At 43.7% G+C, this 72,089-nt stretch overlaps 1 protein-coding gene across 1 annotated transcript; it reads right to left on the bottom strand.

The window, feature by feature from the left end:
• Window positions 1–39,466: 39,466 nt before the first annotated feature.
• Window positions 39,467–64,077, bottom strand: LOC142842416 (HAUS augmin-like complex subunit 8). Its single transcript, XM_075959147.1, has 10 exons — window positions 63,945–64,077; window positions 58,546–58,595; window positions 55,780–55,832; window positions 44,658–44,724; window positions 43,643–43,701; window positions 43,293–43,358; window positions 43,051–43,209; window positions 42,601–42,742; window positions 41,432–41,594; window positions 39,467–39,690 (listed from the first exon to the last, which is right to left on the bottom strand). Exons 1-10 carry the CDS (start codon window positions 63,971–63,973, stop codon window positions 39,567–39,569), a joined length of 912 nt encoding a protein of 303 aa, XP_075815262.1. The 5' UTR covers window positions 63,974–64,077; the 3' UTR covers window positions 39,467–39,566.
• Window positions 64,078–72,089: the final 8,012 nt, after the last annotated feature.

The following is a 72,089-nucleotide window of genomic DNA, read 5'->3' as shown; positions in this document are numbered from 1 at the left end:
CACCATTAACCAATGAACAGTTGTCCCCTTATTTGAAACATGAAAGATAATTCAGCCCTACATATAGTAGTGAGGTTTCTGTAGGTCTTCACCATCACATCTTTGTAGAGATTCTTCTGGGAAGGATCCAGCAAAGTCCATTCTTCCCAATTGAAGTCGACATGCACATCATCATGGGTCACTGTATTCTAAAATATGCCATACATGTGTACAACCAAAAGCACGATTCTGACAACACTGTAAATGTATACTTCTTTGACAGTATAGTCATATAATTCTGGTGCTCCCCATACTTACTCCATGACACAGACATCATAATTTAATCACCAAGTCACTTTAGAAGCAAAATGAATAGGAGGCTCACCTCTGTCATTTCTGACCCTTTGAATGGGATATCACCTTACAAGAGAAATGCCTACTGACCAACAATGAAAGATATGTAAACAGATCAAGAGTACAGAGTACAGATAAGAGAAACTGTATGAAAGGTTAATACCTACCTACAAAAAGAAAAATAAGATGAAAAAGCCAGATGTATTGAATCATACCTCTAATCCTTATACTCAAAAGGCAGAGGCATGTATATCTATCTTCCTCTGAGTTGAATACCAGCCTAGTCTATGCAATCACTGCTAGGACAGCAAGAAATACATATTAAATATCTGTTTCACATGAAAAATATCAAACAAATATAAAAGAAATAACTCATAGGTTTTTACTGGTTTCTACAAAGAGTTATGCATTCACTTGAACTCTTTATTCATCTACCAGAAACCTGAAGTGTCCCAATTTTAACTGCAATGTAAATAAGATTTTACTAAAAGCACTGTGTGTTTAAAGTTACAAATTGACAAATGAAAACAATAGCAATGAATATGCTGATTATAAATAATCAACACAGAGCAAAAAAGATAGATCAACAGTAAATAGTCCTCCTGGTCTTGCATACAGGTGGGCTCAAGGACTTACATGGGGGATCATAACTATCCATTGTTCCCAGCTTAGGGTTTCTAATACCATCTTTTGATCAGTGTAAAGACCAGGTACTCACATGGTGCATATCCATGCATACAGGTAAAATACGTAGAGGTAGGCAGAGTAGACAGGATTGAATTCTGGAAGGAAGAAGGCAGAGTCATAGAGAACCACCATGGAGGTGCCAATATCAGACATGCTGCATCTTTCCCGGTAAGCCACAACCTTGTGGTGATATCCAGATTACTAGAAATGGGTTAAATCAATATATGAGAGTTAGCCGATAAGAGGCTACAGATAATGAACCAGGTAGTATTTAAATTAATACAGCTTCTGTGTGATTATTTTGGGTGTAAGCTAGCCAGGACGACAAGCAATCCCATCTTTGTCGCCAAGAAGGGAACAAAGGGCCACCCTCCTCCTCCTACAAAAATATTCTTTTTAAAATAAAAATTCAAAACAAACAAAACAGGCAGGAAGAAGTTTATGCACCTGCAATCCAATGACTCAGAAGGCACAGGCAGTATTAATGTCATGAATACATGCCATTCTGGGAAACATAATGAAACCTTCTGACAAATTTTAAAATTCAAGATATGGGCGAAGCTCAGTACAATAGCATATGCTTGATAGGAACCATCATACAACAATATTGAAACAAAAGCCAGGAATGCTGGCCCACTTTTAATCCCAGCACTTGGGAGTCAGAGTCAAAAGATCTGTGAGTTTGAAACCAGCCTGGTATATAGAGCTAGTTTCAGGACAGCTAGGGCTACAAAGACAAACCTTGTCTCCAAAAATAAACAAACAAAAATGAAAACAGTGGGCTATTAAACCACCTAGGCACCAAATAGCAGCTAATTCTACTGAATCTTGTGTGATTTAGTGTTAGAATTTATGATGGTGGGGAAGTTATGACAGCAAAAGAAGAAAGCTGACTGATTAGTTTCAACCACAACATGGTAGGCACAAAAAACAGGAAATGGGTTGAGGCTACAGAAACTCATATTGTGGGATTCCCTTCTGTATGCTGTGATTATCATTAGTTAATACAGGAACTGCTTTGGGCTTAAGCAGAGCTATGGGAAAGAACTTAGCTAGGTGGGGAAAACTAAACTGAATGCTAGGAGAAAGAAAGTGGAGTCAGGGAGAAGTCATGGAGCCCCACCAGAGACAGATGCTGAGAACTTTACTAGGCCACAGTCACATAGCAATACACAGATTAATAAAAATTGGTTAAATTAATATGTAACTGTTAGCCAGTAAGAAGCTAAAGCTAATGGGCAAAGCAGTGATTTATTAATACAGTTTCTGTGTGATTATTTCAGGGCTGAGCAGCTGGGAACTAACAAGTGGCTTCCCACAACAAACTGGTGCTTGTGTGGCCAACTAAAATCCACTTAAAATCTTAGAGAGCTTGGAAAAGGATTCTAGACACTAAAAAAATAAAGTTTAGCCACATTTATTTCCCCAAATGGGGTTTGCTTACTGGTGACATGCTGCGGTTCCTTTAAGAGAGTTTTTCTGATTTAGAGATAGCAGGAAAAAAACCTGCACCATTTTGAAATGCCGGCTTTCTGGACTGTGCTGCCACCGTGAACTCTTGACTTTCTGGAGGACCAGCTATGGGATCTGTGAGCAGATTGCTACTGGCAACTTAGATCCCCTATATGCCTGAAAATGGGGCAATGTACATGGCTCTCAGAGGCAGCAAGCATACCTCTGCCATGTTGGACTGGATGGAGCAAGCAGGCAGGCCGTATTTGCTCTACCAATGGCACAGCTTAAGTTCCACAGTGCTTAGCATTTTAAGAAGCGCTCCTAAACAGTAAAGAATTGCAGACACACAATAGGACAGATTCATACCTAAAAGATCTCTAAATGAGACATGGTGTGTTTAAAAAATGTACATAGGCTTGGGAGAGAGAAGAAAACTATAGAAAGTTATAAAAAGAAGTAAATGGTTTATAAAAATGGAACAAAGTCTTTAGAGAGACAGAGTATAGACAATCATAAATTAAAGGAGTAAAGATAATAAAATAAATATTAAAAAGTAATAGAATAAAAAAATAAGCCACATAAACATGGACTATATACAGAGTCTCTGGATTATGTATATTATTGTGTTTTCTTTAATTTTTTTTGGCTGTAAAGGAGCTAAGTAACCAACATATATATTTTAAAGGTATCATGTCTTCAGGATTTGGGTCTAAGGATTTGTTGCTTTGCAAAAGAGGTTCTCTTTTTTTTCCACAAAGGATGAGAACCTGTGGAATCCCTCCAGACTAATGTGGTTTGATGAAGCAAGACCGCCCAAAAGGTCACTATGAACACACCCAAAAAATTACTTCACCAAATAAAGAGCAGGAAGCAGTTTGAAGAGAACTATGCCCATATTCCCAAATACTGTTCATAAATGTTTGTTTACATTTAAAAGGGAATATGCTATAGAGATTTGCATTGGTATGGATCTTGGTTCATTGATACTATTTTAAGGTCAATTTTATTTATGCATTTCTGCTCTTGATTAAGTCATTGTATTTGTTTAGCTCATTTAAAAATGTAATGTATAATTAAAATATAGGTAAATAGAGAGTCATCTATAATAGTAATAGTTAGTAGCATATTAGATTTTCTCGATGTATAGAAATGTATTTCAGATAGATAGGGATTCTTCAAATCTTTCATAGACTTTCAGAATATGACCTTTAAAATGTTTTAAGAGCTTAAGACTTTTCATGACAATGAGACACATCTGCTCCTGGCAGCAGCAATCTACTTCAAGAGGATAATCAGCATCGAAGAGGCTCCTTATGGAGTTGGTTAGCCATTTGGGCAAGAAACTGCTCTAGGCTGGACTGCTTGATGAACTAGACATGCAGGACTCACAGGGTTCCTGATTCATGAAAGCGTCCGCCAGACATTCTGCAGGACACAGAAGAAGGCAAATGATGGACTTTTCCATTGCAAGGCAGAACAGGTCTTCAAATTTCCTACTTTATGGAAAAGTCTGCTTGATAGTATGGACCTGTGAGCTGAAGATTGAATGCCCCCAACAACACAGAATAACTTTGGGTGACTATCCAGGCAACAAGATGTCTTTGTCATTTCTAGAGTTTTGGAAGTTGCTTACAATATACTTCCTGTTTACCTGGGTAATATTATATCCTTCTGGAGTCTCTGTTGGAGTTGAAGAATTGGGAGGTGATCTGGAATTCCTCTCTCTATGCTGTGATTATCATTGTTTAATAAGGGAACTGTTTTGGACCTATAGCAGAGCTATAGGGCAGAACTTAGGTGGGGCGGGGGTAACTAAACTGAATGCTGGGAGGAAGAATGCGGAGTCAGAAAGAAGTTATGTAGCCTTGCCAGAGACAGATTCTGGGAACATTAGCTGGTAAGCCACAGCCACATAGTGTTATACAGATTAATAGAAATGGGTTAAATTAAAATGTAAGAGTTAGCCTTAAATAAGAAGCTAAAGCTAAAAGGCCAAGCAGTGATTTAATTAGTACAGTTTCTGTGTGATTATTTCAGGGCTGAGCAGCTGGGAACAAACAAGTAGCCCTCTTTACTACATCATATCACAGCCCCAATGAGAGATTTTATCCAGAGAGGCTCCTCCTACTAATGATTTCACAAGCAATCAAATGAAAGTTACCAAGAAGAGGCACATGTTAAAATACATCTTCTTATCTGGGAGGTTTTCATTCAATCAATTAAATTCTAACCTGGGTCACTAGAGGCTTATGTTCATCCAAGAAGAAAATTAATTTGGTCATTTCAATGATACTCATAGTCTGCAATAGCCCCTACACTTTTCAAATGTTAAAAGTCTCTTCTGATGCTCAAAACAATCACTTGACAGTGACTTGTGGACAGAGGTTTCTGTCCTACCTGGTCTCAGTCATTCAATCCCAGAGAAACACACAGAGGTCTACATTAATTATAAACTGGTTGGCCTATTAGCTCAGGCTTTTTATTAACTAATTCTCACATCTTGCATTAGTACATAATTTTTGTCTGTGTTAGCCACAGGGTTTGGTACCTTTTATCAGTGAGGCATTCTCATCTTGTTTCCTCTATGTCTGGGTGATGACTGCAGACTTAGCCTTTCCTCTTCCCAGAATTCTCCTGTTCTGGTCACCCCACATATCCTTCCTGCCTGGTTACTGGTAATCAGCATTTTATTAAACTAATACAAGTGACAAATCTTTGCAAGGTACAAGACCAGTGTCCCACAGCAAATAATATCTTGTAAAAATCAGAAAACAGGGATGGAACCCGGTCGCAGAGGCGGACGGAACATGGTCGCAGAGGCGGACCAGCGGCAGCAGAAGACGCAGGCCGCAGGAAACGAAAACCATTGTGGCAGCAGATACAGGCTGCAAGGACCGCACACCGAGACCAGATCGCCGCACATCAATTAAATCAAAGAGGTAGGCCTTTGGTTGGTGAAGTCCCTGGCAAAGGAGGAGCCAGGCCCTATTCCTGAAGACCCTTCTGAGGGGTGAGAGGGACCTTGGCCCCCCGGCAGGAACCAGGAAACAGAGTGAGGGCATTTTGTAAGAGGAGCCCCTGGCCAGCAGGGAAACCTGAACCAGTTTTAAAAGACCCATTAGATAGCATCCATAGGAGGAGATGGGCAGGCACCAAGGCAAGAATTCACCCAATAATCTGAAAAACAGCATGAAAACACCAGAACCCAACGATCTTACAACAGAAGGTCTTCAACACCCTAACACAGAAGAAGTGGAAAAAATTGACTTTATGAAAGCAATGGAGTCCCTTAAACAACATGTAAAAAATGCCCTTATAGAAAAGGATGAGAAGTATAACCAAAAGTTTGAAGAAATGAGTAAATACGTACATAATACCCTGGGAAACCAAGAAAGAACAATCAAACAGGTAATGGAAACAGTTCAAGATTTGAAAACTGAAATGGAAGCAAGGAAGAAAACACAAACTGAAGACCAGCTGGATATGGAAAATCTAGGTCAATGAGCAGAGCCTACAGAAACAAGCATAATCAATAGAATACAAGAAATAGAAGAAAGAATCTCAGATTCTGAGGACACCATAGAGAAAATAAATGCAATGATCAAAGAAAACTGCAAAGCCAACAAATTCTCATCACAAAACATTCAGGAATTATGGGACACAATAAAAAGACCAAACCCAAGAATAATAGGAATAGAAGAAGGAGAAGAGTCACAGCTCAAAGGGCCAGAAAATATTTTTAACAAAATATTGGAAGAAAACTTTCCCAACATAAAGAAAGATATTCCTTTGAATATTCAAGAAGCATACAGAACACCAAACAGACTGGATCAAAGAAAAACATCCGCTCGCCATATAATAATCAAAACACAAAATATACAGGTTAAAGAAAGAATATTAAGAGCTGCAAAGGAAAAGGCCAGGTAACTTATAAACGTAAACCGATCAGACTTACACCTGACTTCTCTATGGAAACAATGAAAGCCAGAAGGTCCTGGATAGAAGTACTGCAGAAGCTAAGAGACCGTGGATGCAAGCCCAGACTACTATACCCAGCCAAGCTTTCGTTCACTATAAATGGAGAAAACAAGACATTCCAGGATAAGAACAAATTTAAACAATACGTAGCCACGAATCCAGCCCTACAGAAAATAATAGAAGGAAAATCGCAACCAAGGAATCCAACACTGCCAACACTGCCTACAATAACTGAGGCATCTAGCGACCCTTCACTAGCACAACTCAAAGAAGGGAGACACACAAATTCTACTTCCAAAAACAATAAGAATATCCAGAGTTAACAACCACTGGTCATTAATATCACTTAATATTAATGGTCTCAATTCACCTATAAAAAGGCACAGGCTAAGAGATTGGATACGAAAACAGGATCCAACATTCTGCTGTTTGCAAGAAACACATCTCAACCACAAAGACAGGCATCTACTCAGAGTAAAGGGTTGGGAAATGGTCTTTCAAGCAAATGGTCCTAAGAAAAAAGCAGGTGTGGCCATATTAATTTCTAACAAAACTGACTTCAAACTAAAATCAATCAGAAGAGATCGAGATGGACACTTTATACTCATAACAGGAACAATTCTTCAGGATGACGTCTCAATCCTGAATATCTATGCCCCTAATATAAAAGCACCCACTTATGTAAAAGAAATATTACTAAAACTCAAGGCAGACATTAAACCATACACACTAGTAGTAGGAAACTTCAATAAACCTCTTTCAGCAATGGACAGGTCAATCAGACAGAAACCTAAGAGAATTAAGAGAACTACTGGAGGTAATGAAGCAAATAGACTTAACAGACATCTATAGAACATTCCACCCAAATAGGAAAGAATATACCTTCTTCTCTGCAGCTCATGGAACCTTCTCGAAAATTGACCACATACTTGGAAACAAAGGAAACCTCCACAGATACAAAAAAATATCAGTGTCCACCTGTGTCTTATCAGATCACCATGGATTACAGTTAGAAGGCAAAAACCATGCTACCTCCAGAAAACCAACAAACTCATGGAAACTGAACAGTCAATTACTGAACCACACCTGGGTCAAGGAAGAAATCAAGAAAGAAATTAAAGTTTTCCTTGAATTTAATGAAAATAAAGGGACAACATAATCAAACCAATGGGACACTATCAAAGCAATGCTAAGAGGAAAGTTCATAGCACTAAGTGCCCACTTAAAGAAAACGGAGAAAGCATACATTGGAGACTTAACAGCACACCTGAAAGCTTTAGAAAATAAAGAAGCAGACGTGCCCAGGAGGAGTAGACGACTGGAAATAATTAAACTGAGGGCTGAAATCAACAAAATAGAAACACAGAAAACAGTCCAAAGAATGAATGAAACAAAAAGTTGGTTCCTGGAGAAAATCAACAAGATCGACAAACCCCTATCCAAACTAATTAAACAACAGAGAGAGAACACGCAAATAAATAAGATCAGAAATGAAAAGGGGGACATAACCACAGACACAGAGGAAATTCAGAGACTCATTATATCTTACTACAAAAGCCAATATGCCACAAAACTAGAAAATGCAAAAGAAATGGACATTTTTTTAGATAAGTACCATATACCAAAGCTGAACCAAGACCAGGTGAACAATCTAAATAGACCTGTTAGTCACGAAGAACTAGAAACTGTTATCAAAAATCTCCCCTCCAAAAAGAGCCTAGGACCATATTGTTTCATTGCAGAATTCTATCAGAACTTCCAAGAAGAGCTAATACCTATAGTCCTTAATGTATTTCACAATATAGAAACAGAAGAGGCATTGCCAAATTCCTTTTATGAAGCTACAGTTACCCTGATACCAAAACCACACAAAGACCCAACCAAGAAAGAGAATTACAGGCCTATCTCACTCATGAATATCGACACAAAAAATTCTCAATAAAATACTGGCAAACCGAATTCAAGAACACATTAGAAAAATTATCCATCATGATCAAGTAGGCTTCATCCCAGAGATGCAGGGCTGGTTCAACATACGAAAATCTATCAATGTAATCCATCATATAAATAAACTGAAAGAAAAAACCATATGATCATTTCATTAGATGCTGAAAAAGCATTCGACAAAATTCAATATCCCTTTATGATAAAAGTCTTGGACAGATTAGGGATACAAGGGTCATACCTAAAAATAATAAAAGCTATTTACAGCAAGGCAACAGCTGACATCAAATTAAACGGAGAATAACTCAAAGCCATCCCACTAAAATCAGGACACGACAAGGATGTCCACTCTCTCCATACCTCTTCAATATAATGCTTGAAATTCTAGCAATTACAATAAGACAACATAAGGGGATCAAGGAGATTCGTATCAGAAAAGCAGAAGTTAAGCTCTCGTTATTTGCAGATGATATGATAGTACACATAAGCGACCCCAAAAACTCTACCAAAGAACTCCTACAGCTGATAAACACCTTTAGTATTGTGGCAGGATACAAGATCAACTCCAAAAAATCAGTGGCCTTTCTATACAATAAGGATAAGGAAACAGAGAAGGAAGTTAGAGAAGCATCACCTTTCACGATAGCCACAAATAGCATAAAATATCTTGGGGTAACTCTGACCAAGGATGTGAAAGATCTATTTGACAAGAACTTTAAGTCTTTGAAGAAAGAAATTGAAGAGGACACCAGAAAATGGAAGGATCTCCCTTGCTCCTGGATTGGGAGGATCAACATAGTAAAAATGGCAATTTTACCAAAAGCAATCTATAGATTCAATGCAATCCCCATCAAAATCCCATCAAAATTCTTCTCAGATCTGGAGAAGACAAAAATCAACTTTATATGGAAAAACAAAAAACTCAGGGTAGCCAAAACAATCTTATACAACAAAGGAGCGTCTGGAGGCATTACCATCCCTGACTTCAAACACTGCTACTGAGCTACAGTATTGAAAACAGCTTGGTATTGACATAAAAACAGAGAAGTCGACCAATGGAATCGAATAGAATTCCATTAACCCACAAACGTAAGAACACCTGATTTTCGATAAAGGAGCTAAAAGTATACAATGGAAAAAAGAGAGCATCTTCAACAAATTGTGCTGGCAAAACTGGATGTCAACCTGTAGAAGAATGAAAATAGATCCATATCTATCACCATGCACAAAACTCAAGTCCAAATGGATTAAAGACCTCAATATCAGTCCAAACACACTGAACCTGATAGAAGAGAAAGTGGGAAGTACTCTACAACATATGGGCACAGGAGACCACTTCCTACGTATAACCCCAGCAGCACAGACATTAAGGACCTCATTGAATAAATGGGACCTCCTGAGACTGAGAAGCTTCTGTAAAGCAAAGGACGCTGTCGCTAAGACACACAGGCAACCCACTGACTGGGAGAAGATCTTCACCAACCCCGCAACTGACAAAGGTCTGATCTCCAAAATATATAAAGAACTCAAGAAACTAGACCGTAAAAGGCTAATCAACCCAATTATAAAATGGGGTACAGAGCTGAACAGAGAATTCTCAACAGAAGAAGTTCAAATGGCCAAAAGGCACTTAAGGTCATACTCAACTTCTTTAGCGATCAGGGAAATGCAAATCAAGACAACTTTAAGATACCATCTTACTCCTGTCAGAATGGCTAAAATAAAAAACACCAAGGATAGCCTTTGCTGGAGAGGCTGTGGAGAAAGGGGTACACTCATCCATTGCTGGTGTGAATGCAAATTTGTGCAGCCACTTTGGAAAGCAGTGTGGCGGTTCATCAGGAAATTCAGGATCAACTTACCCCTGGACCCAGCAATATCACTCTTGGGAATATACCCAAGAGAGGCCTTATCATACAACAAAAATATATGCTCTACTATGTTCATAGCAGCATTGTTTGTAATAGCCAGAACCTGGAAACAACCTAGATGCCCTTCAATTGAAGAATGGATGAAGAAAGTATGGAATATATACATATCAGAGTACTACTCAGCAGTAAAAAACAAGGGCTTCTTGAATTTTGCATGCAAGTGGATGGAAATAGAAAACACTATCCTGAGTGAGGTAAGCCAGACCAAAAAAGAGGAGCATGGGATGTACTCACTCATATTTGGTTTCTAGCCATAAACAAAGGACATTGAGCCTATAGTTAGTGATCCTAGAGAAGCTAAATATGGAGAACCCAAAGAAAAACATATATAGGCATCCTCCTGAATATTAACCTTCATCAGGCGATGAAAGGAGACAGAGACAAAGACCCACATTGGAGCATTGGACAGAAATCTCAAGGTCCAAATCAGGAGCAGAAGGGGAGAGAGCACGAGCAAGGAACTCAGGACCGCAAGGGGTGCACCCACACACTGAGACAATGGGGATGTTCTATTGGGAACTCACCAAGGCCAGCTGGCCTGGGCCTGAAAAAGCCTGGGATAAAACTGGACTCGCTGAACATAGCGGACAATGAGGAATACTGAGAACTCAAGAACAATGGCAATGCATTTCTGATCCTACTGCACGTACTGGCTTTGTGGGAGCCTAGGCAGTTTGGATGCTCGCCTTACTAGAACTGGATGGAGGTGGGGGTTCCTTGGACTTTCCACAGGGCAGGGAACCCTGATTGCTCTTCGGGCTGAGGAGGGAGGGGGACTTGATTGGGGGAGGGGGAGGGAAATGGGAGGCGGTGGCGGGGAAGAGACAGAAATCTTTAATAAATAAATTTAAAAAAAATCAGAAAACAAGTTACATCTTTCCAACATACAATGGTATAGAATATGGAACACCATTTACACTGCAAAATAGAGAAATGGAGACATAGTGAGAGAAGATTGAACCAAGAGAAGATTGAAGCATAGCAGGACAAATATCAAATCCTGTAGCTCTGTCTCTGATACACAAGGCTTCAGTTTCAAAGGGCTTAGATGGCCCTATCCCTGCATCTAGTTTTCGTTGTGTTTTTTTTTTTTTTTTTGAGACAGGGTTTTCCTGTAGCTTTAGAGTCTGTCCTGGAACTAGCTCTTGTAGACCAGGCTGGCCTCGAACTCATAGACATCTACCTGCTCTGCCTCCCGAGTGCTGGGATTAAAGGCATGCACCATACCACCCAGCCCTGCATCTTTTCATATATCTCTGTGGTTAATTTCACTCCCTATATTCAGCTAGTTCTCCACAGAAGATGTTTTATAGTTTAGGCATCTCAATATCTTATGCTATCAAAATGCAACCTAGGCTGTATCAAAATACAACCCTGGCTGTTTTGGAATATTATGTTAAGATGTGTTATATTTGTTTATGTTGTGAAACAATTGTTTCAATGATACAAATATGTGTTGCATTCTTTTATGTTGCATGTGTATAATTCTGTGAAGCTATGATACTGGGCTGGTCTAAAATACCTATTTGGCCTAATGAACAGTCAGTAGCTTGGTAGAAAAGTATAAGAAGGGCTGGCAAGCAGAAACAATAAACAGGAGGAGAAATCTTGGAGGAAAAAAGGGAAGTATGACCAAGAAAAGGAGAGAAAAGCATGGACCAGTGACTCAGATACACAGCAAGCCACAGAATAAGAAGTAAATAAAAATTTATACAGAATAGAGAAAGATAAAATCCCAGAAGCAAAAGGTAGATGGGACAATTAGTTTAGAAACGCTGGCTAGAAACAAGACAACCTAAGACCAGAAATTATAATAATAATAATAATAATAATAATAATAATAATAATAAGCCTCAGTGTATGTCACTTTTTGAGAGCTGGGTGGCAGACCTCCAAAAGAGTAAAAACAACAACACCAGGTTTTGTCCTCATAGCTTCATGGTAAGAACTCTCACAATCTCTTCACTGGGTTTCTGTCTCTGCCAAACATGGATGCCAGTAACAATGCTGAATTGTAACCACAAACTAAAAACCCAGTACCCTAAATTTTGATTCTTTCTTGTTTACAGGACCAGCACATGATGAGTGGTCCTGAAAAGCTTAACTTCTTAATTGACAGACACTAACACACTTGGACCACAGGTGTAGCAGATTTTGTATGAAATTGCTTCCTAGGATTAGGAATCACTTTGCTTACTCCTTACATAAATTGAAGATTTATGTGGATGGAGTCTTACTCCTGGAGCACCTTGCTAGACTTCCATTCCATGGCAAGGGCCTGTCTATAATAGTAATAAACTCCTTGAAAATCCCTGCTTCTTTCAGTAATTGGTGGCCACCTGAAACTACCTTTTCATTTTCATTTATTTCAGCCCCACGTGTTTTCTTTTTACTGTAGACCTGAATGAATCATCAGTAATAACCATCCAACAGATCCAATATTTCATTTAAGGAATCAGCCCATTTTTTTAATTGGGCTTTACTAAATATCCAGGTAATAGAAAGATTTTGGAGCCAAAATATCAAACAACGACCTCTAGCTTAATCTGTTATGGAGTCTATAATTTCCAACTGAAATCCTATGATCTCAGTCTCTACTTTCTGACATTCTTCTTAACATTTCTGTCTTCCTGGTCCTATAAGAACAGCCAATTTAGTTCTGTGTAAAACTTTCTATATTTTTTTCACCACCTAAAGTCTAGATATCTTCTACACTCTTTCAAGAGGCATCATTCCCAGGTTCTGCCTAGCAACAATATTACTTTTGGTTTTCCATTTCTTTGTCCTAACTTGCATTTATGTTGCTCTGATTAAATCCTCTAACCAAAATCAGCTCAGACAATGAGTGGGGTAATTTGACTTCATCATTTTTAGAGCTTAGGATAGAAAATCATGTTAATAGTTGAATGCAAAAATCCATGGACAAAGATTGTTTCTCTCTTGCCCAGTCACTCCTTCATTCATGCTAAGATAGCTCCCTTTTGTAGCCCAAGCCCACTTTCTTAGGGATATTGCCACACTCATTGGAGGAGCCTTCCCACGTGAATCATCAACACAATCTCTCCCAGATACAGCAGTCATGGCTTTTATGAACCACGCCACTCTGAACACAGTTGAGCAAATGTCCTTGTGGTAGGATCTTTTGGATATATGTCCAAGAGTGGTATAGCTGGGTCTTGAGGTGAATTGACTCACAACTTCCTGAGGACTGCATGTTGATTTCCACATTGGCTGTACAAGTTTGCACTTGTAAAATGAATCCCCTTGCTACATGTCCTTGCCAGTATTAGCTGCCCCTTGATTTATGGAGCTTAACAAATCTAACAGGTGTAAGATAAAATCTCAAAGTAGTTTTGATATTCATTTTCCTGATGGCTAAAGATGTTGAACATGTCTTAAAGTGTTTCTCAGTCACTTTAGATTCTTTTACTGAGAATTCTGTTTAGAAGTGTTCCCCATTATAGTTGGATTATTTGCTTTGTTCTTGTCTAGTTTCTTGAATTCTTTAATATCCTAGGTGAGGAAGCCCATAATCACATGGAAAAATATGATATTTACTCACTTATAGGTGGATATTAGCAGTTAAGTAAAGTATAATCACAGTAATCACAGTTAATCACAGTACAATCCATAGACACAGACAGGCTAAGTAACAACAGCTCTAGGGGAGATGCATGGATCTCCCTGGTAAGCAGAAATAGAACAGATCTTGTGGGTATACTGGAGGCAGGGGGGATGGGAAGAGGAAGGATCAGGTGAGCGAGGAAGAGACAGATGGGGAGAAGACAGGGAAAGACAGGGGATGTGGAAACTGTAGTGAAAACATTCTGGAAACTATAAAGGTGACCCTAGTGACTGTTCCTAGTAATCAAGAATATGGAGGTTGAACTAGCCATTTTCTGTAACCACATAAAGCTCCCAGTGGGACTGGGACACCAAGCCAGCTACAAAATATTCAACCCACTTGTACCACCTGCAAGATATGCTGGGACACTGGTGACTCTGAGATTTCTTAATGGCCAATAAATGACTGGTCTAACTTGAAGCTCATACTATGAGAGGAAACCCATAACTGAAAACAGCCTAGATGGCCAGGAACCAGAACTTGAATGGCTCAGAGAACAGGGGTAGAACCAAATAACAGCTGACCAAGAAAAGATATCAATAAAATGATTCTTAACTATTTCTTGCTATAATCATAGATTGACACCTGGCCTACTTGTTATTAAAGAGGCTTCTTCCAGGGGCTGATGGAAGCCCATCAGAGATCCTTACCCAAACATAAGCTTGAGCTGTATTGATCTTGTAGAAGGAGGGTGTGAGGATTGTAGCATTCAGTGGTTGAGGAAATCAGGAGAACATGGCCCACACAATCAACTAAGTAGGGCATATAGTGGCTCAAAGAAAACTGATGTAGCAATCACAGAGTCTTCATGGCTCTGTTCCAGGTCCTCTGCATACATGCTATAGTTCAGCTTGGGGTGTTTGTGAAACTCCTAACTGTAGGAGTCATGGCATCTCTGACTCTTTTGTCTGTTCTTAGGACCCTTTACCTTCTATTGCATTGGCCTTGTCTAGCCTTGAAATAAGAGTCTGTGCCTAGTCTTATTGCACCTTGGTATGATTTATTTTGTTGATTTCCCTGGGAGGTCTGCTCTTTTTTTTTTTGAAGGGAAAAGGAAGCAGTGGGGCTGGGACAATGGGATTTGGTGGGGGAGGAACTGGAATGAGTAGAGGAGGGTGAGAATTGAATCAGGATATATAGAATACGAGAAGAATAAATACAAATAAAAATAAAATGCATTTAGTGTAAGTTCAATGATCCTTATAATCTGTAGCAGCCCAAACATCACAAATGTCCAAAGTCTCTTCTGACATTTTAGACAATCTCTTGACTGTCACATGTTGTAAAATAAAAAAAAATAAAGATTTACAACATATAATGGCACAGGGCATAGTCCCATTCATAAAAACAGGAATATGACTGTGTTACACCTCCCATCTTAGGCAGACTCATGTGTATGTCACACCAGTGAGAACAGATAGGCAGACCACAAACCCATGAAATTTCCACACTCCCTACATTCCCACAGACATGATCTTTCAGCAACCCTACAGCTGCTACTACCAAAACCATGTACCCACCCCTATATCAGATGCATAGCCTCTGCTCAAGTGCAGGCCACATGAGCCAAAATAAAAAAACCAGGTAGGGAAACAGAGGTAAAGACTCTCTGCTGGACCAGAACCTATGGAAGTCACCAGAAATTCACATGGGTTTATCTGTGCACCTCCATTCTTTTAATAATTCCACAACACTATCCCCAATCCCACTTCCCTCCTCTTCTCTGTGTTGTAGCCTTCAACTTCAACTATCTGCAAGAAGTCTATGTAGGCCACCTTCCAAATGGCCTTCCTCAGTCTCTCAGTCCCCATCAACACTATCTCCAAATTCCCTATGGTCTCCTCTCCTTTCATGCCCAAACATTGGGTGAACACCATTTGTAAGATTTCCAGCTCTAACTTGGGATGAGAGCACCTGCTCAACCATAGGCCACATAAAGCAGAAAATTAGAAAGCAAATAGAAACCAAGCAAAATAACACCCATGCAACAAAGACAAACTGAGAGATGAGTACCTAGATCCACAAATTCCTAAAACCCAGATACTTGGACACCAACATAAAAACACAATCAACAACAGCCAGAGCAATAAGTCACTACCAGATTCCAGGTATCCTACTGCTGCAAGCTCTGAATATTCCAATAGAGTTGAAGCACAATTAAGACCAACTTTACGAAGATGACAGAAGTCCTTAAAGAAGTAAATGAATCCCTTTTTAAAAAAAGTAGAGAAAAGATAAATGCAGTATTGGAGAAAATTAATATATCCCTTAAAGAAAACCAAAAACAAACAAAGAAACAGTTGGCAGAAATGAAGCTGTTCAAGACCTTAAAATAGAAATAGGAGCAATTAAAAAATATGAACTGAAATAATTATGAAAATGAAAATCTAAATAATCAAATAAGATATTGAACAGAGAATTTCAGACTTTAAAGGCATAATCAAAGAAATGGACATATTGATCAAAGAAAATGTTAAACCAAAAATTTCCTGAAACATAACATCCAGGAAATCTGAAACACTAGAAAAATACCAACCCTAATAATAACAGGAAATGGAGAACTATCTCACCCCAAAAACACAGAAAAAAATTTCAAAAAAATTCATAGTCAAAATCTTTTCTAACTAAAATAATACAGGAGAACGCAGGCCACAGAATCAACTAAGCAGGGCTCTTAGGAGCTCACAGAGGCTGAAATAGCAATCATGGAGCCTGTAGGAGTTTGCCCCAATTCCTCTCTATATGTGTTATCATTTGTAGCATGCTATTTTTGTGCAACTCCTAACAGTGGGAGTGGGGAATGTCTCTGACTCTTTTGCCTGCTCTTGGAACCCTTTTTCTCCTACTAGATTGATCCATGCAGTCTTTGATATGTGCCTAGTCTAATTTCAATTTGCTATATATGGCTTTATTGATATCTCTTGTGTGTCTGCTCTATTCTGAAGGGAAATGAAGATTGAGTGGATCTGGTGGAGAAGGGAGTTGTGGAGAGGACTGAGAGAAATGGAGAACAGAAAAACTGCAGTTGGGATATATTATAAGAAAAGTGATGTGTGATGTCCTTCTGTATAAGTGTTGCTTTTATTGGTTAATGAATAAAGCTGCTTTGGCAAGGCAGAATATAGCCAGGTTGGAAGAGATATATAGAGAGTAGGCAGAATGTAAGAGAGGCCATGTAGCTGCCAAAGCAGAAAGACGCCCCAGAACCTTATCAGTAGGCCACAGCCTCGTGGTGACACAGAGATTAATAGACGTGGGTTAAGATGAAAGAGCAAGTTACTAAGAAGCCTGAGCTAGTAGGCCAAACAGTGCTGTAATTAATATAGTTTCTCTGTGATTCTTCGGGTCTGGGTGCCTGGGAAATGAATAAGCAGCCTGTGTTTACAAGAAGAATAAATTTTGAAAAGAGAGAGAGAGAAATGTGGACACAGTGAGGGAAGATTGGTTCATGGTAACACGAAAACTCAGTAGGGCAAACAACAAATCCTTTAGCTGTGCCTCAGACAGGTAGGGATTCATTTTCAAAGAGCTTAGATAGCACTATTCATGAAAAATTATATATATATATATATATATATATATCCTTATATATTTATTATATATATGTATATATCTACCTCCTATATGTAGTTCTCCATGGCAGATATCTCATAGCTTGGGTATTACAACATCCTATCATCTAAAAATACAACTCTGTCTTCATCTTCACAGCTTCATGCAATAAAAAGTTTCACAGTCTCTTCAGTGGGTTTCTGACTCTGCCAAACACAGATGGACAAAACCATGTTCAACTGAAACTAAAGAGGAAGAATTTATGACTTTAAAATTTTGCTTCTTTCTTTTTTCCAGAAACAATACAACATGGGTCCCTCCACAACACACACAATTTGGCTTCTAAGTTGTTGTGGATGCTACTATGCTTCGTTCAGAGTTCCAGCAGCTTCTGCATGAAGTTGCTTTCTCAGATTAGGAATCAGGTTGCCTATTCCTTTGAGAAATTGAAGACTTGGATAGATGAAATCTTTCCCTAAGTTACCTTCCTAGGCTTCAAACAATAAGAAGGGCCTTCTCTTTAATGGTTCTAAACTTCTTGAAATTTTGTCCTCTTTTTCATGACAGGACTGCCCTTTGAATCTTCCTAGTGTTGTTTTTCTCCACAAAACTGACTTTTTGTTTCTATCCACATCACTCATTTTTTTCCACTGTAGACCTAAATAAATCATCAGGAATAAATACCCAACCGAATCAATGCTTTGTCTAAGAAATCTCCCAACTACTTTTTAAGTTGGCCCTACTCAACTTCTCAGGGAATGGAGAAAATTGGAATGATTTGGGAAGAAAATATTATACAAATGACCCATAGATAAATTTTTCATGAAATCTATTTCCCACTGAAATCCAATGAGCTCCACTGTGTGCATTACTTTCAACACCCCCATATTCCTAGTCCTACAGGAATTGTTAATTAAGCTCTGTACAGTTTTCTATTCCTTTTGCCACCTAAAGTCCTAATATCCTCCACATTCCTCCAAAAGACAACGTTTCCACATTCTACCCAGCAACAAAATCACTTTTGGTGTACCACATTTTGACCTAATTTATTCATTTCTTGCTGTGATTAAATTCCCTAAATAAAAGCATGTGAGGTAATAAACGGGTTTCTTTGACTGATATTTCCAGATCACAACCCACAACTGTGGAAGCTTAGGATAGAAATTCAAGTTACAAAATGAAGGCAAGAGACACTAAGGAAAAATATTTACTGGTTTTCGCTCTTGCTTAGTCACTCTCTCTTGTTCAGCTAGCCTACTTATCCCTCTCAGTCCCACTTTCTTAGGGTATTGAAACCATGAGTGGAAGAGAAGAGCCTTCCCACATGAATCATCAATCAACACAATTTTCCCATAGTTAGGAAAAAATAGCAATTTTGATCTGGGCAAAGCCTCAACTGATGTTCTCTCAAGATGACTCTAATCTACATCATGTTGACAGCTGAAGCTAATTAAGGTAGAGATGATAATATAGGAGAAGAAGATTTTTTAACACAAAATCAATATATTAACCATATCAAACATGAAGAACTGAAAAACACAGATAGGTCAAGAAATGAGAAAAAGTAAGCCTCTAAGATCAAGAGGAGAAAACTAAAACTGTTTCTCCACAGAAACTTACTAAACCAAGAAATGCTGATGGACCTATGAACACCTGATATTCAATAAAGGAGCTAAAAGTATACAATGGAAGAAAGAAATCATCTTCAACAAATGGTGCTGGCATAACTGGATGTCAACCTATAGAAGAATGAAAATAGATCCATATCTATCACCATGCACAAAACTCAAGTCCAAATGGATTAAAGACCTCAATATCAGTCCAAACACACTGAACCTGATAGAAGAGAAAGTGGGAAGTACTCTACAACATATGGGCACAGGAGACCACTTCCTACGTATAACCCCAGCAGCACAGACATTAAGGACCTCATTGAATAAATGGGACCTCCTGAAACTGAGAATCTTCTGTAAAGCAAAGGACACTGTCAACCCACTGACTGTGAGAAGATCTTCACCAACCCCGCAACAGACAAAGGTCTGATCTCCAAAATATATAAAGAACTCAAGAAACTAGATGTTAAAATGCTACTTAACCCAATTAAAAAATAGGGTACTGAACTGAACAGAGAATTCTCAACAGAAGAAGTTCAAATGGCCAAAAGACAATTAAGGTCATGCTCAACCTCCTTAGTGATCAGAAAACTGCAAATCAAAACAATTTTGAGATACCATCTTACACCTGTCAGAATGGCTAAAATCAAAAACACCGATAGCCTTTGCTGGTGAGGATGTGTAGTAAAGGGTACACTCATCCATTGCTGGTGGGAATGCAAACTTGTGCAACCACTATGGAAAGCAGTGTGGTGTCTCAGGAAATTTGGGATCAACCTACCCAGCAATAACACTCTTATAAATGGACAAATGAAAACATCAAATATTTATGTTGATCACAAATAATCAACACTGAGCAGGAAACATGTTTCAACAGTAAAGAGTACTCCTGGTCTGACTCAAGGAATTACATGGGGGGATCACAACTATTCATTATTCCAAGTTCAGCGTTTCTAGTTCCATCTTTTAATCAATATAAGGATCAGGCACTTACATGGTACATATCCATGTACAAGTAAATACTCATATTAAAATAAAAATTCAAACCAAACAAAATAGGCAGGAAGAAGAAGGTGATGCACCTGCAATCCAATGGCTCAGAAAGCACAACCAGTATCAATGTCATGAATACATGCCATCCTGGGAAACATAATGATACCCTCTGTCAAATTTTAAAATTCAAGATATGGGTGAAGCTCAGTACAACAGCATATGCTTGATAGGAACAAAAATCATCATAGAACAATATCAAAACAAAAAATCCAGGCCCACTTTTAATCCCAGTACTTGGGAATCAGGTTCAGGGGATCTCTGAGTTTGAAGCCAGCCTGGTATATAGAGCAACTTTCAGGACATCTAGGGCTACACAGACAAATCTTGTATTCAGAAATAAACAAACAAAAATGAAAACTGTAGGCTACCAAACTGTCTTAGCATCAAATAGCAGGTAATTCTACTGAATCTAATGTGATTTAGTGATAGAGTTTATAATGGTAGGGAAGTCATGACAGCAAAAGAAGAAAGCTGACCAATTAGTTTCAACCACAACATAGCAGGCACAAAGAACAGGGAATGGGTTGAGGCTATAGAAACTCATATCACGTGTCCAATGAGGAATTTCATCCAGAAAGGCTCATCCTCCTACTGGATTCACAAGCAATCAAATGAAAGTTGCCAAGAAAAGAGACATGTTCAAATACATCTTCCTATATGGGAGGTTTTTATTCAATCAATTACATCCTGACCTGGGTCACTATAGGCTCATGGTCACCAATGAAGAAAAATGCATTTAGGGTTACAGTTGGGAATCACTTTGCTTACGCCTTCCATAAGTTGAATGCTTATGTGAATGGAGTCTTACCCTTAGAGCACCTTGCTAGGCTTCCATTCCATAGCAAGGTCCTTCTCTATAATGGTGATAAAATCCTTGAAAATCCCAGCCTGTTCCAGTAATTGACTGCCATAAGAAACTGCCTTTTCATTTTCATTTATTTCTGCCCCACTTGTTTTTTTTCCACTATGGTCTTGAATGAATCATCAGTAATAACCATCCACCACATTCAATATTCCATTTAAGAAATTAGCTCATATTTTTAAATTCTGCTTTACTAAATTTCCAGGTCACAGGCAGAAAAAGACATATTTTGGAGCCAAAATATCACACAAATGACCTCTACCTTAATCAATTTCAACTGAAATTCTATGATTTCAATCTCCACTTTCTATCATTTCTCTTAACATTTCCATCTTTCTGATCCTACAAGAAAAGCTAATTAATTCTGTGTACTACTTTCTATTTTTTTGCCACCTAAAGTTTTGATATCTTCTATACTCTTCCAAGGGACATCATTCCCAGGTTCTGCCTAGCAACAATATTACTTCTGGTTTTCCATTTCTTGTTCTAACTTGCATTTATGTTGCTCTGATTAAATCTTTTAATGAAAAGCAGCTCAGGCAATGAGTGGGGGTATTTTGGCTTCATCATTTTGGGAGCCTAGGATAGAAAAGCAAGCTAATAGTTGAAGGCAAAAATACATGGACAAAGATTGTTTCCTGGCTTTCTCTCTTGCCTAGTCAGATTGGTGCCTTTTGTATCCCAAGCCTGCTTTCTTAGAGATATTGCAACCCACAGTGGAGGAGCCATCACACATCAATCATCAATCAACACAATCTCTCTCAGATATAGTAGTTTATGGCTTTTATGAACAAAGCCACCATGAACACAGTTGAGCAAATGTCCTTGTGGTAGGATCTTTTGGGTATATGTTCAAGAGTGGTATACATTGGTCTTGAGGTAGATTGACTCCCAATTTCCTGAGGACTGCATATTAATTTCCACATTGGCTGTACAAGTTTGTACTTGCAACAGCAATGAATCCCCTTGCCAGCATTAGCTGTCACTTGTGTTATGGATCTTAACAGTTCTAAGACTTGTAAGATGAAATCTCAAAGTAGTTTTGATATTCATTTCCCTAATGGCTAAGGATGTTGAACATGTCTTCAGGTGTTTCTCAGTCACTTTAGATTCCTTTACTGAGAATTCTGTTTAGAGGTGTTCCCCATTATAATTGGATTATTTGGTTTGTTGTTGTCTAGTTTCTTGAGTTCTTTAATATCCTAGGTGAGGAAACACAGAATCACATAGATAAACATGGCATGTATTTACTTATGGGTGGATATTACCAGTTAAAGTATAATCACAGTAATCACAGTTAATCACAGTACACTCCATAGACACAGAAAGGCTAAGTAACAAGAACAGCTCTACGGGAGATGAATGCATCTCGTTGGTAAGAAGAAATAAAACAGATTTTATGGGTGCACTGGAGGCAGGTGGGGATGGGAACAGGAAGGATCAGGTGAGTGAAAAAAAGACAGGTGGGGAGAAGACAGGGAGAGATAACTGGAATAGGGGAACTTTTAACAGGGGATGTGGAAACAGTGTAGCGAAAACTTTCTGGAACCTATAAAGGTAACCCTAGTGAGGACTCCTAGTATGCAAGAGGAGGTTGAACTAGCCATCTTCTGTAACCACATAAGGCTACCAGTGGAACTGTGACACCAAGCCAACCACAAAACATTCAACCCACACTTGTACTACCTGCAAGATACGCTGGGGCACTGGTGACTCAGAACTTGCTTAGTGGCCAATAGATGACTGGTCTAACTTGAAGCTCATACTGTGAGAGGAAGTCCATAACTGACACTGCCTACATGGCCAGGAGCTGGAACTTGAATGGCTCAGAGAACAAGGGTAGAACCAAATACAGTTGACCAAGAAAAAATATCAATGAAATGATTCATAACTATTTTCTGCTATTATCATAGATTGCTGTTTAGCTTAATTGTTATTAAAGAGGCTTCTTCCAGGGGCTGATGCAAGCCCATGCAGAGATCCCTACAAACAAAAAGTAGGAAGGAGTATGGAGAGAACTACTACCAAATTCCCAAATATTGTTTATAAACATTTGTTTACATTTAAAGGAGCCATGAAATAGAGATAATACTTTGCATTTGCATAGATTTTGACCTATTGATAAAAATTTAAGGTCAATTTTGTTTATATATATATATATGTTCTTGTTTAAGGTATTATATTTGTGCAGCTCATTTAAAGATGCAATACAAATTAGACCCCCCCCCAAGCCTGCCCTGTTGTCTGCAAGATCCTTGGCTCAGGAATAGTTTCCTGTTCCTGCACCAAGGCTACCCAACCAGAGGGGTGAGTGCCTGCCTATCAGGCAGGCCTGAAGGTCCCCTGCAAGGGAGCGAGGGCACTTTCACCTTGTGCTGCAGGGTCTCCTGTGTTCTATTCGACCCCGCCCTGCTTCCCACGTTAGCCCTTCTGTCCGTGGGTCTTTAGGCTACCAGGCTTCCCTGTTTCAGTGCTGAGGAGTTCCATCTGGATGGTGCTGAGGACTTCCATACAGACAGGAACAGTTCCTGCTTCTACACTGAGGAGATCCACCCAGAGATTCAGTCACAGCAAAGACTGAACCAAGACACCAGGCCTCTCCTGGCTCCATTTGAAGGAAGTGATGGGCAGGCACCAATGCAAGAATTCCTCCAACAACCTGAAAGGCAACATGACATCACCAGAATCCAGGGATCGCAAAACAAGAAGAACTGAACACCCTACTCCAGAAGAAATAGAAGAAATCGACTTTAAATGGAACTATATGAAAATAATAGAGGACCTTAAACAGGAGGTGAAAAACTGCCCTAAAGAAATAGAGATGACAAACAAAAAGGTAGAGGAAATGAATAAATCTCTCCAAGATACCCAAGAAAAACAAGAGAAACAAGAAAAAGCAATCAAACAGGTAAGGGAAACGGTTCAAGACTTGAAGAATGAAATGGAGGTAATGAAGAAAACCAAACCAAGGAAGGCAGGAGATGGAAAATCTGGGTAAACGAACAGGAACTACTGAGACAAGTATTACCAACAGAATACAAGAGATAGAAGAAAGAATCTCAGACACTGATGATACCACAGAGAAAATAAATGCACTGATCAAGGAAAACAGCAAATACAACAAATTCTCATCACAAAACATTCAGGAAATCTGGGTCACAATAAAATGACCAAATCAAAGAATAATAGGGGTAGAAGAAGGAGAAGTACAGATTAACGGTCCAGAAAATATATTTAATAAAATTATAGAAGAAAACTTTCCCAACCTAAAGAAAGTTATTCCTATGAAGGTTCAAGAACCATAGAGAAATAGACTGGATAAAAAAAAATCTCCATATAAGAATTAAAACTCAAAACATACAGAATAAAGAAAGAATATTAAGAGCTGCAAAGGAAAAAGGTCAAATTACTTAAAAAGGTAAACCTATTAGACTTACACCTGACTTCTCTATGGAAACCATGAAAGCCAGAAGGTCCTAGATAGATGTACTGCAGACACTAAGAGACCATGGATACAAGCCTAGACTATGTTCCTGTGACAAAAGTTCTTCCCAGACACACAGCTCATTGACATAAAAGCCTAGCCCAGGAACAGCTGCAGGCAGTTGAAGTAGTTTTGGGAAGACAGGCTCATCCTGTATTGGATGTAGTGGCATTTCATTTATGTTGTAATATATAAAGCTTGCCTGAAGTTCAAAGAGTAAAACAGCCCCATTGGTCAGTCTTACTGACCAGGCAGTGGTAACACACACCTTTAATCCCAGTAGCCATACTAGCTGCTATAGAAACCAGTCCTAGAAAGGAATATAATATAATATAATATAATATAATATAATATAATATAATATAATATCCCCAATTTCTCCAAGATTTTATTACTCATGTTCCAGTTGGACAGTCACAGCTTGGAAAGCTTAGAGAAAGCACTGCCATCATAAGGGGATGAAGAGGAGGGAGGGGTTCAGGCTCCGGTGGCAGCTGCTGGGGAACAGGAGGTGAGGTGGCAACACTCTGAGAAGCCCTTTCCTCATCATGGACTTAGAGAAGATGATCAGTCTAAGCCTCTACTGATTTAAGGCTTATTCCAGGAAACCCCAAATCTGCCTCTACCTATGCAGCCCACAGGCAGTGATGCATACACACAACAGAAAGGCCAGATGATGCCAGAGTAGGCAAGGGAGGCCAGGCAAGCATAGTGTTTTAATAAATGTGTCTTCTAGAGGCTTTCAACATACTCAGACCTATGGGACACTATGAAAGCAGTGCTAAGAGGAAAGTTCATAGCACTAAATACCCACTTAAAGAAAAGGGAGAGCCGGGCGGTGGTGGCGCACGCCTTTAATCCCAGCACTCGGGAGGCAGAGGCAGGCAGATCTCTGTGAGTTCGAGGCCAGCCTGGTCTACAAGAGCTAGTTCCAGGACAGGAACCAAAAAGCTACGGAGAAACCCTGTCTCAAAAAAGAAAAAAAAAAGAAAAAAAAAGAAAATGGAGAAAGCAAACATTGGAGACTTAACAGCCCACCTGAAAGCTCTAGAAAAAATGAAACAGACTTACCTAGGAGGAGTAGAAGACTGGAAATAATCAAACTGAGGGCTGAAATCAACAAAATAGAAACACAGAAAACAATCCAAAGAATCAATGAAACAAAAAGCTGGTTCTTGGAGAAAAAATCAACAAGATTGATAAATCCCTATCCAAACTAGTTAAACGACAGAGAGAGAACATGCAAATTAAGATCAGAATGAAAAGAGGGACATAAACACAGACACAGAGGAAATTCAGAGAATCATTAGATCTTACTACAAAAGCCTGTATGCCACAAAATTGGAAAATGTAAAAGAAATGGACATTTTTTTAGATAAGTACCATATACCAAAGTTGAACCAGGACCAGGTGAACAATGTAAATAGACCGAGAGTTGTGCAGAATTAGAAGCTGTTATCAAAAACCTCCCTACCAAAAAAAGCCCAGGTTCAGAGGGTTTCAATGCAGAATTCTACCAGAACTTCCAAGAAGACCTAATACCTATACTCCTTAATGTATTTCACAACGTAGAAACAGAAGAGTCATTGCCAAATTCCTTTTATGAAGCTACAGTTACCCTGATACCAAAATGACACAAAGACTCAACCAAGAAAGAGAATTACAGGCTAATCTCACTCATGAACATCGATGCAAAAATTCTCAATAAAACGCTGGCAAGCCGAATCCAAGAACACATTAGAAAAATTATCCATTATGATCAAATAGGCTTCATCCCAGGTATGCAGAACTGGTTTGACATATGAAAATCTATCACTGTAATCCGGCATATAAATAAACTGAAAGAAAAAGCCATATGATCATTTCATTAGATGGTGAAAAAGCATTTGACAAAATTCAACATCCGTTTATGATAAAGGTCTTGGAGAGATTAGGGATACAGTGGTCATACCAGTTAGTTCCTTGGGCAACTGAGGAGAGGGAACCTGAAATGGCCCTATCCTATAGCCATACTGATGAATATCTAGCATATAACCATAGAACCTTCATCTGGTGATGGTTGGAGATAGAGACAGAGACTCACATTGGAGCACTGGACTGAGGTCCCAAGGTCAAAATGAGGAGGAGAAGGAGGAAGAACATGAGCAAGGAGTCAGGACTGCAAGGGGTGCACCCACACACTGTGTCAGTGGGGCTGATCTGTTGGGAGCTCACCAAGGCCAGCTGGACTGGGACTGAATAAGCATGGAATAAAACTGGACTCTCTGAACATGGCGGACAATGAGAGCTGATGAGAAGCCAAGGAAAATGGCACTGGGTTTTGATCCTACTGCATGACCTGGCTTTGTGGGAGCCTAGCCTGTGTGAATGCTCACCTTCCTAGACCTGGATGGAGGGGGGGGACCTTGGACTTCCCACAGGGCAGGGAACCCTGACTGCTCTTTGGACTGGAGAGGGGGAGGGGTGTGGGGGTAGGGAGAGAGGAGGGGAAGAAGGGGGAGGAGGTGGGGAGAAGGCAGAATTTTTTTCAATAAAATAAATAAAAAGAAATACAAATTAATAGATTGTCTTTTATAACAGTTAAACTTTTAGTCATGTTAGGCTTTCTAGAAGTACAGAGATATATTTCAGATGGGATAAGTATTCTTTAAATCTTTCAAAGACATACATAATATGGCATTTAAAATGTTTTAAAAACTTAGGACTTTTCATGACAGTGAGCCACATCTGCCTCTGGCAGCACATATTATTTCAGAGAGGTTGATGGGCATTAAAGAATCTCATTATGGAATTTGCCTTCAATGTGACTAGCCATTTGGGCAAGAAACTTCTGCTGCAATTGCTTCATGGTATGTTTTATAAACTGGACACTCAGGACCCACAGAAAAATGACTGCTAAAGTTGCCTAAAGAAGGTGAGAAAGTCATTCAAAGTTCCTGCTCCATGCAAGAGTCTGCCAGACATTCTGCAGGATCCACAAAAAAAGGTGACTAACAAACTGCCAATATAGGCAGAACTGTCTTTGAAATTTCCTGCTTCATGGAAAAGTCTGCCAGACACTATGGGCCTATAGGCTGGAGATGGATGTCCCACTGTTACAGAAGAACTTTGGGTGACTGTCCAGGCAGCAAGATGTCTTTGTCAATTCTAGAGTTTTAGAAGTTGCTTACAACGTACTTCCTGTTTACTTAGGTAGTAGTATATCCTTCTGGATTCTTTGATGGAGTTGAAGAGACAGTTTTATAATTATAAAAAAAATAGATTAGACATAAAACCTTAGACTCAAAAAGATGGAATAGATGATATAGTATTTTTCTTAACTTGCCAAGTGTAAAGGGACTAAATATTGTAACTCTAATTCTTGCTGGATAATGGTTTCATTATATGTAATCTTGTTATGTCAAAATCGAAACCTTCCTTTTTATTTAGACAGAAAATAGGAGGTGATGTGCGATTCCTCCTGTATTCTATGAAGATGTTTTATTACCATTGGTTAATAAAGAAGCTACTTTGGGCTTATGGCTTCACAGAATAAAACAAGTGGAAATTCCAAGCAGAGATAAAGGAGAAAAGAAGACAGAGTCAGGGAGATGCCATGTAGCTGCCGAAGGAGAAAGATGCTGGATGGAACCTTACTGGTAGGCCACAGTCATGTGATGACACAAAGATTAATAGAAATAGGTTAATTTTAGATGTAAGAGTTACTTAATAAAAAGCCTAAGCTATTGGCTAAGCAGTCTTGTAATTAAAATAATTTTTTATAATTATTGCAAGCCTAGGCATCTGTATACACCAGGATATAATAAAATTTGCAAGCTATACAGTGTACACAAGATTAATGTTTAAATTGAATTGTCATGTTAAACTTTCATGATTCCTTGACTACTAAGGGATCATACAAAGAAACACAAATCAGCCTGAACGTTTCACTATCTGAGGGAATTCAACTGGAACTGAAAAACCTATGACACAGGTCTCTCAAGGAAGTTAGGTCAGGCCAACTCCATGGTTCCCTGCAGAGCTTACAACCCACAAAAATTTTATGACTTTGACCTCCACTCTCTGCCATTACTCTCAACATTTCCATCTTCTAGGTCCCAAAGGAACAGCTGATTAGGCTTTTTGTTCAGTTTTATGATATCTGTAGCATTCTTATAACAGTCAACATTCCAAAGTCTTTTGCAGCACTTGAGTCCCATTTTTGTTCCAACTTTCTTCTCTGTTGCTGCTATTACATTATCTAATCAAAAGCAACTCAGGTAATGAGTAAGTTTATTTGGTTGTTAACCCTATTTCACAATTCTTAATTATGGGAGCTTAAAGCGGATACTCAAGCTAAAAATAATAGCTAAAGGCAAAACATGTGGAACAATTATTTTCTGGCTTTCTCTCTTGTTTTGTCAGTGTCTTGTGCTTAGCTAGCTCTTCTATCTATCCCAGAGCTGCTTGCTCAGGGATATTGCCAACACAGTGGAAAAACCTTCCCATATCAATCAAAACCAACACAATCTCTCTCAGACAATTTAATCAGACATTCTGATCTAGGAATACCCTAATTGGTGTTTTCTCAGATCACTCTAAGCTATGTCATGCTGATAGCTGAGGCTAATTAAGAGAAAAAGACAATATTTTACAAAAATATTTTAAAGATCTAAAGGCAATGTACTAATAGCATCAGTCACTTGACCAGCAAAAACACAAACATGAAGATAGATATGCCAGAAAATGGAAAATGGCAAACATATAAGATAAAGAAGAAAAAACTAGTACTGTCTCTCCACAGAAACTTCCCAAACCAATAAAAACTCAAGGAACTAATAACATGAGAAATTTTTTGAATACAAAGTTAGTGAGACCATTATTTTCCAGAAATGAAGAATATTCTTAAATAACAATTAATAAAATCAATAACATAGATGACAAAGACACAAAGACATATTGTGCTCCTTTAAATAAAAACTACAAGATTTTAACCAAAATCAAACTCTAAGAAATCACTGACCAGCACTCATCCTATAGACTTCAGTTCTCTCTCCTTTAACAATAACAAAAAATGGCTTGGGTGAGGAGGGATGTTCCACCAAAATTGGAGAGATTCCCTTGAAACCTTCTCATGTCTTAACTTCGTAGAAAATAGTTTTGACTACTAAAAGGATCTCATTATCTTATAGTAAGGAATAGGATGTCTCCTAGGGTCACTTAGACACCATTTGTATCCCATGATTGATAATTGCCTGTAAGTCTGCAATCAGAGTGAGGAAATGAAAACATTTTTAAACAAAATGCAAGATAACAGATTTTTTAAAGAATCAGTGTACACCTAAAGCAACTTGTTTTACTTTAATTGCTTTATAAGTCAAAAGTACTTTTGAAAACAAGTTTATTGTTATTTTTTGCATATATTTTACATGAGTTAGAATATCTTCCATATGTATGCAGGTGACATACAAAAAAGAAGGGTTCAGATGCTTTGGATCTGAAATGGAAGAGTTATGAGCCTAACAACTTGAGTTAGGTATCTGAACATAGGTCTTCTCCAAAATGAGTATGTGATGAGCCATCTGCCAACATCCCCATAATGGCTTTTATCAAATAAACCAAAAGTCTCTCAGATTAACAAAATAGCAAAAAAACCAAAATAAATAAAGAAGTAAATAAATGACCCTTGGAAACATGATGCATCAAAATTAAGATGATGTGTGTGGTAAATTTGCATGATAAATACATTAAAATGACAATGCAAAACAATTTATAACAGGAAAACTGATTACAAAGTTATATTCATAGTGGAAACACCCAGAGTAATCAGTGGGATTATGAAAAAATAGTACACAAATTGACATAATATGAATTCTTGCTGGGTTGTGGTGATGCACACTTTAATCTCAGCACACGGGAGGCAGAGACACGTGGATCTTTGTGAGTTCAAAGTCAGATGGTCTACAGAGCAAGTTCCAGGACAGGCTCCAAAGCTACAGAGAAACCCTGTCTTGGGGGGAAAAAGCAACAACAATCAAGAATGTGTACAATATTTGAGAAAGAATAAAGGAGATGGAGAGAAAAAGAAGAGAGAATAGGCAGAAAAATATCATTACCTATTAATAAAAAGACCAAAGAAAACTTAGAAGACATGTGATCTTAAAAAATGTTACTCACCTACCTATGATTCTATGTGTAGAGAAATTAAATAAATAAAGACTTCACAATTTTCACAAAACTACCTCAAAATGACCCATAAACTCTTCTTTCTGACCCTACAGCTACTGGTATTTGTTCCAAACAGCGAGGCCCCATGCTCTAGAGACCTCTCCTTCGGTCTTGTTATGTTTTCAGGTAAACCCAGTCTCACTGATGCCCAATACCAAAGCAATATAGTATAATTTCTGCTTCCTGTCACATGGATTATGGCACAAGATATAGATTCTGCCCTATCTACCTGCCCAACACCATACACACCTAAGAAACCTCTGCAGCTCAGAAACTCTTTTTGTCACCTGGAACTAAATATTACTGAATGACATCATTGTGGCTAGTAGTATCAGACAAATTAGAAACATTTTAATCATGTATTGCTAAAAGACAGTCAACATCACCATAGTTCTGCCAGCTTTTAAATTATTTGAAACATTTATAAGACAAACTTGAAAGTAGAATGTAATATTCAGAACTTCTAGAAATAAAACTATAAGTTTTCAAATCTGTCTTCCCACTGCACACCAAAAGCATGACTCTGTGTGTACACTGGACAGTGATATTACAAGTATAATATTCTACCTTGCCGGGGCTGCAGAGTGTCCCTCTTCCCAGGAAATCCATATACAGGGAGGCACAGAGGACAACGACCACTGCCCAGGTCATTACATAGGGCAACAGAACCACAGCCTGGCTCATGGTCCATCCAAATCCCAGCAGAAATGACAGTTCAACAGACCTTCTCTGAACACCCTATACTCACCATGGCATAGCTTGTGGTATTCCTAGGGCTGGAGAGATGGCTCAGTGGTTAAGAGCACTGACTGCTTTTCCAGAGGTCCTGAGTTCAATTCCCAGCAACCACATGGTGGCTCACAACCATCTGTAATGAGATCTGGTGCCCTCTTCTGACATGTGGGCATACATGGAGGCAGATTTTTGTATGCAAAATAAAAATAAATAAATCTTTAAAAAACAAAATAGTATAGTTAAAAAAACTCACTTCAATAAAAGTAGAAAAGAATCCTGAAAAGAACCTGCAAGAAACCTGCCACTATTATACCTGATTGCTAAGACTTTCAAGAATCTCTCCTTGGCTAGGGCCATTCATCTTGGCCTCAGAATATTGTCAGCTCCCCTACTGGGTGATCAAAGATCAAATGACTCAGATAGCACAGTACTTCCTGTTCTGTCCTTCCAGCCCAGTGGTCAGGGCCCTAGATAGAAAGTGAGTAATTTAGTAGATAATCCTCCACTTTCAAAGAGCATATCCTGTTCCTCATCCAAAGCACAGGGTCTTTTGTGTGCACATCCTATTACACACTCAATGTGCACTGCAGCCAACCCATTGCCTCATACCTGGGAAATCTTGCAGCCAAACACAGGTCACATTTACAACTGCTATTAAAGACAAGTGGGCCATGAATTAGAAGACACTGAGGGATTGTGGTAAGTCTTGGGAACAGGCAAGAGAATGTGGATACAATACTGGAAAGAACCTGTAAACTATCTCCTGCTGGTGCTCCTAATTGCCAACCAGAGTCCCTCATTAGCTAGGACCACCCAGCTGGGCTTCCAGACATTGGCAGTTACCCTACTGGGAGAGCAGAAATCAAATGTCTTAGAAAGCAAAAATCCTCCAGGTTTGTCCTTCCACACTATGGTCAGACAAGATACTAATCTGGAAATTTTGTAGTTTAGTAAAATCTTCCATTTTCCCAGAGCACTTCCTGTTCCTCCTCCAAGGCACATGGTCCTATATGTACACTTTCCATTACACACTCAAGGTCCAGAGTAGCCAACCCCTTACTTCATAGCTGGGAGGTCTTGCAAACAAACACAGGTCACAAACAGTAATTGTTATTAAACAAAAAGAAGCCATGAGAATTAGAACACAACAAAGGGTCTATGGGAGGGCATAGAGGCAGGAAAGAGATAGTGGAAATAATGTATTTATAATCCTGAAAAATTCTGTTAAAAAGTTGAAACAGATTTTATGGTCATGTGCCCCAGAGACCAGGGATTTGTATCAGAGCACACGAAGTGCTACTCACATCATTTCTCTCACAGTATACATCTTAAACCTAGAAAATAAATCATGGTAGGCAGGGCCACACCATTTTATCCAGCTCTTCTATTTTACTTGAACTGCTGTAACTACAGTAATTTGGTTTAATGATAAGTTAATTTCTTTATATAGATTCTTGTATGCATGGTCTGTGGACCCATGAAATGGCCAGTCAGCACATTTATGGAACATTTAAAATTGATTACCTCACTACTCACTGCTAATGCCAACTATTGTCACAGTAGGAAAGCTTTTACCTTCCTTCTTTCCCATCCCTTTTTCTGATGTGACGATACTGGCTTTAGAATTGGTCCGTGAACTCAGTTATTACACAGGTCCTACTTCACTTGTAAATTCACAATAAAATCTAAAGAAGTTGGAGTATACTCATTCACTGATCTATTTCTCCTTCACACAGACCAGTCAATGTCCAGCATGGTAGGAGTTGCTGGACTGTTTTTGCAGCACTAGGTAGCAGAGGCAGGATTAGGAGTTCATAGCAATTCTCAGTTACATAGTATGATGCAAGCCCGAGCTACAGGAGACACTGATCTAAACCAGTTTTTCGCAATCTTCCTAGTGCTATGACTCTTTAATACAGTTACTCATGATGTAGTATTCTCCCCACCTATAAAACAATTTTCACTACTACTTCATAACTATATTTTTGCTGTTATGAATCATAATATAAATATCTGTACTTTTTGATGGTCTTAGGCCTGTCCTGTGATAGGTTCATTTGATCTACCAAAATGAGTCATAACCCACCAGGTTGAGAATCACTGCTCTAATCTGAAATAAATAAAAAGATGAATAAATAAACAGCTCTTAAAAATGAAATTCAAAACCTGGGAAACATTAGAAAATACAAGATTATAGCAGTTATGCCTTTGAAGAAAATGAAATCTAAAATATGACAACCATTAATTGATTTCTTAAAATAATAAAAAATAATTGAACACTTAGTTATACTGACTTTGTTTTTCTTTTTTTTTGTTTTTTGTTTTTTGGATTTTCGATAAGTTATAATGACTTTGAAACAGAGTAGGCACTTCCCTGGTAGGGAGAATGCCATTAGTAAGAGAAAGCATGACTTTGTCCCATGTAAAATGTTAGCTTCTGAGTGCTGTAAGCTGACACATGGAGTTACAGCCAATGGCCTGTGTCTCAAACATCTGAGCTGAATTCACGGTGTCAACCAGGATTAAATATACCTGCATGGGAGAGTTCACTAATTGGAAACTAAATATGTAGTTGTTCAAGCTATCCTCCTTAAACTGCACACCCACTGGTGTCTGTCTTCATTCACATGCAAGAAATTAATGTATGATGGGAAATCACACCAAAAGTCACACACTATGTCAATCAGGTCCTTCTTTGTAATGGATACCCCTGAAGCTCACTCCCTTAAACTTCATTCTGTGATCTAGTTATTGTCCAGTTTTTCCCCCTTCCAGTGTACACAGTATACTGTTCCTACACTTTGGGTCTGAAGGGAGAAGCCATGCTCCACACACAAATCCTTTTATTGTTATTGCAATGGACACCACCACGATAAGACTCAAAGTGGTAATTTTAGAACTCTGTGGTGCAGCATACTTTTAATCCAAAAATTTATGGCAGTTAACCAAGAGGATAGCAAGGGTCTGTGGGGCTACAGACAGGATTCAAGTCCACCTCAAACAGTATAGGGGACATTGACTATAAACTGCTTTTTTAAAAACTGAAAAATGCAGCTGTCCTAGAATTATTATACTTTCATGGCACACAGGTTGTGACCCTGTAATGGCCCCTTGGGCAGCATGTTAGAGGTCTTTGATGGGGAAGTGGGTCTTTTGGCTGGTTGTAAATCATGGTTGTCTCATTTATTATAGAAATGTACCTTACTTGCTTATTAATCCTGGTGAACAAACATTTGCATCTCATGATACTAATCTCTAACAGGCATGGCCAGCATACTACTTATCTTTGGGGAATTTGGGATGCAGTACTCCCTCACTTAAATTCTACTTTGTGTGACTTAATGTCTCCTAAGAACTGGCAAATCCTTAAACTATTAATTCTATACTCAATTATGCTCTCCTACTTCACAGTTTAGCAGCGGAGTGCCTCTACACAGGAGAAACCATTTATGAGCTCCACAAAATTAACTACAGATGGATCCTAAACATAAATGTTAAAAGTGCAGAACTTCTGTAGATACTGGAGAGACCAGTAGGCTCTGAGTTTGGAAAATTTGGTGATATCTCTCCACATGCGACAACATAAGCACTACAGGCACCACCATTTGCAGCTCCCAAAGCTCTGCTCTGTGCAGACACAACCCACCCAGGCAGTGAAGTTATTCAGAGTCTGCCACAGGGAGTTGCAAGGATCACTTAGGGCTACTTAGGATGAGGCAGGAACACACTAAACTCTGTGTTTGTCCACTGGCTCCCGCCCAGCCAGGCGAAGATGCATCACATCAGCCACGAGCCTCAGCAGTCCGCTCCACCTAGTTTGGGGACAGCAGCACCAAACCCACCAAGCCCAGCCACTCCTCCACACGTGGGAAGAGCAACCACGTGCACCAAGGCCAGCAACTCCTCCCCACCTGGGGACATTGGCCCCTTGCTCTCCTTGGCTTGCCTCTCCTCCCATTCGGGAGAGCAACCATTCACTCACCATGGTGCAGCTGCCTAGCTGACAAGCTTTAACCCCACAAGGGATCACAAGGCGCAGTGCATGAGAGAGACTGTGATTTCTTCAGGAAGTGCTAAACCGGAAGTCTGGCTCCCGGAAGAACCCTCCCATTTGACTGGTGGAGGCTCTCATTGGCTAGTAAGGTCTGAGTGACAGAAGCAGGTAAGCAGAAGGGACACAGCACAGCATTCCCAGCACTGGCGGCTAATCTACAGAAACAAATCCCAGATTGGTTGGAGATCTAAGTCAAGTTCAACAGCAAGTCTTTTGCTAATGTAAATCAATGGGTTTGGTTTTAAAAGGAAGTATACAAATTCAGAAAGAGGCTAATCAGAAAAAGTTGCACGAGAAGAACATTGGGTAAACCAAGAACATTATAAACAAAGTCCACAGTGGTGTTGGAACTGATAACCACAGCTTTCACCCTTCTGTGTAAAGGTTTGGGTTCTGAGGATCTGAAACAACCCTTTTCCAAAGGCCCTGTCCCCACATCTTTGCCAGCTCTCCCACCCAAGCGTATTCCTGAGATCAGAGACAGAGCTCTGTTGTTGCTCTATACATCATTGCCTTAAGGAAACCTCCCAAAGCCTAGGCGGGTTGCCAAAGTCAGAGAGGCCTAGTTTCAAGTATTTTCTAGAAGTTCTGCACTTAGCACTTGACATTTAGGTGTAAGGTCCATTTGGAGTTAATTTGTGGACGTTGTAAATGGGGTCTCATGTACTGTGTAGTACTCTACTACTCAGTCGCAATGTAGAATTGGTGATATAAAGGATTGACCAATGCTTAGAGAGTAAGCCACACAATATAGAATTTAGCTGAGGGAGGGCTGCCTTTGAAATACACCCAAAGACAAGTAGTATGTTAATCAGAACTATTAGAGATTTGGATGCAAAGATGTAAATGTTTATTTAACTTTTTTGTATACATGTCTGTAGTGAAAAAAGCAAATGAGATACTCACCCATAGAAAGGATAGAGAGTCTGCCTGTGTAACTCTCTAGAGTAAGCTGGAGCATCACAGTTTTAAGAGGGATTTCTTAGTTGTGTTGGACTGGATCAATTCCATGATATTTTGTTATGTGTTTGCTGTTTCTTGGTATCAACTACATACATTAAAACCCAAAAGCATGGTTATAGTGGTGAAATACCTGGTTAAATCCAGACCCTCCCAGCAGGAAGAAAATAGCCAAAAATCTAAGCAAGAAAAGAAGAATCAAGAATCTAGGATTAGCCAGTTCAGTGACTGTGTTTCAAGAACTAGCTGAAGATAAAGTTAGATTGTAATCTTGGAAGTGATCTTGAGAGGCAGGGAGTTGCCCCCTTGTGACCAACACTGGATTTTTGAAATTTTCTATGACACTTTTGGATTACTGGGCTATGGTTTCTTCCCTTAAAAACTCCTTCTCCCAGTCACTCAGGGTCAAACTCTTCCCCTGCATGGGTTATGAGTCTTGGCCCCAGTGTACTGGTTCCCATCTCATTGATTAAAGCCTCCTGTGATTGCAGCAAAGATGGTCCTTTGTGAGTTACTACGGGGGGTGTCGTGTTATCCCAAGACTTGAGTGAGAGTCTCCCAAGAACTGGGGGTCTTTCAGTAGTAATGCCAAGTATCATATGAATAATGTATTGTGTTTTATCTAAGGTTTAGTTGAACAGTTTATACCTAGGAAATACTAATTTATTACATTATCATATACAGTTTCTATTCAGATTTCTTTTGTTGTTACTCAGCACTATCTAAAGACAAACAATTGGTACCTTCCTGTGATCACTTGTGACTGCTTACCAAGGATGACCACCACCGGGTTTGCTGACTGTTAATATTCCATCATGAAAGAAAGTATCCCCTCCATCTGAGTACACAGCCTCTTTTCCAGTCACCTATATGCAAATCATGCCTAATGACATGTGACCTTCTGGTTTCAGAGATGAACTAGAGTACACAGCCTGGAAAAGACTTGGGAGGATGTACATTCTTTGTATGCACCTATGAGAAAGCCATTTTTAAAAGTGGGGATTTACCTTGAGTGCTATCGGGCTTACTTTCTACGTTCACTGAGAAATGTATTGTAATGGAAAGCATATGTGCGGTGGAAGAGTAGAGAGAAGGTAAGCTCCACATATGCAGCTATGGGAGAGCCATTGTACATACTAGATGGAGACGTGCCTGTTTGGCTGCCTTTTGGGTATCTTAGTTAAAGCTTCTATTGCTGTGAAGAGACACCATGACCACAGCAACACTTATAAAGGAAAACATTTGATTTAGGCAAGCTTACAGTTTCAGAGGATTTAGTCCATTATCAACATGGCAGAAAGCATGGTGGATGCAAGCAGAAATGGTGCTGGAGAAAGAGCTGAGAGATCTCCATCCAGATCAGCAGGCAGCAGAAAGTGACTATGAAATACTTCAACAAGGCCACACCTCCTAATAGTGCCACTCTCCATGAGACTTTCGGGGCCATTTTGATTCAAACAACCACAGAATCAAAACCCTTGTAAGTACCTTTTCAACCACACTCAATAAGAAAATAAAAGGAAGATTTTGGAGCCAAAATATCACACAAATGACCTCTAACTTAATTGGTTATGGAGTGTATCATTTCCAACTGAAATGCTATGATCTCAATCTCTACTTTCTGACATTCTTCTTAACATTTCCATATTCCTGGTCCTATAAGAACAGCCAATTTAGTTCTGTATACTAATTTCTATATTTTTTTCACCACCTAAAATCTAGATATCTTCTACACTGTTTCAAGAGACATCATTCCCAGGTTCTGCCTAGCAACAATATTACTTTTGGTTTTCCATTTTTTTTGTCCTAACTTACATTTATGTTGCTCTGATTAAATCCCCTAACCAAAATCAGCTCAGACAATGAGTGGGGTAATTTGACGTCATCATTTTTAGAGCTTAGGATAGGAAATCATGTTAATAGTTGAATGCAAAAATCCATGGACAAAGATTGTTTCCTGGCTTTCTCTCTTGCCCAGTCACTCCTTCATTCATGCTAAGATAGCTCTCTTTTGTAGCCCAAGCCCACTTTCTTAGGGATATTGCCACCCTCATTGGAGGAACTTTCCCACGTCAATCATCAACACAATCTCTCCCAGATACAGCAGTCTGTGTCTTTTATGAACCACGCCACTCTGAACACAGTTGAGCAAATGTCCTTGTGGTAGGATCTTTTGGATATATGTCCAAGAGTGGTATAGCTGGGTCTTGAGGTGAATTGACTCACAACTTCCTGAGGACTGCATGTTGATTTCCACAATGGCTGTACAAGTTTGCACTTGTACATGTCCTTGCCACATATCCTTACCAGCATTAACAGTCCCTTGTATTATGGAGCTTAAGAAATCAACAGGTGTAAGATAAAATCTCATAGTAGTTTTGATATTCATTTTCCTGATGGCTAAAGATGTTGAACATGTTCACGGTGGGTTTATCATCTTATAGTTCTACCAGCAATGGAAGAGGATTTCAGTCTCTTTACAGCCTCATCAATACTTGTCGTTTCATATATTTATGTGTATGAGTGTTTGCCTGCATTTGCTGCTGTCCTTAAAGGCCAGGGATTGATTGCTGGCCTAGGATGCTGTGTATTTTAGGAAATGTCTGTCCAGGGTGTGTGAGCCAGCCCAATTGTGAAGACCGGAGGACAACTTGCAGGGGTGAGTTCTCTCCTTCCATGTGCATGTGGGTTCCAGGGATGAAACTTGGGGTAGGTATGGCAGCAATCAGCTTTACTTGGTGATCAGGCTTGCTGGCCCTGCAGTATCTTCAGAACTTCCTTGTGAACCTTACTGGGTGTGGGGACTCCAAGGGTGTTCAGTGACCATCCAAATCTGCCTAGCCTCTCCACTCATTGCCCCCCACTGTAGGCGGCATAATAACCAGGCTAGCTTAATATGAAACAGCAAATTTTAATGAACTTACAACACCAGCCATCCAGTGATGAGCAGGAAATACAGACAAAGAGAGCTGTGGGGCTCATGCTCGCCAGATTTATAGGTAACATTAGCCCAAGGCGAACACGCCCCCTAATGGGCTGGGCTTATCCCTACACCCCACCACCAGGAGTGTGGACATTGGTGATGTCTGCTGCCTATGGACCGAAGTACCACTGGCTGCACGAAGGGGTGCCTTGGGCCTCTTCCCAGACTTCCTGGTTCATCAAGGCTGCCTCCTTGCTGGCCTGGGAAGAAAGCTCCATGGCCAGACTGAAGATCCTGTGGGCAGAAGAAAGAGAAGGGACAACTTCGCCTCTGGCCAAGAACTCTAAAGGAGATCTTAGAAAAACAAACTTGTTAGAGAAATAGGTTCTCTCCTTCCATACAGATCCTGGGGACTGAACTCAGGACACCAGACTTTCCTTGCTGGCTGATCTCAGGACCCTAATGGTGTCTTTGGAAGTCAACAAGGGTGGCTGCCAACTTGGGGGCAAGTGTGCATGTGTCCATATGGTGCTGCAAACAGAAGCAGGGCCTGTGTATACTGAGTTCCCTCCGTCCCCAGCTCTCCCTCTTTTGAAGGAGACAGCACCTAAGATTCCTAGGCTGACCCTAAACTGATGACCCTCCTGCCTCAGCCCCCAAGCATCTGAGACAGCTGACAGATCTGTGCCCCCAGGCCTAGCAGGAAAGAGCTGTGTGGCGAGCCTTGAATGCATCCTTCATCCTCCTGTTCACCTGGGACCTCAGTGCCCCACACCCTCAACAGTGGGCAAATTTGATGTGAGGAGACCTTGTTGGTGCCAAGCTAGATGTGAGATTCAGCCATTACCACATGGTCAAAGGCCAGGTGTCTGAAGACTTTAAGAGCCCCTAGATGACGGAGGGCATGTGTCCAAGAGTGAATACCAGGTACATCTGTACTGCTCAGATACTGACTGGGAAAACTTGTGGCCATACAGTGGTCACAAGCACAGGGAGACATCCTCAGTCTATGCTCCATATGAGTGATGGCTGACGCATTCTGTAGGCCAGCGCTGGGTATGGCGCTTCAGAATCCCTGAGAACTCCTATGGGCATCTCCTTAAATGCATTTTTTTGGAGGTGGCCAAAATGGCCAAGCCTGCCTGATGACCTCAGTCTGATCCCTAGGGCCCACAAAGTGGAAAGAGAGAACAGACCCCAAAGCCGTCCTCTGACCTTTACACTCCTGCCTTGGCATGCACATGCCCAAACATAAAAATACGTAAAAAAAACAAAAACAAAACCCCAACACGTGTGATGTTCACACCTGCCATTCTAGAACTCTGCAAGCTGAGGTGGAGGATTTCTGCACGTTCAAAGCCACACTCGGTGTTACAGATTGAGACCTTGTCTTAGAAAACACACAAAACAACAATGTCCCTCAAGAAACCACAAGACTGGCTAGGCAGTGATGGTGTGCAGCTTCACTCCCAGCTCTTGGCAGGCAGAGGCTGGCGAATCTCTGAGTTCGAGACCAGCCTGATCTACAGAGCGAGTTCCAGAGTGAGAAACTCTGTCTAGAAACAAAACAAAACATACAAAAAGAAAACCCCAAACATCCTGCTAAGACTGACTTCTGAATGACGTTTAACATGTGTTGAGCAACTGTCCGGCTCAGAAAAGGCTCTCTCTGTCCCCTGCTGACCTGGAGCTGCCCTATCTAGGGCATGAGACTGAGTGTGGGATGCTTTCCTTGCCCGTGGTGACCTCAGGTCTCTACGGTCCCCAGTCCTACTCTGCTGGACTCTGGCACAGTATGAATTGATGGCTTCACTGCACCCAAGGTCCCAGTGTCTCAGAACTCAGAAGTGGGCTAGGAGTGGAACAGTGCTGTAGTAGTGAGGCACTCAATAGCTGAGTCCTCAAAAGCCCAAACAGTCTTCACCTGAGAGAGCAGCTGGGTGGGGTTCCACCTCCAGCAACCCAACTAAAAAGAAAGGGATGATGGAGAGAGGAGGGGAGGGATGGAGGGGAAAGGGGGAGGCCTGACCCACACCTGTAGAGCTCTTGGTCCTTCTTGGTAATCAAGTCCCTGAGTTCCTCCAGCAGGCGTGACACCTGCGCGCTGGTGTCTGGCACCTGCCCGCTGGCGTCCGGGGAGGAGATGCCCAGCTCGCCCAGGAGCTGCAGGGTGGTCTTTAGGGCCGGCTCCAGATCATCTGTGGAGATACAGGCTGTTAGCAGAACTCCGGTGCCCAAAGCAGCAGCTGTTTAAGCTGTGCAGCGTTGGCTCTTCTCTCACACTCAGGGAACAGGGCCAAAGGGAGGGATCTTAGGAGATCTCACTCGTCCCTGGAGTGTGGGTGCCAAGTGCATGCTGGGAAGGCAAACCCAGTGGGGAGCGCACAGGTGCTTCTGTGACTGCTGCCCAGGAGACTCCTGTGGACCAGGGGAGCTGGGGCTTCAGGCTGCAAGCCGCTGCTCTGTTCTCTCACCCTCTGTCCTTCCACTACGAGCGACAAGCAGGATGCACCTGCCAGATGTGGCTTGGACCTGCACTTCCTGGCCTCCGGATCTAAAGAGCTGAGGTTCTGGTATCTGTAGCAGCTGTGTGTCCCAGGCACAGACCTGCACCACACACAACCCAGCAAGGTCATGAGGGTTAAAGGACCTGTTCCTGCTGTGTCGTGTCCTCACCTCACCGTCAGTGCTGGGGTTTTGCTGGGTACAGACTTGCGAGGGGCAGTTTGCTAGGAGGATCGCTACAGCTTCCAGGTCAACACTATGCTCTTTTATGGAGCCAGGGTCTCACTGTGTTGTAGCTCAGGCTGGCCTGGAACTCACAGCCTCCCAAGAGTCAGACAATAAATGTAGGTCACCATACCATTTTCATTTGTTACGTAGCCCAGGCAGAGTAAACCCTGTGCAGCTAAAAAGTCCTAAGGAGGATGTCTGCTCCAGAGAATCCCTCAAATGACCTCTCAACACCTCCACCCTGTTGGTAGGGCCCAGGGCTCAGGGCCGGTAGATAGGTCACCCTGCCCCCAGAGTCTTCCAGCTGTGAGGTCCAGCGTGGGGTTGGAATCGTGACTCAGCTGCCTGTGTCCTACTTGGTCCACACGGGTTCCAACACCACCCCAGGGTAGAGGCACCTAGAATATGGTGCATGTGAGACTTGAGGCTCCTTCCTGCTGAGGCAATGCCACACAGCAAGGTTGTTCTTACCTAGGAGTTCCTGCCCACTTCCCTGCATGTGGATGCCCTGCACGGGAAGCTCATGTCGTGTGGCGTCCAAGGCTGTGGCCAGTGTCTTGTATTGCTCCTTGAAGCGCTTTACTACAGCCTCGAGAGGGCCCAGCACCTCCATCTGCAGGCAGAAGGGGACACTGTGAGACACACCGCTCACTCGCACAAGAAGGGCCAGCTTCCAGGTAACAGGACCCCCTCTGACCTGCCCTGGACGGGGCCCTGTTGCTATGCTAAGCTCCACGGTGGGACAACATCAATGCTGGCAGGTGCCAAGTATTCTGCAGACTGTGTGGCAGAGACAGGTGTCCCATACAGAGTACTACATTCGTATCAGGAGCCTAAGCAGGGCGGGCAGAATGTAAGTGGTGGCATCCTGATCCTGGCTCCCTCATGAACCCCTAGCCTCAGGAGCATGCTCAAACCCACCTGGGCATCCAGGATGGTAGCCAGCTCCTGATGCTTCTGCTGGAGCAGCAGCTGGCGCCGCAGCTCCAGCACCCGCTGCTGTAGACGCTCCTTCTCATGGCATAAGGCCACCAAGTCCTTCTCAGCCTTCTCCTCCAGCACAGCCAGGTTGTTTTCCATCTGTGGGTCGCAAGACCAACTCAGGTGGGGTGGGGGAGGTGACAGAGGACACACGCTGTTTCGTGAGTCCCAGTTAAGCTCACCTTCACAGACAGCAGGGTCAGCAGTAGTGTCTGCGACTCCATCATGTCCATGGTCTCCTGTAGATCCTGCAAGGGTCCTGCTGTTCAATTCCCAGTAAGCCATGTTGACCTGGCTCTTCCGGGCATGGCAGAACCCCAACCTCTGTGCACTTTATAGGTTCAAATGGTGTCCGCGGGGCTGAGGATGGAGTCAGGTCACACCTTGCCCAGAAGTGTATGGGTGTCTCCCCACTCAGTATATGGGCACACTGAACTGAGCAAGGACCATGGACACCACAGCCCTAGCCTCCATCCTGGAGGACTGGCTGCCGGGAGTCAGACCTACCCACCGTCTGCTCCCCAGTGCTCACCTGTCTTTTCTGGGGAAGGTGTGTCGTTCCTTTTGGGCCAGTCAAGGGTACATGAGGCCCTGTGTCAAAAAAATGGGATGGTTTGGCTGGCTGAGCCCATAAAGATGCTTCCTTGCCTGGCAAGCCCGATGACGCACTCGATCCCTGAACTCGCAGGAAGCTGGAGGGAGAGAACTCCAGAGTTGTCCTCGGACATCAAATGTGCCAAGGCATCAGGAACAAGAACCAATGACGACAAAATGACAAAAACAAAAACCAACAAACAACGTTCCTCAGCTTTGGTACTGCAGACCTCTGGGCCAACTAGATGCTAGCCAGGGGCATCCTGTGCACCAAGGGCCAACCGGCAGCTGTGGTTCATCCATCAGAAGCCAAAATCCAAATAAAATGTCTGCATACACCCTAACCCTAGTCAGTCCCTTTTGGTGAGCACCTGTTTAGGCCAGGCAGGTCCTGACTCCTGACTGGCCCGTCTTCAGGAGGTGCTCACGCCGCACATGAGAACATCCTAGCCAGGCCCATGTGCTGCTCTCATCCCCACCTGGGAACAGAGAAATTTTTGTTCCTGTGTTTTGAGATAGGGTCTCATGCACACCCTGGTTCAATGGAGCCCACGTGGCCAAGGATGACTTTGAACTTCTGATCTTGCCACCACCTCCCAAGTGTCCAAATGTCAGGCACCCCATTGGTTATAATTTCTGTAGCATCCTAAACTGACAGCAAGTAGCAGCTCCTGGATCCGCAAGTAGTTCCGTGGACATATGGTTGGGCCTCAGACACTCTGCCTATGCTCCCATCACACACTTGAACCACATCCTTTCTGACAGAGACCCTTAATGCTAAGTTTTCCCTCACAACCTGACACAATCTAGGATCACCGGGGAATTGAGGGACTTTTGGATCAGGCTGGACTGTGGACAGTCTGTGATGGGTTGTCCTGATTGCCCTGAGGGAGGCCTGGCAGCTCCTTCCCTGCTGCCAGAGTCCCACCCTTTCAACCCTAGCCAGGACTCACCTTTGACCTTCTGCAATGTGCTGGGCTTTCTTCCCTCTGGTGACTTCCCTCCAGCAGATGCAGAAGCCTGTTATGTAAACAGACAGTCAGAGGTCAGGCCACTTGACCTTTGATGCATTTGCTTAAAGGTCAGACGGAGAAGCAGGAGTTTTGAGACTGCGAACACGGGAGAGTCAAACAGTGGACAGCTACGTTCCTCAGACATGGGAATTAACGGCACACGTGCTGGACTGCCATCTCGATGGGTGTGTGTTTGCGTGTGCTGTGGAGGGGCTGGCGACCGACTTCCTATGGCACTCTCAGGATGCGCTGACTTCTACACAGGTTACTCTGGACTTCAGGAGACACTGACTTCTCCCTGGCCTAAGTCTACAAAGCTCACAAACAGCAGCTGCACCACCAGCAGCAGTGGATGCCCAGCTGTCAGGTACAAGAAAGGCAAGGAGCACAGTGGGGATTGTGTCGTGGTTCATTCTAATGCACCACTGGGTCTGGGGACCCTCTGTAGGAAATAAGGAGGCAGCAGGATGGAACAGGAAAACTAAAACCTACTCCTTGTCAAAACTACCCAAGCCTATTCAGACTAGAGCAAAGAAGTTTTCCAAGCCTGAGGGTCACTCTGGGCAACCACCTGCAATGGCCCTAGGTGTCAGGCCAGCAGGCAGCAGACTCCACCCTGCATAGGTGCTGCCAGCCAGGCCCTCAAGGGCACAAAGAGAATCAGCTGTGAAGAACAAAGTGCAAGCTCTGCTTCTCACCTGCCTGACAGTGGGGCTCTTGACCACCCTGGCCACGATTGCACAGGAACTGCTGTGGCCTTGGCTCCGGAACTCGGGGTCATCGTGCTCTACAACTGCTTGTGCCAGTGCCCTCCCCTCAGAACAATCTGCATAAGGGACCACACACTCACGCAGACCTGGCTACCCCGGGTGGTACAACAGCCAAGGGCTGTGGGGTTTAGGGTCAGATACTGAAGAACCCACAGTGAAGGTAACTGGACTGAGTGTGACCAGAAGCTGAAGAGTTGACTCGCTGGTTAAGAGGAGAACTTGGATTCAACTCCCAGCAGTTGGGCCAGTGTGTAAAGGTGCTTGCCACCAAGATTGCCAAACCAAATTGATGCGCAGGACCCATGTGGTGGAAGGTGAGAATCAATTCCCACAGGTTGTCCTCTGGTAACCATATGTACAGTTGGCCCGAACCCTTCTCTAATGAATAAAAATGTAGTTAAGTTTTTAAAAAGTCACCATGAATCTCATTATTTGTACACTCAATTCCAATTAAAATGTTTCAAAAGCACACCCCTAAGAATTCCAGACTAGCCTTTGTTTACGAGCTACCCAAGCAGCACGGAGATCTGATCTGGGCTCCAGGAGAGCCATCATTGGGGTAAGTGAGTGCAGCAGCAGCCCGGAACAGGGAACTCAGATGTTCCTCATCCCTCCTACACTTCCTGGTCATCCTGCAGGGGCTATACTGCCCAATACCTCCTCTCTCTTTCTATCCCACCCAGCTTGCATCCAGAACCCTCCCCACCCTGTTTGCCTCCCTCCCCTCTTTGGCCACATAACATCTCCCAGCTCAGCCTGTTCGGGTGCTGGGACCGAATCTGAATCGGGAGGGCAACCGGGAGGGCAGCAGTTCCTTTGTTTCAATAGCCTGCCTGCAGCAAGCAAGGTAGGCCCTTTGTTTACGAGCTATCCAAGCAGCACAGAGATCTGATCTAGGCACCAGGAAAGCCATCACTGGGGAGTGACATCAATGGGAAGGTACATCAGTGGGCAAGGAGACCTGATCCTGTAAAAGAAGATCCATAGGGGAGCATTCGGAGGAAGAGATGGGCAGGCACCAATGCAAGAATTCACCCAACAATCAGAAAAACAACATGAAACCACCAGAACCCAGAGACCTCACAACAGGAGGACAGGAACACCTTAATCAAGAAGAAGTAGAAAAAATTGACTTTATGAAAGTGATAGAGGCCCTTAAACAGCATGTAAAAAAAGCCCTTATAGAAATGGATGAGAAGTATAACAGAAAGTTTGAAGAATTGAATAAATCAGTGAATGCTACCCTAGGAAACCAAGGAAAAACAATCAAACCAATAATGGAAACAGTTCAAGACTTGAAAACTAAAATGGAGGCAAAGAAGAAAACACAAACAGAGGGCCAGCTGCACATGGAAAATCTAGGTAAACAAATAGAGACTACAGAAACAAGCATAACCAGCAGAATACAAGAGATAGAAGAAAGAATCTCAGATTCTGAAGATAACATAGAGAAAATAAATGTCCTGATCAAAGAAAACAGCGAGTCCAACAAACTCTCATCACAAAACATTCATGAAATATGGGACACAATAAAAAGACCAAACCTAAGTATAATTGGAGTAGAAGAAGGATAAGAAGTGCAGCTCAACGGTCCAGAAAATATATTTAATAAAATTAAAGAAGAAAACTTTCCCAACCTAAAGAAAGATGTACCTATGAAGGTTCAAGAAGCATACAGAACACCGAAGAGGCTGGATCAAAAAAAAAAAAAACATCCCCTCGCCATATAATAATCAAAACACAAAGCATACAGAATAAAGAAAGAATATTAAGAGCCGCAAAGGAAAAAGGCCAAGTTACTTATAAAGGTAAACCTATCAGACTTACAGCTGACTTCTCTATGGAAACCATGAAAGCTAGAAGGTCCTGGATAGATGTACTGCAAAAACTAAGAGACCATGGATGCAAGCCCAGACTACTATACCCAGCCAAGCTTTCGTTCACTATAAATGGAGAAAACAAAATTTTCCAGGATAAAAACAAATTTAAACAATACATAGCCACAAATCCAGCCTTACAGAATGTAATAGAAGACAAATCACTAACCGAGGAGTCCAACAATGACCACAATAACTCAGACATCTAGAGACCCTTCACCAGCGCAACTCAAAGAAGGGAAACACACAAACTCTACTACTAAAAAAGTGACCGGAGTTAACAACCACTGGTCATTAATATCACTTAATGTCAATGGGTTCAACTCACCTATAAAAAGGCACAGGCTAAGAGATTGGATACGAAAACAGGATCCAACATTCTGCTGTTTACAAGAAACACACCTCAACCACAAAGACAGGCACCTACTCAGAGTAAAGGGCTGGGAAAAGGCTTATCAAGCAAATGGACCTAAGAAACAAGCAGGTGTGGCCATACTAATTTCTAACAAAGTTGACTTCAAACTTAAATCAATCAGAAGAGATGGAGAGGGACATTTTATACTCATAACAGGAACAATTCATCAGGATGAAGTCTCAATCCTGAATATCTATGCCCCTAATATAAAAGCACCCACATACGTAAAAGAAACATTACTAAAACTCAAGGCAGCCATCAAACCGCACACACTAATAGTAGGAGACTTCAACACTCCTCTCTCACCAATGGACAGGTCAATCAGAAAAATTACAGAGAAATAACAGAGAAATTAGAGAATTAATAGAGGTAATGAATCAATTGGACTTAACAGACATCTATAGAATATTCCACCGAAATAGGAAAGAATATAACCTCTTCTCTGCAGCTCATGGAACCTTCTCAAAAATTGACCACATACTCGGTAACAAAGCAAACTTCCACAGTTACAAAAAAATATTAGTAACCACCTGTGTCTTATCAGATCACCATGGATTAAAGTTAGAATTAACAACAATGCTACCCCCAGAAAGCCTACAAACTCATGGAAACTGAACAGTCAACTACTGAGCCATACCTGGATTAAGGAAGAAAGAAAGAAAGAAATTAAAGTCTTCCTGGAATTCAATGAAAATAAACAAACAACATACTCAAACTTATGGGACACTATGAAATCAGTCCTAAGAGGAAAGTTCATCGCACTAAGTGCCCACTTAAAGAAAACAGAGAAAGCACATATTGGAGACTTAACAGCCCACCTGAAAGCTCTAGGAAAAAAAGAAGCAGACTCACCTAGGAGGAGTAGAAGACTGGAAATAATCAAACCGAGGGCTGAAATCAACAAAATAGAAACACAGAAAAAATCCAAAGAATCAATGAAACAAAAAGCTGGTTCCTGGAGAAAATCAACAAGATTGATAAACTCCTATCCAAACTAATCAAACGGCAGAGAGAGAATATGCAAATTAATAAGGTCAGAAATGAAAAGGAGGACATAACCACAGACACAGAGGAAATTCAGAGAATCATTAGATCTTACTACAAAAGCCTGTATGCCACAAAACTGGAAAATGTAAAAGAAATGGACACTTTTTTAGATAAATACCATATACCAAAGTTAAACCAGGACCAGGTGAACAATCTAAATAGACCTGTTAGTCATGAAGAATTAGAAGCTGTTATCAAAAACCTCCCTACCAAAAAAAGCCCAGGACCAGATGGTTTCAATGCAGAATTCTACCAGAACTTCCAAGAAAACCTAATACCTGTACTCCTTAATGTATTTCACAACATAGAAACCCAAGAGTCATTACCAAATTCCCTTTATGAAGCTACAGTTACTCTGATACCAAAACCACACAAAGACTCAACCAGGAAAGAGAATTACAGGCCAATCTCACTCATGAACATCGACTCAAAAATCCTTAACAAAATATTGGCAAACCGAATCCAAGAACACATTAGAAAAAATATCCATTATGATCAAGTAGGCTTCATCCCAGAGATGCAGGGCTGGTTTAACATACGAAAATCTATTAATGTAATCCATCATATAAATAAACTGAAAGAAAAAAAAACCATATGATCATTTCATTAGATGCTGAAAAAGCATTTGACAAAATAAAACATCCCTTTATGATAAAAGTATTGGAGAGATTAGGGATACAAGGGTCATACCTATATATAATAAAAGCTATATACAGCAAGCCGACAGCTAACATCAAATTAAATGGAGAGAAACTCAAAGCTATTCCATTAAACTCAGGAACATGACAAAGCTGTCCACTCTCGCCATACCTCTTCAATATAGTGCTTGAAGTTCTAGCAATAGCAATAAGACAACATAAGGGGATCAAGGGGATTCGAATTGGAAAGGAAGAAGTTAAACTTTCGTTATTTGCAGATGATATGATAGTGTACATAAGCGACCCCCAAAACTCCACCAAAGAACTTTTACAACTGATAAACACCTTTAGTAATGTGGCAAGATACAAGGGCAACTCCAAAAAATCAGTTGCCCTCTTATACACAAAGGATATGGAAGCAGAGAGGGAAATCAGAGAAGCTTCACCTTTCACAATAGCCACAAACAGCATAAAATATCTTGGGGTAACTCTAACCAAGGAAGTGAAGGATCTATTTGACAAGAACTTTAAGGCATTGAAGAAAGAAATTGAAGAAGATACCAGAAAATGGAAGGACCTCCCTTGCTCTTGGATTGGGAGGATCAACACAGTAAAAATGGCAATTCTACCAACGGCAATTTATAAATTCAATGCAAGGTCCCTTCAAAATTCTTCACAGATCTTGAGAGGACAATAATCAACTTTATATGGAAAAACAAAACACCCAGGATAGCCAAAACAATCCTATACAATAAAGGATCTTCCAGAGGCATTACCATCCCTGACTTCAAACTCTATTACAGAGCTACAGTAACAAAAACAGTGTGGTACTGGCATAAAAACAGAGAAGTCGACCAATGGAATCGTATAGAAGACCCGAATTTTAATCCACAAACCTATGATCACCTCATTTTCGATAAAAGAGCTAAAAGTATACAATGGAAGAAAGAAAGCATCTTCAACAAATGGTGCTGGCACAACTGGATGTCAACCTGTAGAAGAATGAAAATAGACCCATATCTATCACCATGCACAAAACTCACGTCCAAATGGATTGAAGACCTCAATATCTGTCTGAACACACTGAACCTGATAGAAGAGAAAGTGGGAAGTACCCTCCAACAGATGGGCACAGAAGATCGCTTCCTATGTGTAACCCCAGCAGCACAGACATTAAGGGCAACATTGAATAAATGGGACCTACTAAAACTGAGAAGCTTCTGTAAAGCAAAGGACACTGTCACTAAGACAAAAAGGCAACCTACTGATCGGGAGAAGATCTTCACCCACCCTGCAACAGACAAAGGTCTGATCTCCAAAAGATATAGAGAACTCAGACTTTAAAATGCTAATTAACCCAATTAAAAAATGGGGCACTGAACTGAACAGAGAATTCTCAACAGAAGAAGTTCAAATGGTCTAAAGACACTTGAGGTCATGCTCAAACTCCCTAGCAATCAGGGAAATGCAAATCAAAACAACTTTGAGATATCATCTTACACCTGTCAGAATGGCTAAAATCAAAAACACCAATGATAGCCTTTGCTGGAGAGGCTGTGGAGGAATGGGTACTCTCCTCCATTGATGGTGGGAATGCAATCTTGGGCAACCACTTTGGAAATCAGTGTGGCAGTTTCTCAGGAAATTCGCAATCAACCTACCCCTGGACCCAGCAATACCACTCTTGGGATTATACCCAAGAGATGCCCTATAATATGACAAAAGCATTTGTTCAACTATGTTCATAGCAGCATTATTTGTAATACTCAGAACCTGGAAACAACCTAGATGCCCTTCAATGGAAGAATGGATGAAGAAAGTGTGGAATATACACACATTAGAGTACTACGCAGCGGTAAAAAACAATGACTTCTCGAATTTTGCATGCAAATGGATGGAAATAGAAAACACAATCCTGAGTGAGGTAGCCTAGACCCAAAAAGATGAACATGGGATGTACTCACTCATAATTGGTTACTAGCAATAAATAGGGGTCACGGAATCTACAATTGGTGAACCTAAAGAATCTAAATAAGAAGGTGAACCCAAGGAAAATCATATAGTTATCATCTTGGCTATGGGAAGTAGACAAAATTGCCGGGGAGAAAATTGGGATCTTGGGGGTGGGGTGTGATTGGGGTAAGGGATGATGGGCAGAGAAAAGTGAGAAGGGGAGGATGGGGGGAACTTGGGGAAACAGGATTATTAGGATAAAGGAAGGTTAGATAGGGGAGCACGGAAGCACAATTAATAGTTAAGGGAGCCACCTTAGGGTTTGCAAGAGACTTGAACCTACAGTGGCTCCCTGGGGCCCAAGGCAATGTCCCCAGTTAGTTCCATGGGCAGCTGAGGACAGGGAACCTGAAATGACCCTATCCTATAGCAATACTGATGAATATCTTGCATATCACCATAGAACCTTCATCTGGTGATGGATGGAGATAGAGATAGAGACCCACACTGGAGCAGTGGACTGAGCTCCCAAGGTCCCAATGAGGAGCGGAAAAAGGGAGAAGATGAGCAAGGAAGTCAGGACCACGAGGGGTGCACCCACCCACTGAGACAGTGGGGCTGATCTATTGGGAGCTCACCAAGGCCAGCTGGACTGTGACTGAAAAAGCATGGGAAAAAACCGGACTCTGAATATGGTGAACAATGAGGGCTGATGAGAAGCCAAGGACAATGGCACGGGGTTTTGATCCTACTTCATGTTCTGGCTTTGTGGAAGCCTAGCCAGTTTGGATGTTCACCTTCCTAGACATGGACGGAGGGGTGAGGACCTTGGACTTTCCACAGGGCAGGGAACCCTGACTGCTCTTTGGACTGGAGAGGGAGGGGGTGAGGAGTGGGGGGACGGGGAGAAGGGTGGGAGGAGAGGGAGGGAAATAGGAGTCTGCGAGGAGGCGGAAAATTTTTTGTCCTTTTCTCAATAAAAAAAAAAAATTCCACACTAAAAGGGGCACGTGCCGAAGCCAGATGCCACCCTCACACATCATACATGAAAGCCTGTCAGAACCCAAGAAGAATCACAGGGTTCAGGTCTTGAGACCCCCATGCCAGCACGTCCCTGACACTGACTTGGGAGCCCATGCAGTCAATCCCCAGCAGGTGCTGGGCTCTGGCACATGAAGGCCTGGGCTCCATCAACAGGTCTGTGTACACACCTGATTGCTGTTGGATAATCTTTTTGTATGCTGTAAAGATGTGTCTCTGCCCAAGGCACCTTCTGATTGGTTAAAAAGAACCTGAAAGACCAATAGCTAGGCAGGAGAGAACAGGTGGGGCTTCCAGGAGAGAAGGGAACTCAGGAAGAATCAGAGGCTCTCATAATTAAGCCAGGGAGACACTGAGGGAGTCAGCAGTACAGAGAGGTAAGGAGCCACATGGCAGAATGTAGACTAATATAGACGTGGTAATTTTTTTTAAGACAGATTTTTCTGTGAAACAGTCCTACTGCCCTGGAAATTTTGACCAGGTTGGTCTTGAACTCACAGAGGTCTGTCTGCCTCCTAAATGTTGGGATAAAAGGTGTGTGCCACCACCACCACCCGCCAGAGCTAGTTGGGAACAGGTCTAGACTAAGGTCAAGCTTTCATAATTAATAAGAAGTCTCTGTGCCATCATTTGGGAACTGGCAGTCTAAAGAAGGTCCAACAACAGATGACCAACAATTGCGGTTGGACGTGGTTGCCCTGTCTTTAATTCCAGCCTTCAGGAGGTACAGGGGTGGATCTCTCTATCTCTCTAAGTCCCGGCCATGTAGGAATATGTAGAGAGACACTGTCCATAAAAGAAAAAAAGGCAGAAAAATCCATAATGGTCTTTTATTTGGGGGGGGGGGGTGAGATAGGTTTTCTTTTGTATTTTAATAAATAAAGACTGCCTGAAGATCTGAGAGTAAAACAGTCCCACTGGTCAGCCTTACAGACCAGGTTATGGTGTCACACACCTTTAATCCCAGCCCTACAGAGGAAAAAGATGGGGGAGACAGTTCTCAGACATAGTCTCATTCTGAGAAATCTGGAGGCAGGATCGCCATTTCAGACTGAGGGAGAGGCAAGAGCCAGTGGCTGGCTGTTTTGCTTTTTAGACCTTCAGACTGAAACCCAATTTCTGACCCTGAGCGTTTATTAATCATGCTTCAGGGTTTCTCTGTGCAACAACCCTATCTCTCCTGGAACTAGCTCTTGTAGACCATGCTAGCCTTAAACATACAGAGATCCGCCTATGCCTGCCACCACCGCCGGGCTGGAATATTGATTGGTCTTTTGAAAGCAAATTCAGAACTTGTGCTCAATGACACGAGAGCTGCTGCCTGTGGCTGTTGACAACAGGCCACGAAAGCCAACCACTGAAAACCCTGACTCACTAGCGAGAAAATGTCCACGGTAGAACATGTAACAAACAAACCAGCAACAAAATGAGAATTTAACGGCCAACAAGCAGGGCTGTGTGGTGTGTAGTCTGGCAGTCACTTTGCAAGTCTGAAGACCTGAGTTTGAATCCCCAGCATCTACACAGAAACAAATCCACTGTTGGGCCCTAAAGCCCCACCAAGGAGAAGGTCGCCCCAAGAGACATTCACAACTCGGTTGATGCAATAGCAAGAGGAATTTTTATTCTGCCGCGGCAGAGGTCCCCCAGCCTCGAGAGGAGAAGGACGACTGCTTTGTCTATTACAAGCTCTTTTAAAGGAAAAAAAACACAAAATCAAGGAGGGGGGAGTACAAAATCAAAGGGAAAGCCCAAAAATCATTTGTCTACTATTTTGACTAGTTCATTTAATGGTCAGCTAACTCTACTTAATCAATGTTGTAACAGTTACAAGGAGGAGCCTTGATCAATGTCATAGTTACAAGGAGGAACCTTGATCAATGTTATGATGGTTACAAGGTCGTCTCACCCCAGTTCCAGGGTCCAGGTCTATACAATGGAGATGGAAAGTACTCAAAGCTCTCGTGCACGTGTTGTTGGTTACCAGGGCCCTGGTTCCGAGGAAGGGGGTGCAGTAGTGCTAAGGGGCCTCTAAGTCTTTCACCACAAGAACCTCTCACCCTAGCAAGGGATGAGGAACACAAAAGGATCCCAAGAGCTGGCAGTTCAGTGAAATCCTGTCACAAAAGAAAGATTTCACTCTGGCATCCATCCATGTGTACATGCATGGTTGTACAACCTGCAACACACACACGTACACACACACACACAAAAATAACAAGGACCAATGCAGAGCAATGCCCACCACCAACTGCCTTGGAGACACCTACTGAAGTCACAGAAGTGTGCCTGGGAGAAACGTGAAATGGTGTTCAGGAGGAATGGGAGCACACAGCACAGCCCAAGCACCCCTTATCCACAACTGAAATCTGAAACTCAAGATCATCTGCCCCACACTCAGGGAAAGGGCTGCTCAGCTGGAAGTGGGCTCCACTCAGGACCAGCCCTTCTGAGATCCATTCAGCCTCAGGAGAAAGCGCAGGCTAATGTTACCATGACAACAGACACTCAAGACTCCAGCCAGACCAAGGTCACCTGATGGGGTAGCAGAACCAAAATGCCTTCTATAAACACATGGGGGCACTGTGGCCAAGCCTTCAAGGTGGCAACAGCCACAGGGTGAATGGAAGCAGGGATAAGTAGCTTGGGAAAGCTGTCTGCAGGGTGATGTGAGAATCCCTTCCCTTAAACCAGACTTCCAGTCAGAGCTTCAGGAATCCTGGGAACCCTCACCACACTTCCTGGGGCACAGGCCAGGCAGATGGGAAATTAACCTTCTGATTGTCATAAACCAAGCCTGTACTCAGCAGTCCTGCCTGGCCGTGACAGACAACCTGGAACTGGATCCTGTGCTCCAGGGATGTGTCACCACAGGGATGAGCCTGCAGCTGACCCCAACATGTTTCCCCCATTCTTGCAATGCAGTGCAGCTTTTGGGGCCTCAGGAAGCCCTGCCAGCCTTGCTTATTGACAGCTGAAAAAGTATCACACAGGAAGATGCAGAAGTGAACGTCACCCCTGCCAGCTGCGCCTGTGGCCCACACCGAGGGCTGCTGCCACTGCCCATCACTCAGGAGCCTCCTGGGTGTGAAGGGATAGTGCTGGAGGACAGATCTGACAGAACAGAGGCCCTCAAAACAGGAGGGGCAGAGGAGGTACATACGACTGATGGACACTGGTGTCACTCTCACCAGAGACTCAGGACTGTGCCCAGAACCTGGAGGCGGCAAAGGCCCCAATGGTGTCTTCCAGGATAGGGCTGCAGCTGCCACGTGCCCTCCACCCATTCCTAGTGGCTCCAAGAGTAAAAGACTCCATTACCTTCTTAGTTTTCTTCTCATATTGCAGGTATCTGGACTCAACCACTCTTCCTCCTGCAGACGACACAGTGTGTAGTAGGAGCTGCGGGCTGCATTCCTGCCACCCAGCTCCCAGCCACCTGGCTAGCTTATGCCCCAAAATAACAACACACAAATTGTATTCATTTAAACACTGCCTGGCCCCTTAGCTCTAGCTTCTTACTGGCTAATTCTTACATCTTGATTACCCATTTCTATTAATGTGTGTAATCCCAAGGTACGCTTACCAGGAAGATTCTAGCCTACATCCATCCTGGGTCAGAGCTTCATCGCGTCTGCCCTGGAGAGGAGCAGCGGCATGGCCTCTAACCTCACTTCCTCTTCCTCCCAGCATTCTGTTCTGTTTACTCCCCCCACCTATGTTGTAACCTATCAGGGCCAAGCAGTTTCTTTATTAATTAACCAACAGTGTTTGTTAGAGAAGAGGAATGCTGCAGCATGAAGACATAGAGCATGAGCAGGACCCCACAGTGGAGAGCCGGGGCCAATGACAGGAAAAGCACCAGCCTTACAGCCCGATGCAGACTGGCTCCTTCAGTCTCCCCAGTATGCACATGGCAGCTACTGCAACTAGTACCTTCACAGGACACTCAGTGTCCATAAGACACTGATGGAACGTCTCTTGTATGTGGGTCCTTGGAGTAGGAGCAAGTGCCAAGTAAGTTCAAAGATAGAAACATTCTAGACCGTGAAAGCCAGGGGCCAGTGGGATGGCTCACTGGGTGGAGGGCTTGAAACCAAGCCTGATGACTTTGGTTCAACTCTCAAGAGCCTTCCTCTGACCTCTATATGTGCACCTTGGTATCCCCCTCACCTTCAGTAAATAAGTGCAATTTTTTAAAAAAAAAAAAGGAGCAGGAGAGATGGCTCAGTGGTTAAGCGCTTGTTGCTCTTGCAGAGGACTGGAGTTAGGGTCCCAGCACCCACAGGGATGCTTGCAACTGTAATATCAGTTCTGGGAGATTCAACACTCTCTCTGGTGTCCAAGAGCATCTACATTCATGTGCACAGCCCCCTCCCACCTACAAAAACACAAAACAACAAATCCCACAGCATTTTGGGTCTATCCCTCTCTGGTGGAGTCCATCTCTGTTTGTGCTTCAGCACAGTAAAGCTGGGCTGCCCACCGTGGTCTTAGTATTCCCACCTTCCTATCTTTAAATCAGAGGGATAGAGATCCACTCCTGTAACCCTAGATGATGTTAACTGTTGTGAGGGAATGGCCGTGCTGGCATGGATTTGGGGGTTCTCGCTGAGATCCTGCAGAGGCTCTGAGAGCATAGGTAATGGACGTAAAAGGCCAAGTCAGACTCTGCCTGGGGCTTGTGCCAGGAAAAAGCTTGGAAAATGCAGCCCAGATGTAGGAATCTGACCCTGGTTCAGTTTAAACGTGTTGAGCCTGCAGCCAGGACAAACAGGCCCACTGGTCTATGTGCCCAGGCCAGCTCTCAGACCCTGCTTGCCAACCATGGAAGACTCCAGATTTCTCATTACAGCTGGTCTGTGGTCGTTTGTACCTTGACCACTCATGTTTCTCAATTAAATGAAGCTAGCAGATTAAAAAGTAACAATAAAGTTAAAGACAGGAGAAGAGCCCACAGCAGCCCAGGGGCAGGGAAGCTGGGGCACACGTGAGCCATGTCAGACTCTGTACCTTTGGGTTGGGGAGGCCTATGTCCATGCTCTGTCCTCACCACCACTCCAGCCTTTATCACGGGTGGACCCTCATGAGACTCACGCACAGATCCAGGCCCCCTTGGCGGTGGCTGGGGCATCTGGCCTGGCCAGTGTTAACAAAACCAGGCAGCATGCAAACATGTCATAGCTTACACACAAAACTGCCAGGCTGGGGCCACTCAGTGGCACGGTGCTCAATTGGCACAGTGAGGGCCCCAATTCTACTTCTGCCATCGCAGTAAACAAACAAACAAAATATCTGCTGAGGATATAGGTCAGTGGTTAGGCGCTTGCCTAGCAAATGTGGGGCCCTGGGCTCCATCCCTAAGACCAAACCCCAAGCCCCAAACCCAACCAGGTCCAGTGATCACTGTCAACCCTGAGGGTCCGAGTTTAGTCCTCTGGACTCCTATGGTGCAATGAGAGAAACAACCACCCAAATTATGCCTAACCCCCATGTGTGTACCACATGTGCTATCTGCCCCACACGAAGTGTAACAAAAAAAAATGAGCCTATGAGGCTGAGGAGTACTTGCTCTTCCAGCACCCACACCGGGCAGCTCCACAGGTTTCTGAAGGAACTTGGATCTGTGGCCTGTGCACATCTAGAGCTACACTTTCGAGGGACTTCAACTCTCCAAAGGACAACTACAGTCACAGGACACCTCAGGGACAAAGACAACCCCGAGTCCCCAAAGGCATGCCACTGAGCAGTGGAAGTTTCAGACTTGTCTCTGTCTCCCCTGCCCCCAAGAAACCCCTTTCATGAACTAGATGGCACCCTGGAGGTTGAGGCAGGAGGATCAGGAGCTGACCGGCAACCTGGCATCCATGAGACTTTCTCAGAGAACAGTAAGGTTCAGCATGTAAGGCACTTGCTTGCTACCCAGCTTGATTGATGACAAATTGACTCCCACAAGTTCCCTTCTGACTTCTATACTCATGATACAATATGCACACCCCTCCAAAGAGATCAATACACGTGTAATAAAAAAATTGAACAAAAATCGTTGATGAAGACAAAACAAAACACTTTCCTTAAAGCACTCACCTTGTACTCTTCTTCCTTTTGTCTTGGGGGCACCAGTGGCTGCGGGCTTCCTACAAGAGAGAAGAGAGATGTGCTATTCATCCATCTACAAGATCTGCAGAGGCCAGAGCCACCTTCCGTCAGCTGCAGCGGGGCATGTGAAGATCGTCCCTAGACAAGCAGGAGGGGGAACCCCCACAAGACCAACTTCCTCCTGAAGGCAGTAGAACACTGGCCCACAGGGATCAGAGCTTCCCGACCAGGAAGATCCCTGTCTCATCAGGCTGGTGTGACAACAGCCAGAGAGGTGGGAGGGCTTCGGAAGGGCTGGGGCTGAGGATTTGCAAGCACAGGGGCTGGAGAAGACAGGAGGGAAGAGTCCAATGGTAAGGATGAGATGGCAGGTTGGGGAGAGGACGGTGACACAGCCTTTCTCTGCAAAGTGTCAGTTTCCTAGGCTCCCCGGTCACTGTCATGACCAGCAACTACTCAACTTTGCTATTCTAGTACCAAAGTTGACAGACACAATGCGTGGGCCATGTGGCAACAAAACTTTGCTGACATAGCACATTTTGGGTCACACATCGCTCATATGTCACCAAATAGTTGTATTCTCTAAATATTTTCATTTTTATTTATTCTGTGTATGTCTGTGAGTGCAGCTGTGTAAGTGCCACCAACTGTGCGTACCGTGGTGCCTCCAGAGAGGTTAGGGGACAATCTCAGCATAGGTCACGTTCCACCTTCTCATCCACGGCTGCGTATACCAGGCTAGCCAGTCCTCACCCCTGCAGACTCTCCTGTTTGGCCTCCCATCTCCCTGTAGGGTGTGCTAGGAGTGCAGGCACTACTGCATCCAGTTTCTACGTGGCTTCTGGGGACCCAAACTCAGGTTGTCAGGCTTGTTCAGTGATAATTAACACACACACACCCACACCAACAGGGTCTCACACTACAGCCAAGGCTGGCCCAGAACTCATCATCTTCCTACCAGGGCTGGACAGACAGTTTGCAGGATAAAGTTTGCTGCTCTTGCAGAGGACTTGAGCTCAGTCCCCAGCAGTCCAGCTCTGGGGGTCTTAAGCCTCTGCTGCTGGCTTCTTCCTGAAGCCTACAGATGGTAGGGGCTTGGCTTTGGGAAGCAGGGCAGGTGCACCTGCTGTGGTCCCTCAGGATTCCCCGGGGTCTGCCCATCAATCACGGAGGCCTCAGCAACATGGCCTTGACCTGACCTGTGCCCATCACTACCCGTGTAAAGAGCTGGAAGTCTGAGGTATAGTGCTGGTCAGGAGGCTCCACCCACCGGCCTCTTCTCTGTAGCACTTCAGCCTTTTAAATCTGATGCAGTATGTGGTGCTCACGTCCTCTGACACACGGGAGGGCAAAGGATGACTTTTGTAGTTGGGTCCTGGGAATCCTGAGGCTATGAGGCCTGGTGGCAGCACCTTTACCTGCGAGTAAGGAAGCTGGCCTGGGGCCGCGTGTGGTGGTACAAGTCTATAAGCTGCAGAGGCAGAGGCAGGTGGACCTCATTGGGTCAAGTGTCTAAGTGAGGGGCCTACTTAACTTATCATCTCTCAGCATCCCAAGTGCCTGTCACAGAGCCAGCCTGGCAGGCATATCCTGCCCCTACCCTGAAGTTCCCCAGCTTCTCTTTTCTATATAACTCAGCCATTTTGTCCACTTGGTCTGTATGTTTCCAGTGCTCTCTTTGCTCCCTCTCTCTCTTCTCATGGCCTGGTTCAGGCTGCTGGGCAGGTTCAGTATGGACTCTTCCTGATGCCTCTGGCTGTACTTTCCCTCATATCTACAATAAACCTTCTGCTCAACCATATACGTTGGAGCAGTCATGTCCTCATTTTTCTTTTCTTTTCTTTCTTTACTTCTTTTCTTTCTTTTCTTTCTTTACTTCTTTCTTTTTGAGACAGGATTTCTCTGTGTAAAAGCCTTGGTGAGAGCTACCTGCCTCTGCCTCCCAAGTGCTGGGATTAAAGGCCTGCAGCACCACTGCTGGGCCACATCCTCATTTTTCATTCAGATCTCTGTGATCTGTGAGCTGGAAGCTCACAGGGTCTCCACAGGGAGTTCTGTGACAGTGTGCTAGTATTCTTTGACTTATTAAAATATTCCTTTTAATCGTCTTACATTCACTAGCATTGGTAAGGTGTAACTAACTGGATAAAATACATGCCTAAATTTAGCTTATATGTCCAGTTTAAATACACCAGGTAATGGTGCCCAATTCTCAAGTGCCTTTACAGATCTGAGAGTATGGCAATTTAACAAAAGTGCTTCTAACACAGACATGCCAGCTCCCATGGCACCTATAGCTCCTCCAAGAAGATACATGGTTACAAAGATCTTCCGCCTTGAGGCTTGCCTTTGGGTTTTGCAAAGACACCCACACACCAAAAAGCGGCCTTTTACCTCTTCAGCTTCCTGGATGCCACCCGGGGACTCAATCTTCTCATCCTGCCATGACAGGTGGACTAAATCTTCCCCCCACAGGAAAATCTTGGGGCCTCTTGTACCCAGCAGCTAACGGCAATCACTGCCTCCAGGCTGATGTTCTCCGAGGACTAAGGAGAGACTTGGGATTGCCTGTGTAGCTAAAAAAGGTGTCTCATTTTTGCCCATTTATCCCCTTAGATCTGTCTAATGGCATTTGGTGACTTAGGATACTGTTCACTTATTACTTCATCCATGGCATTTGACAACTTAAGGTACTGGTAGCTCATTACTTCATTTGAAGTTTCCTGCTAAAATACAAACAGGTGTGCCTCTTTCAAGGCTTCATAGTTCAGATTAACAGGTGTATCTTAAAAATCCAGAGTTCCCAATTCCCTTTAATTGTCTTCTAAAATGTGCAAACCTTCTAACCTAAAGCAACAGCCTTTTGCTATGACACCAAGATGTAAATCTGTTCCAGTTCTCTTACAGATACCTACAGGTTTCTGGAAAAAGTTCTACTGCTGTATCAAAAATCAGGTCTGGTAATAATAATAATAATAAAAACCCCAAACAAACAACTAACAGTCTTCCAGAGCCTGTTTTTTTTTAATTTTTAGATTTATTTGTTATGTATACAACATTCCTTCCGTGCTGGGCGGTGGTGGCACACGCCTTTAATCCCAGCACTCGGGAGGCAGAGGCAGGCAAATCTCTGTGAGTTCGAGACCAGCCTGGTCTACAATAGCTAGTTCCAGGACAGGCTCCAAAACCACAGAGAAACCCTGACTCAAAAAACCAAAAAAAAAAAAAAAAAAAAAAACCCAAAAAACAACATTCCTTCCATGTATGCCAGCAGGCCAGAAGAGGGCACCAGATCGCATTATACATGGCTGTGAGCCACCATGTGGTTGCTGGGAATTGAACTCAGGACCTCTGGAGGAGCAGTCAGTGCTCTTAACCTCTGAGCCATTTCTCCAGCCCTCCAGAGCCTGTTTGAACCCCACCCATTTTCACGCATATTTTACAGGTCACTCTGGCCATCTGGGCCAAGACCAACTTACAAAGCGCTCTCCAGAAAATGCCAACACCTGCACCAGCTCCTGCGACTTCACCACTGGTACCAACTCTCCTGGATCAAGGACACCTAACAACTAAAATCTGGTTTTATCTGCTAGTGTGTCCCAATTGTACACCCGAGCCTCACCTGTACAACTAGGGCACTTCTCTGTCCCATTCTTTCTGGCAGTTAATGACTTCCCATGGCTAGCCCTATTCATAGGGCCAATGATAACAAATGCCTCCTGCCTTCTCATCTCTCTCAACCAACAGCTGCCTGAGGTCTCCCGGATGACAGTAAATGGGAAGCCGCTCCAGCCACGCCTCTCATGAGCCCACCAACTCCCCCCTTGCCAATGTCACTCCATGCTCACAGGAAGTGGCCAGACCTGAGTCGGGTCCCTATATCCAAGAGTCTGGGATGTTTGGGTGAAAGCGTCACCCCAGCCCCTGGCATCCATTTCAAGCCCCCTCCCCTGGGAAAGCTCACCAAGCCTCCCCAGGGAGGGTCAGGACCACTCCCACAGGGTTTTTAGGCTGTCCCCCAAAATATGAACATGTGGTCTCCCCTTCTCTCTCTTCCCCTCACCATGCTTTCCTGGTGCCACCCAGGAGCGCTCCATCAAACATGGGCATCTTTTATTCGGTCTAATTTGGTCTGATTGGAATTATTTGTGTTGGCAGAGAGGCTCGTCTAAGAAATATTCCTAACAAAAACAAAAGCTGGCCAGGTGGTGGTGGCGGCGCACGCATTCAATCCTAGCACTAGGGAGGCAGAGGCAGGTGGATCGCAGTGAGTTCGATGCCGGCCTGGTCTACAAGAGCTAGTTCCAGGACAGGCTCCAAAACTACAGAGAAACCCTGTCTTGAATACAAAACAAAAACAAAAAACCAAACAAAAACAAAAAATGGTTTATTTGAGACAGGTCCTCAGGTAGGTAACTCAGGCTGTCCTTGAACTCGGGATTCTTCCACCACCACCTCCTGCCTGTGCTGACAGGCAGGCTTCTAGTGAAGCTCAGGTGGGGTGGGAGAGTTTCTTTACCATCACTGAGTACTTGTGGTTGCCACGAGCATCAACCCGCCCAGGTGTAGATTTTTATCAATTTCCAGACTATAACTCTCAAGCGATTATTTTGTAACTCCCCGACTCTTCCCCCCTTTTTTTTAAAAAAAATGTATTTATTTATTTATTCATTCATTCATTTATTATGTATACAATATTCTGTCTGTATGCCTGAAGGCCAGAAGAGGGCGCCAGACCTCTTTACAGATGATTGTGAGCCACTATGTGGTTGCTGGGAATTGAACTCAGGACCTTTGGAAGAGCAGGCAATGCTCTTAATCACTGAGCCATCTCTCCACCCCCCCCCCCCCCGACTCTTCCCTTATCAGTGCTTCAAAACTCCTTTCAGGAAAAAAGTAAACCTGAAATTCTAAGAAAAATAAAACCTATCCAGGCTCCAATACTTCCCAAGCTCACTAACAAGGATGAATCCCCGCAGTGCTGTGGTGCAGCAGACTGGTCCAGCTGCTGCTGGGGGAGCACACTAATCATCCCCGCGGGAAGAGTGGCAGGAACTGGAGAGTTCGAAGCAAGCCTGGCTTACAAGAGACCCTGTCTTGGAACCAAAACAGAACAAGTCACACACAGAACTCAGGAGGTTGAGTGCTCCCCTAGATGCAAAAGCTAGGAACCATGAGGCTAAGTTACCTGCTGCCAACACCAAAGTACCACACACAACTCCATTCTGAGCCCCACAGGAGATGCTCAGAGCCTGGGCCTCCAGGCTGGGAGGGATTCGGGGAGTGGCTCTAAGGAGCCCCGTTCTCCCGCTTGGGCACCCGTCAGCCCAGGCTCTGGCCAGCCCTCGGGTGCCCCTAAACCCCGCCCTACTGTGCCCCCAACTCACCCCGCGTCCCGCTCCGAGGAGTCCGCCATTTTCCCGCCTTCCACTCAAAGAGCCTCTTCTCGGGGCTCCGCTCTCTAGGAGGCAGGCAGGACAGTGGGGCACTGGGGCCTGTCAGCAAGTGAAGCCAAGGAGCCCGCTTTTTTGGGAGCGCGCTCTGAGGGGGCAGGGCTCTGTAGCGCCCCGCCTCTCACAGCTCAAGGGAGCCAGAAAACAGGACCACACCAAGAGCAGGGGCGTGGCTCTAGTGGGCGTGTCCCAGAGCACCCCTCCTCCCTGGAGCAGGGCTGCCAAGGTTCAGGTGAGTTCTTTCAGTGGTTCTCCTGATGGGAGGATAGAGCCGGGGTTGGTGCTGGTGTCCCAGGGCGCGAGGGTGTGACGCGGCCTGGGGGTCGCGGGGTGACTGATGGGGGCGAGAATGGCGGGCTTACGGGGCTCGAGGGCGCCTTTGAGCGGTGGCTGTGGAGAGGACGTGGCTGAGGTGGGCACTGAGGAGGGGGTCTCAGGAAATCCAGGAGGCCAGGAAGGCGGAGCTGAGGGCCCCGAGCTGGGGAAAGAGGCATCTAAAGCGCGGTCCTAGCTCTCGGGTGTCGCCGAGGTGTGCCAGGCGCTCAGAGAATGGGACAAGTTCTGCGGCTGCCCTCTAATGGGAGTGGAGCCTGCAAAAGATGGGCCTGGAAAGCCATGCAAGAACAGCTCCTCAGAGAGCCTGAGGTGGGGGGGAGGAGGAGGAAAGGGCTCCAGCGGCCCGGGAGATGACAGGGTGCAGCCTCTGGAGGCTCGCCCCCGCCTTCCCCTTCTTGATTCATCATCTTCTTCCTGACTTCACACCCCGACAGCTGGGTGATCTGCAGGGGAGAGTCCCAGCGTCCTCTGGGTCTGTCTGTCTCTTCCTTGGAACGTGCATCACTTTCGGCTCCAGAAAGGACTAGCCAGGTTCTAGGGGAGCTAGGGAGAAGTGCTAATGCTCCAAATGGCCAGGAGCCGGGTAGGGTGGAAGCCACCCTCTCACGAGAGTTGCATCCATGGACTTAAATGGGTAAAGCCCGACATACAGGAAATGTGTCCCCCGGCAGGGGTTGTGAGATCAGCACCAGGGAAGCACAGCTGCCAGCAAGCCCTCCGTTCTTTTTCCGGGGTCTCCTAGCCCTAGGGCTTCTGAGGGGAGGCCTATCTGCCTCTTTGGCTTGGATGCAGCCCCTCATGTTACAGCTCCTTTATTCCCTGAGTATTGTCTGGTCTTAGACTCCAGTCCAGGAATGACTGGAGGTGGCATTGACAACTGAAAAGTTGTCAAGGGCCCATCTGCTCCTACAAGGGCCTGGAACTGCCTAGTTTTGGATGGCATGGCTTTCTTCTTTCCCCTCCCCTATTGCTAGGATTCCCTATCTGCTGTGTGCTTGCAGAAGAAAACCAGGTTTAGAGTTCCATTTGGTACACAAATCTGAATATAAAGAAAGTCTCAGAGACATGACTGCCCTATTCACTTCTGGAATGGTCTGTAAGAAAGCTCTCATCTTAGCCTGCCCTAGGGCACACTGCTCAGTCATGCCTCTTGCAGTGTCAAAGACTGCTTGGGTCTGGAGACCTCAGGGAGGACCTGAATCTTCCTATGCCAAGGCCGTGTGGTTTCCACTGTGCACTCAGAGCATGTGACTGCGTGGGGGTCTCCTGGAAGAAGTGCCCTGTGTCTGGTGTCCTCCTCTGCAAAGTAACTGGATTGGTCTGTGTCAGCTTTTTCCATGAGCTGACCCCACTCACTAACTTTCGTGTTTCTGGTACATACCCTTTGGTTTTATGCAGCCCCGACTTTCTTCTGTCTCCTGCATTGCAATCCTGGGCATGGAACATAGAGCCTTACACGATCATGCTGGGTAAGTGTTCCACCATGGAGCCATACCCCTAGCCAGGTATCCAGTGTGCTTCTTGCACAAAGCACAAAGCTGTGGCTTTGACCTCCTGGTTGGGTAAAACCCTCTCTCAAGTCCAGCTGATGACCGTGTGGGTCAGTTGGGGACTCAGGACTCCTGGCTTGACACCCTTCCTGACAAGACCATGAAATAGTGGCATCTCTTCCCTCATCTCTGGAGTGGCATGTGCTGGATGGGTCCAAAGTCTGCCAGAGCAAGAGCCGGTTGTGCCAAGTGCTTGGCTGCCTCCTGAGAGCAGAGCTGAGATCTCCTTGTGCCTCAGGGACAACTACTGTCCCTTTTCATAGAAAAAAATGATATTCCCATTGGGCAGGTGCACAGAGTGACAGGTGGCATGTGTTATCAAAGGGGCAGAACTGGAGATCGAGGTTTAGGATGAGGGGAGTTCATTATATATCCTCCGAAGAGGTGGCTGATCCCAGCCACACCTGGAAGTCATGTTAGTGATGAACCGCAATGACTGGAGCAGAGACCCAGTTGCAATGGGGTCTCTGCTGTTTGGCACACTTGCTGGCCCCTGCTTTTGTTTGTCCCAGCTATCTATTCCATTCAGCCACCAGGAGAGGGTCTTTGTTCTCTCAAAGTAGTGCTAGCTTTGGAGCTGGAACCCTAGACTCTGTAGAACCAGGGAGCATGGCTGACAGGCTAGGTTCATGCTCCAGCTCTCAGCACATTCAAGGCCCAGTCATCTCCAGCACCACAAGAGAACAAAAAGCCAACAAGTCCTTGATCCTCAACCCTCTACAACAGCCCTTAATTCAGATGTGGCTGTCAGACTGTTGTGATATTTGGTGTGGGTTCATTCTTTGGCCGCAGGGCCAGCTTGTCTACCCTGTGATGCTGTAGCATCCTTGGCTCACATTATCATGAGGGTGGTGACCAGAGATGATGGCAGGTTGTGTCATGTGGAGTGAGCCACATGGAATGCACCCAAGGTGAGAATAGATGCTGTGTGTGAAATTATGGCTACAGCCCCTCCTGGCCTCAGTGCTTCTCCCAGGCATTTTCAGGAGTTGGGGGAGAGGTGGCGAGACCTTGGATACTAATTCTGCTAGCTTCTGGGTGGGAGGAGAAATACCCTGGAGGAACCAAGGCAGGTGGGCCCCATGAGGCAGCCTGACAGGCACAGCAGGGCCATTGTCTCTCTTGCCATTGTATCACCACTGACCTGAGTTTGTGGAGACTCTGTCCTCATCTGGGAACAAACTCTCACTTTTCTTGCAAGATTAGCTATACCAGACTCCAGCATGAAAGGTTGTCTGATCGCCATGCCTCTGATAAACGGCATTATCTCCTCCACGGCCCAGGCCGCCAAGGTACTCATCCTTTCCCACACTGTTGAAGTTCTTTTGGGGTTTGTGTCTTTGTTCCTTGCTGTCCCCTCTCTTTCTGCCTGTTCCTTTTGACTCCTCTCACCAATGACCATGACATAACTGCTTTCTTCAGTGGGAGAAGGTCGCCTAATCTGGAGCTCCTCCAGCTAATGACCCTCTCTTAGATGTGCACCCCTCCCCATGTCCCACCTGCCAGGAATTTGTGTCTTTGAGGTCCCCAACCCAGCTGTGCCAGGCAGCCCCTGCCCGGCCCATCATTCAGCCAGACCCAGGCGTGGCCTCCTCACAGAGCAAGACAGGCCATTCTCTTCTGCCCTCATGGTTCCCTGAGGGACAGAACAAAGGGTCTTGTCTCTGCACTGCTATCCACTTTGGCTGGGAAAATCCTCCACTATTAGGCACGTTGGAAAAATGCAGCCGATGAGCTCGGGATCTGCTCATTTCCTAGTCAGGGATCCCTGAGAAGTGATTCAGGGGTTCAGCCTGGAGGATTGTGCTGTGATGAGTAAGCTGGCAGAGTTGACTCATGTAGATCCTGGCTCTGCAGGGTGTCATAAGCACATGTGTGGACCTGTGAGGTGGAGTCAAGCTAGAGCCAATTCTGGCAGTCTTGCATCTGCCACAGACTAGATGGACAACCCACAGGCCGTCATGAGGTTCTGAAGGCCAGGAGTCCAAGACCACATACAGACATGGCCACCTCCTTTGGGGTTCATGGTAATCTACCCCAGGCTCATGGGTGACCCCATCTTCCCCCTTTGTCTCCTGTCATCTTTCTTTGAGCTTGTCTCTGTGTCTTGACTAGGAGGACACTAACCGCACAGATGAAAGTCCATGTTGGGGATCTCGCTTCATTTTAATCGTCATTGTAAAGAACCTTGTTTCCTGATGGAGTTGTCTTTAAAGTCAGAGGTGGGGATCTTGGAGTAGCCTTATGTGTAGTCCCAGCAGATATGCTGAGACAGGGAGGAAGATCCTGAGTTGAGACCAACCTGGGCTGTAGAGCTACAGTTTCAATGACCAAAAAGTAAAAGTTAGCATCCTGGGCTTTAAGAATTGAGCTCATGAGCAAAGGGTGAGGGCGTCTTGGCCCTTAATGCTAGATCAGTGACAAACTTGGTTTTCAGCCAGTAGAGGGCTTTGAGGAGACAGATCATCCCCCGACACTCCCCCCCCCCCCCCGCACTGCGTTCATCCAGTTCCTTCTCTGTTGAATAAACACTTGCGCATGCCTTTAATCCCAGCACTAGGGAGGCAGAGGCAGGCGGATCTCTGGGAGTTCGAGGCCAGCCTGGTCTATGAGAGCTAGTTCCGAGACAGGCACCAAAAGCTACAGAGAAACCCTGTCTCAAAAAACCAAAAAAAAAAAAAAAAACACTTTAAGGAATGAGTAAGTTGGTTGACCACGTCAACTCTGGAAAGCTCCTGGGAAGGGAGTTCTCTGGATTCTACCCTCTTATGTTCACAGTAAATCCAGAGAGGCTGGGATTCTGTCTGGAAGGAGCTGGTGATCTTTGGGGACTTTTGCGGAGAGGGATTGCCCAAATTGGCCTTGAATTCCCAGTCCTTCTACCTAAGCCTCTCAAGTGCAGGATTATAGGTTTTGAACCACCACACCTAGCCTTTTAGATATTCAAGACAGGGTTTCTCTGCAGCTTTAGAACCTGTCCTGGAACTAGCTCTTGTAGACCAGACAGGCCTCCAACTCACAGAGATCTGCCTGCCTCTGCCTCCCGAGTGCTGATATTAAAGGTGTGCACCACCACCATCTGGCTTACACCTGGCTGGCTTTCTTTTGTGGTTTGCAAGGGGCTGTGAGTGTTGGGTAAGGGACCAGGTGAAATTTACAAACAGCATGAAGTGGGATGCCCTATTCATATCATTTCTTGTCACGGAGAACAACATCCCAAAGCTACTCCATCATGGATCAGCTACTGCCTGAGACAATTGGTTTAAAGAAGCTTCTGGAAGGGTTTCAGAATCTTTCAGTGAGAATGGAGGGTTGATTGGGAGCCAGGCTTGGAGTGGGCCCTTGGGGACAGTGAGGGGAACAGGAACTGTTTTGTCTGTGTAGTCAGGAGTTCACACCATGGCAGGAGCTGTGAAGGTGTCCAGGGGCAGAAAACTTGTTTCTAGAGCCACGGGGAAGCCTGGAGATATGGCTCAGTGATTAAAATTGCTTGCTGCTTTTCCAGAGGACCAGAAATATGTTCCCAGCAAGCCACTGTGGGCAGCTCACAGTCACCTGTAACTCCAGCCCTAGGTGACTCTGATGCCGTCTTCTGCCCTCTGCAAATGCTGCAAACACAGTATAAGTCAGCACAGACATACATAATTTAAAATAAATAAGCTGTTATGGAGACCAGGAAGCCAGACCTTGGAGGTAATAATGCTGCTTCCAGAGCAGCAAGGCCACAGCTGTGCATCAATATCAGCACCCAGACCTGGGTTCTTCCTACCGCCCTTCCCAGAGTCAGAGCCACCTTCATTTGTTCTTGAATGAGTGAAGCCAGTAAGGGACTCCCGTCTCTGTCCTTAGGTCCCTGGAACTTCCTCAGGCACTCATTTCCTGGTGAGGATGCTGGGGTCCCTGGACTTGGCTTGGGATGGTGACAGGATCTCCTTGTCCACAGAGATGGAATTTATCGGGGTAGGTAAGCATGACTGTGGAAAGGAATTGTGAGCACCTGGTCCACAGGGGACTTGGTCTGACTTTCCTCATGGGCTTAGCAGGGAAAGACAGGTTGGAGGTGGAGTGTGGACTTGGCCACCGAGGCAGGTGTTTATTTCTTGAGGTCACTGTGTTTACATCCCTTTGCTGGATCTGTCATGAGTCTTGTGGGCATGGGAGGGGCCAAGCTACCTTCTCCTGTACCCCTGAGACTCCAGGGCACTCCTGAACTGTGTGGCAGTTACTCCGTGATGTTTGGGGATGGTAGTTGTTCTCTATAGCAGGCAGTATTCCGGCCTTGGTCTGTGAGGATTCAGTGACACCATACTGCCTGATGACATTGTTCCCTGGAGATACTCAGCCCAGTGGCAGTCACTGATGTACATGAGAGACACGCTTTCCACACTACCTGTCCATGCTGGCCCTAGGGCCTGGGCTTTGCTTGGTGACATGAGTGCCACCGAGCTCCCACTTGGATAGGTTTCCAGTGGGTTAGGTGGTGAGTGTCACCAAAGGTATACACAAGGGCAGGGCTTGTGGTGCTGGGTCTCCTGGTTAGATCCCTTCTCACAGGTCACAGAGGTCCTGAAGGCGGAGTCCCTGTGGACTTTGGAGGAAACTGGACAGGAGTTTGTTATTGTTAATATTTGGGATTTTGTTCTCACTGTTGGAATTAAACCTGGGTCCCCGCATGCTGGGCAAGGGCTCTGCCACAGCAGAAGTTCATTTCCACATCCAAACTCATAAATTCTCCCAAACCTGGAACTTTCTGAGCCACTCACATGATGCCATGGATAGAATATTCCTCATGCGGCAACATAAGATGGATTGCCGTCAACAGAGACCCAGTGCAAATGTTGCAGGGCTGACAGATGAATGGCAGGGTCGATGCAGAAGCTTTTTGGCTTATAGTTGGGTGGAATCTTCAGCTTGACATTTTTTTTTTGAGAGCTAGCCTGCTGGCCTGGAACGTGCAGTCTTCAATCTCCATTGTAGCAATCTTCTGCTTCAGTTTCCCAAGTACTGGGATCACAGGCATGTATGCAGAGCTGCCTTTTTTTTTGTATTTGTACATGTTGTAAAATCCAGAAATATCAAAAATCTAAAATGCTATGATCACAGGCATTTCCCACAGAGGATTCTTGACCTTTGGAAACATAGGAGAGAGTATTTTTTGAGTGACTACTTCAATCCCAGCCTGAGGCCCAGCCTCACATAGCCAGTGAGATGGAGAGTCCCATGGTATGACATCACTGGGGAGTTCCCACACAGAGAGCTGTTAGGCTGGGGAAACCCACTCAAGAGCCTGACACTAGGTCCCTACCACCCTGGGGGCCTTAGATGACCCCAAATACAGAACCTTAATTGGCCTTACCTCCTACACTGTAAGTCAACTGCCCTTCAAAACAAATTGGGAGCCCAGTCACTCTGAGGCAGGAGGGTTAGGAGCCTAAGGCCAGTGTGGACTCCATGGGAGGACCCTGTTTCAGTAATCAAATGTGTGGGATAAAACCGGACTCTCTGAACATGGTGAACAATGAGGGCTGATGAGAAGCCAAGGACAATGGCACGGGGGTTTGATCCTACTTAATGTGCTGGCTTTGTGGGAGCATAGCCAGTTTGGATGTTCACCTTCCTATATTTGGACGGAGGGGTGAGGACCTTGGACTTTCCACAGGGCAGGGAACCCTGACTGCTCTTTGGACTGGAGAGGGAGAGGGAGAGGAGTAGGGGGAGGGGGAGAAGGGTGGGAGGAGGGGGAGAAGGGTGGGAGGAGGGGGAGGGAAATGCGAGGCTGGGAAGAGGCGGAAACTTGTTTTTTTTTTCCTTTTCTCAATAAAAAATAAAATAAAAAAGAGTCTAAGTCTTGCATTGGAAATGGTTTGGCTAAATCATAAGAGGAAGATAACTATGACTATCTAATCTTCAACCCCCTTGAAGGCCTGAGAAGGGAGATAATCTTACTTGAGTAGGCAGGAAGTGAAATCAAGCAGCTTCCAAAATGTGCAGTATATGAGAGAAGCAACTGGCTACCTGGGCAATCACTCAAAGTCTCATTTGCAATGTTGAAGCAACCAACTTTGACCAAGGCCTTAGTGTAACTGACAGACCATTTTCAGAGGCAGGAAAATTTTTAGAACCATCTTACCCTATTTTGGCAAGGTTTGGCAGTCTTTTTTCTTGTGTCCTGCTATACACCATGTGCTTTGTC

The sequence above is a fragment of the Microtus pennsylvanicus genome, unplaced genomic scaffold (assembly GCF_037038515.1).
Source record: "Microtus pennsylvanicus isolate mMicPen1 unplaced genomic scaffold, mMicPen1.hap1 Scaffold_73, whole genome shotgun sequence".
Taxonomy (NCBI): domain Eukaryota; kingdom Metazoa; phylum Chordata; class Mammalia; order Rodentia; family Cricetidae; genus Microtus; species Microtus pennsylvanicus.
The sequence above is the reverse complement of the archived record's forward strand: the minus strand, read 5'-3'. Positions and strand labels throughout refer to the sequence as shown.

Coding starts and splice junctions, on each gene's coding strand:
- LOC142842416 (XM_075959147.1), bottom strand. CDS start 63,973: ATGGCGGACTCCTCGGAGCGGGACGCGGG. Junction 43,359..43,642: donor ACCTTCCCCAGAAAAGACAG/GTGAGCACTGGG, acceptor GGACCCTTGCAG/GATCTACAGGAGACCATGGA. Junction 39,691..41,431: donor AAGGACCAAGAGCTCTACAG/GTGTGGGTCAGG, acceptor TTCTGCCCACAG/GATCTTCAGTCTGGCCATGG.